The 72,089-nt window shown below is 45.3% G+C and overlaps 1 protein-coding gene across 8 annotated transcripts; it reads right to left on the bottom strand.

Moving 5' to 3' along the window:
- Window positions 1–38,703: 38,703 nt before the first annotated feature.
- On the bottom strand, window positions 38,704–71,809 carry LOC133477371 (uncharacterized). Of its 8 annotated transcripts, none has more exons than XM_061771996.1 (3): window positions 71,495–71,809; window positions 44,600–44,696; window positions 38,704–44,486 (listed from the first exon to the last, which is right to left on the bottom strand). In XM_061771996.1, exon 3 carries the CDS (start codon window positions 41,575–41,577, stop codon window positions 40,465–40,467), a length of 1,113 nt encoding a protein of 370 aa, XP_061627980.1. In that variant the 5' UTR covers window positions 41,578–44,486; window positions 44,600–44,696; window positions 71,495–71,809; the 3' UTR covers window positions 38,704–40,464. The 8 variants fall into 8 exon arrangements, with proteins under 8 accessions (XP_061627980.1, XP_061627984.1, XP_061627986.1 ...); XM_061772000.1 differs by having other exon boundaries at window positions 38,704–43,057; XM_061772002.1 differs by having other exon boundaries at window positions 38,704–41,749.
- Window positions 71,810–72,089: the final 280 nt, after the last annotated feature.

The following is a 72,089-nucleotide window of genomic DNA, read 5'->3' as shown; positions in this document are numbered from 1 at the left end:
CCACGCTGCCTGCACCAAAGTCAGGCGAGTGTACCACTACACCATCAGTGACTGCATCTATTTTTAGTTTTTTAAAAGTATCAGTATCAGCAATACTGGCTCTGGGTTTACTTGGTATCGGATCGCTAGCAAAATATGCAGTATCGCACACCACTACCTAGGGGTATTCACCCCTTTGTCTTAGCCCTTGAAACGAAGGGCAAAGGGGAAGGGGTAGAATTGGGATTGGCCCTTAGTTCTAAAAGGGTTGATCACACTGGATATACTGTAGAAATTATGTGGGGGAGACTGCATACATGTTGGCGATATGGATAAATCATTTGTTGTTTATTGTGAAAAAATACAAGTTTCTCATTTTACTTAGCAACACAAGCAAGATACACACATTTTTCTTTTGTGAAGCAATATTGTGACACAATAGCAAACAAAAATACAACTTTAAAATGATATCAGCTTTTGGAGGAAACTTGGTATTTTTGACATACCCAAAGTGTTTAAAACAACAGACTGCTTAGTCTGGGGAAGGACAAAATGTGGCAGGAGAAGAAAAAAAAAGTGATGACCGTGGGCTTCAGTGGATTATCGAACAGAAAAGATTCAAGAATCTAGCAGTGATACAGAAAGAGTGGAATGAGGGGGAAGTCACAGGTTCAAAAAACACCACATTCAGATGCATCCGGTAGGTGGGCTACAACTGTCGGGTTCCTCAGGTCAAGCCACTTCTGAGCCTGAACCAATGTAGGGAGCGTCTCAACTGGGCCAAGGAGAAGAAGGACTGGACTGTTGGCCACTGGTCCAAGGTCCTCTTTTCCGATGAAAGTAAAGTGTGCCTTTCATTCGGGAATCAAGGTCTAAGGGTTTGGAGGAAGACAGATGAAGAAGATGAAGAACTTCTTGAGGTCCAGTGGGAAATATCCACAGTCAGTCATGATTTGGAGTGCAATGTCCAGTGCAGGTGTTAGTAAACTCTGCTTTCTTAAATCCAAGGTCATCGCAAGAGTCTACCAGAATGTTTTAGAGGACTTTATGATTCTTTCTGATGATGATCTGTCCGATACCGCCAGAAGCACAAAACCCTGGTTTGATGCTGTTAAATAAATTGTACAAAGTTATTATGTATTTGCTGGGTTGCATTGGTATTGTGGACGATTTTGATGGTTGCTTGCTGACCGTGGGGGGGAGGAAGATGTCTCGCCCTCAAGAAAATGACTCAGCAGGAATCAACAGGAAAGGACACCTTGACCAAGGACACATAGCCAGGTGTTAATCTCATATCTTCACCTTGACTCCCTCCCCTTAGTATGACATGTTTTGTAACTTAGATACCTCCCTAAATTAAATAAATACAGGAGCAACGGAAAAGATTGTTCAGAGCGTGATAGGAGAATGTAACTGAACAATCTCCCACACGTCCTCCTCATGAGCAAAAAGAAACAAGCGTCTTCATTCCTTTGTGTCTATTCTTATAGGTGTTGGGCAAGATAGATCCACCATAAAATTGGTCCTTCGAGCCGGATGTCAACACACCTGAGGATTCCAGTTGTGGAGCCGACTTCCAGTTAAGAGACCGTGGCCACGGCAAGTAAGACCCTTTCCGGGACTGGTCTTCATTCTCCTTAACTGGGATCTGAAGGTTGACAACAATCCACAGGATTGAAGACGACTTTGGTGAGTTAAATTGTTTTTAAAGGATTAAAGAGTGAGTGAATTGCGCGACAAAGAAGTCTGCGGCAGAATAAACCTTGTGTAATACTAGTCACTGGCAAGTAAAAGAGGGGCGGCGGAGTCCGAGAAATTCCGCAAGGACGGCGGAGTCCTGTACGTACTTAAATTCCGTGTTTGTAAAAACGTTACTAGTATCGTATGAATGTGTAAAGGTATGAATGTATAAGACAGGATTGTAAGTGACAACTGGGTTTGGAAGCAGATGCAAGAATCCTCCGCCCCGTGTTGGGTAGAAGTTTGAGGATTACCAAAACCCAGACGTTCATTGTCACCCTGTCATTTTGAATAAAGTCAGTATTTAGGTCACTCTAGGTGCAAATAAACTGACTTCCAAATTCACAAAATGGGAAAAAATAACAGTAAAACGGATCCAAAAGAACGCTTAACGTGTAAAGACTGGAAATATTTCCAACTCCAAAACCCTTCCAAAATAAAAAATTTCAACACGTGGATAACCAAATACGGTTTCGCTGGCTAGCTAAATTCGCAAAAATTGGTTCAACTTCGAGACGAAATAAAATGTCGACACAAAAATAATATCAAAAATAGAAAAAGAGGGATATGACGACTTATTCTTCTGGCTAAACATGGCGTCCAAAAGAGAAAAAGGAAGTAAGAAAAAGAAGGACTTCGAAAGTGAACAGAAAAGGCAGACAGGTAGGGACAAAAAAATGTTGTTTCAAAGACAGGAAGATGACGAGACAGGACCATTGGTAAGAGTAAGCAAGAAAAAGATGGTTGAAATAAAATGTGAAAAGAATGAGGAAACAAAGGCATCAGCACCCTTGTACCCGTTTTTGCCACATCATGAACTTCCTCCAACTCATGAGTCAGAACCTCAACGAGTTTTACGATCAGGACGGTCAAAAAGGAATTGGTCTAAAACTATGGGAGGAACATTGTCTCCCATTCCCAAAATAACAAATATAACCACAGACGAGGGAGACATGGATTTATATCCAATGATTGAGGTGGCAAATCCAAACGTCCAAGAGGACCAAAAAGAAACTATTTTGGTCTATAGGACCTGGACTAATGAGGATGTGAAAAAGGCCGGAGCCGGCATCACACCCTACAAAGTAGACATTGTCCAGTTTTTTGAGAAAATGGAAAATCTTAGACAGTCCTATCATTTAAATCGAACAGAAACTCAACAAATTTGGATGACTGCAATGGGGCCTGATTGGAACCTTTGCCGAGGAGATTCGGACCCAAAACACCATGGTGTTGTAATGCCACATAATGACAGAGAATTACAACATCGAGTTAGGGATTTAATAGAAAGAACCACAGCCAGGTTCCGCAAAAGGGCAAATTACACAGAAATCAGTGGAGTGAAACAAAAAGAGGAAGAACATTTTGAAGAGTATAGGGTTAGAATGACCGCTTGTTTTAAAGCAAACAGCGGCTTGAATGAGGATGCAAATCCTCAGGGCCCTTATCAACAACAGTTAAAAAAATGCTTTACATGCGAATTTGAAAGAACACATTAAAAGATGGGTAGATAAACATTGGATAAACCTAGCAACTGGCCTCTGGAGGAATATGTTAATCATGCCCTCCACGCAGAGAGAGTGTTAGGACTCAAAAAGAAGAGGATAGATGTCTTCCTCAACGAAGAAACAGAAATATACTACCAAGGCAGAGGGAGAACAAATAGAGGACGCAGCAGAGGCCGTGGAAGAGGAAGTTATGGCAGAGGACGAGGCAGTTATGAAAACACAGGCTGTTGGTGCTGTGGAGAGAAAGACCACATTGCACGTGACTGCCCTAAAAGAAATAAAAGAGAATACGGACAAACTACCGCATGACTAGGCCAGCCTGCTTCCCAACTTAACAAATCCTCTTGTGTGATCATTAAAGAGAATGAAGAAGTGGATTTCAATTTACAGGACATTCTGAGTTTGGACACAGAAATAACCTTGTTAGTAAATGGGAAAGAAATGAAATTTCTTTGCGATACAGGAGGATGTAGGACTTCATGTCGAGAAAATATTCCAGGTTCCAAACTATCGGGACATAAGGCAATAGTTAGATCTGCAAATGGGCAATGTACTTTTACCATGGAACTTGAGCCTGTGTGGATTAGAGACCCACAGGGGAAATCTTGTAGAATGCCCATCTTCGAAGTCCCGGAGTGCCCTGTAAATTTGTTGGGAAGAGATGGCTTATTCCAACTAGGACTTTTACTCATTCCATCATCAAATGGAAATCCATCCATCCATCCATTTTCTGAGCCGCTTCTCCTCACTAGAGTCGCGGGCGTGCTGGAGCCTATCCCAGCTGTCATCGGGCAGGAGGTGGGGTACACCCTGAACTGGTTGCCAGCCAATCACAGGGCACATAGAAACCAACAACCATTCGCACTCACAGTCATGCCTACGGGCAATTTAGAGTCTCCAATTAATGCATGTTTTTGGGATGTGGGAGGAAACCGGAGTGCCCGGAGAAAACCCACGCAGGCACGGGGAGAACATGCAAACTCCACACAGGCGGGGACGGGGATTGAACCCCGCACCTCAGAACTGTGAGGCTGACGCTCTAACCAGTCGGCCACCGTGCCGCTCAAATGGAAATATTGTAGTGAAACGAAAACATGAACTAAAAAGAGAAGACCTCTATGTGACACAGGAAAGCAGAGAAATAACATTATATTACACAATCGATATCTCAGACAAACCACCGTTAAACATGGGAAAAGCGCTGTTGTCTGCAGCTTTGCAGTTTATAACGGAAGTAGAAGACAGCAAAAAAGGTGATGAGCTGCATATAACTCTGTGGTACAAAAACACACCAGGGCCAGACCCAGGATATGAGAAAAGGTTACGACATGCGACACCTGCTAAAATTACTGTAGATTATCTGTACTCAGACAATTAAACAAAAGTCACGGCAGGAATCATTTCAAATTAAAGGAACTGTATAAAAATACAAGTGTCCCACACATTTCATTGTGCAAAGATTATCAGTCACAGTGGAAACATATGGGAACATTAGTAAAACAAGGACAGGAGACAGATGATTGGCAGCAAATGGAAAACAAACTGGAATCTTCTTTTCCTTTCGGCTTGTCCCGTTAGGGGTCGCCACAGCGCGTCGTCCTTTTCCATGAGAGCCTATCTCCTGCATCCTCCTCTCGAACACCAACTGCCATCATGTCTTCCCTCACGACATCCATCAACCTTCTCTTTGGTCTTCCTCTAGCTCTCTTGCCTGGCAGCTCCATCCTCATCATCCTTCTACCAATATACTCACTCTCTCTCCTCTGGACGTGTCCAAACCATTGAAGTCTGCTCTCTCTAACTTTGTCTCCAAAACATCGAACCTTGGCTGTCCCTCTGATGAGCTCATTTCTAATTTTATCCAACCTGGTCACTCCGAGAGCGAACCTCAACATCTTCATTTCCGCCACCTCCAGCTCTGCTTCCTGTTTTCTCTTCAGTGCCACTGTCTCTAATCCATACATCATGGCTGGCCTCACCACTGTTTTATAAACTTTGCCCTTCATCCTAGCAGAGACTCTTCTGTCACATAACACACCTGACACCTTCCTCCACCCGTTCCAACCTGCTTGGACCCGTTTCTTCACTTCCTGACCACACTCACCATTGCTCTGGACGGTTGACCCCAAGTATTTAAAGTCCTCTACCCTTGCCATCTCTTCTCCCTGTAGCCTCATTCTTCCCCCACCACCCCTCTCATTCATGCACATATATTCTGTTTTACTTCGGCTAATCTTCATTCCTCTTCTTTCCAGTGCATGCCTCCATCTTTCTAACTGTTCCTCCAGCTGCTCCCTGCTTTCACTGCAGATCACAATGTCATCTGCAAACATCATGGTCCACGGGGATTCCAGTCTAACCTCATCTGTCAGCCTATCCATCACCACTGCAAAAAGGAAGGGGCTCAGGGCTGATCCCTGATGCAGTCCCACGTCCACCTTAAATTCTTCTGTCACACCGACAGCACACCTCACCGCTGTTCTGCTGCCCTCGTACATGTCCTGTATTATTCTAACATACTTCTCTGCCACTCCAGACTTCCGCATGCAGTACCACAGTTCCTCTCTGGGTACTCTGTCATAGGCTTTCTCTAGATCTACAAAGACACAATGTAGCTCCTTCTGACCTTCTCTGTACTTTTCCATCAACATCCTCAAGGCAAATAATGCATCTGTGGTACTCTTTCTAGGCATGAAACCATACTGTTGCTCGCAAATACTCACTTCTGTCCTGAGTCTAGCCTCCACTACTCTTTCCCATAACTTCATTGTGTGGCTCATCAACTTTATTCCTCTATAGTTGCCACAGCTCTGCACATCACCTTTGTTCTTAAAAATGGGCACCAGTACACTTTTCCTCCATTCCTCAGGCATCTTCTCACGCACTAGAATTCTATTGAACAAGCTGGTCAAAAACTCCACAGCCACCTCTCCTAGATGCTTCCATACCTCCACAGGAATGTCATCAGGACCAACTGCCTTTCCATTTTTCATTCTCTTTAATGCCTTTCTAACTTCCCCCTTACTAATCATTGCCACTTCCTGGTCCACCACACTTGCCTCTTCTACTCTCCCTTCTCTATCATTTTCCTCATTCATCAACTCCTCGAAGTATTCTTTCCATCTACCTAGCACACTGCTGGCACCAGTCAACATATTTCCATCTCTATCCTTAATCACCCTAACCTGCTGCACATCCTTCCCATCTCTATCCCTCTGTCTGGCCAGCCTGTATAGATCCTTTTCTCCTTCTTTAGTGTCTAACCTGCCATACATGTCATCATATGCCTCTTGTTTTGCCTTTGCCACCTCTACCTTTGCCCTGTGTCGCATCTCAATGTATTCCTTTCGCCTCTCCTCGGTCCTCTCAGTGTCCCACTTCTTCTTAGCTAACCGTTTTCCTTGTATGATTTCCTGTACTGTGAGGTTCCACCACCAAGTCTCCTTCTCTCCTTTCCTGCCAGAAGATACACCAAGTACTCTCCTGCCTGCTTCTCTGATCACCTTGGCTGCAGTGGTCCAGTCTTCTGGAAGCTCTTCCCGTCCACCGAGAGCCTGTATCACCTCTTCCCGAAAAGCTGCACAACACTCGTCCTGTCTCAGCTTCCACCACATGGTTCTCTTCTCTGCCTTTGTCTTCCTAATTTTCCTCCCCACCACCAGAGTCATCTTACACACCACCATTCTATGCTGTCTAGCCACACTCTCCCCTACCACTACCTTACAGTTGGTAACCTCCTTCAGATTACATCGTCTGCACAAGATGTAATCCACCTGTGTGCTTCTACCTCCGCTCTTGTAGGTCACCCTATGTTCGTGCCTCTTCTGGAAAAAAGTGTTCACTACAGCCATTTGCATCCTTGTTGCAAAGTCTACCACCATCTGTCCCTCCAAGTTCCTTTCCTGGATACCGTACTTACCCATCACTTCTTCATCACCCTTATTACCTTCACCAACATGTCCATTACAATCTGCACCAATTACGACTCTCTCTCTGTCTGGCATGCTCAGAACTACATCATCTAGCTCCTTCCAGAATTTCTCTTTCACCTCTAGGTCACATCCTACCTGTGGGGCATAGCCACTAATCACATTACACATAACACCCTCAATTTCAAATTTCAGCCTCATCACTCGATCTGATACTCTTTTCACCTCCAAGACATTCTTAGCCAACTCTTCTTTTAAAATAACCCCGACTCCATTTCTCTTCCCATCTACACCATGGTAAAATAATTTAAACCCTCCCCCTAAACTTCTAGCCTTACTGCCTTTCCACCTGGTCTCCTGGACACACAATATATCAACCTTTCTCCTAATCATCATGTCAACCAACTCCCGAGATTTTCCTGTCATAGTCCCAACATTCAAAGTCCCCACATTCAGTTCTAGGCTCTGTGTTTTCCTCTTCTCTTTCTGCCGAAGAACCCGCTTTCCACCTCTTCTTCTTCTTCTTCTTTGACTTCGACTTCGACCCACAGTAGCTGAATTTCCAACAGCGCCCTGCAGGTTGACGGCGCCGGTGGCGGACGTTGTTAACCCGGGCCACGACCGATCCGGTATGGAATTCTTTGGATGAACGCTCATATTTGTTTGGCAAGGTTTTAAGCCGGATGCCCTTCCTGACGCAACCCTCTGCATTTATCCGGGCTTGGGACCGGCCTACAGTTTGCACTGACTTGTGCCCCCCATAGGGCTGCATTAAACTGGAATACAGTGCATCAACTGGCCTAATTAGGAAGGCGATGTTTTGGACAATGCAGGGTGATGAAGGGAGACACATGCATCCTGTTTGATTAGACCAAATGATCCTCACTGAAAATGATGAGGAAATATTAAAACAAGTTCCAAAAACATTATGGTCAACAGGACCATCTGATGTAGGCCTTATTAAAGGGGCTTTACCAGTACAATTTAGACCCAAAACAGAATATAGACTGTTAAATATATTTTCAAAGTTATCATTTATTTGCTTAGCTTGCATTAGTATTATGGACGATTTTAGATGTCTCGCCTTCAAAAAGATGACTCAGCATCATCCGATGGAAGGGCGCCTGGACCAAGGACGTGATCGGATGTGGTCGGGGACGTGACAGGTGTTGGTCCAATGTTTTGTGTTGTGTCTTATTGTTTAGAACATTATGTCTGGGAAAACCCTCCTATTTTCAAATAAATGCAGGAGCGACGGGAGAGATTGGTTAGAGCGTGTTGAGAGACTGTGATCTGAACAATCTCCCATACGCCCTCCTCATGAGAAAAAGAAACCAGTGTCTTCATTCCTTTTGTGTCTATTTTTTATAATGTTGGTAAGATAAATCCAACATTAAATTGGTCCTTCGAGCCGGATGTCAACACACCCGAGGATTCCAGTTGTGGAGCCGACTTCCAGTTAAGAGACCGTGGCCACGGCAAGTAAGACCCTTTACGGGACTGGTCTTCGTTCTCCGTGTTTACAGTAGTGGAAATAAGTAATGCATTCTTTTCTGTACCAATAGAAAATAACAGTCAATTTTGGTTTGCATTCACATTTGAGAAAAAAAAATATATATATACATTTACTAGATTACCGCAAGGTTACTGTGAAAGTCCAACCATTTATTCACAAGTTATGACAACATGCATGTCTTCTGGTATCTACAGATGGAGAGACATGCAAGGATTCATTGGCCTTACTGCATCATCTAACAGAAGAGGGACATAAAGTTAACAAAAATAAATTGCAATGATGTAAAAGGCAAGTCAAATATCTAGGCCATAATTTAAGTGTAGGAGGAAGGACTATATTAGAAGACAGGAAAGCTATAGTCTTAAAAAATCTTAAACCACAGACGAAGAAACATATAATAATCATTTTTAGGTCTGACAAATTATTGTAAAGCATGGATTCCAAACTATGCAGAAATTGTTGCACCATTGTCAAAATTAATGTATGAAGACAACCTTAAAATGACATCACCTGTTTAATGGAGTACAGAGGCAGAAAAGGCCTTCTGTGACATTAAACAACATTTGGTGTCCAGTGCTGCGCTAGGCCTTCCAAATTTAATGATAAAACATTCATTCAAATGGTAGATTGTAAAAGCTATTGCATGACCTCCGTACTTACACAACAATACGGTGATAAGCTAAGACCAATTGCTTATTTTTCAACTAAATTGGACAACGTAACGTGTGCATTACCACATTGTGTCAGAGCAGTTGTGGCAGCCTTGACGGCAGTAGAGAGCAGTTCCACAATTGTGTTATTTCATCCATTTACCCTTAAGGTCCCACATACAGTGTCTGCTCTCCTATTGCAAACCAATATGGCGTTTTTATCACCTGCAAGACATTTATCTTGCATGGCCATCTTGCTGTCACAACCACATTTGACTGTTGAGCGATGCACAACCTTAAATCCAGCCACACTAATACCCTTACTTGATGAAGGCACGCAGCATGATTGACAGGAATTGGCTGAACAAGCTGCTGAATTAGTAGCATTAACCGAGGCATGCAAACTAATGATAAATAAAGATGGTACAATCTATACTGATAGCCAATATGAGTATTCCACAACAAGAACTTAATTATTGTGAAAAACAAAGTGCAAAACTACAAAATGAAATTTACATTAGCACAGAAAAAAAAAAAAAGAAAAAAAACCTATTCAAATGGGCTGCTATATTGAGCCATGCTGTGTCACATGTCTCAACCGGAGGGATGGTGGCACAGATAGATGGACACTTTACAGCCCTAAAAAAAAAAATAGCAGAAAGAAATATCTGGGTTCATTTAACACACTGTAAAAGAGTCATTTCAGCTGGGTACTCAAATAGGGAAGGTGAGCAAAAGTCTGATAACGGAGCGGGAGCAGATGTGTAGATTCTGAAAACGCTTGCTGGTCAGTGAAGAAAAAAGACACCAACCCTTTTAGTGAGAACTCAGCAGAAAGGCACACCCACGTTGGTTATGAGATTCGATAAGTTGTTACGTAGCAACTTTGGCTACTATGGTGTTGGTTTTGTTTTTGTGGTACATGGGACGTCCCACCCTCAATGATAAAACCCATTTTTTAGATAGAAAATCACCTACCAACTGGACCAATATGATGAACCCAATAATAAAAAAATTTTGAATCATTAACTCGTATCAAAAGGAGTACAGCTGATGATCAAAATTGTGGGCATGGCCTCCAAATGCGGCAAAACGGTTTAATATTTTGTGCCCCCCAAAATCAAGCTGCTTTCATCATAATTCCATATGCGGCTCTCACCAATGATGCTCAAGAGAATGGGCAGAATTGGGGATTTGGATATGACTGGTATGCAACTATAGGCTTTGGATGGGAACACCTCATTTGTGAAACAGGTTATGATTGGTCCAGTTGGTCAAAAAGAACAGCAAAAGAACATAGAAAGAAGTTTAACCTAAGCAAAACGGCCCATAGTTTAATATTGAAATACAAATCAAGTCACCCAATGTGTTTGATGGTGAGTTTGTGGGCATATTCTGGCGGAAAAGATCCCCACTTCCAAGTAGCATTGTGTTATAGGAACCGTGTTAAACCAGAAATGCCATTGAAAACTTCAAAGAAAGGTGGACAAATTTTAATGGTTAACAACATAACTACTGATGATTGGTTCCTTGTTGTCACAGGAGTTTCAGGACAAAATAACAATTGGTTACTATTGATGGAACAAGCAGCAAATGTAGCGAGAAAAGATTGTGTTGTTTGCATGGGTCCCAGGCCTTTGTTGCGCATAGTTCCGGCACAATTATCACAAGATTGTATTATTCCATTACAACAAGCTGGCAATTTTTTGACTTGAGTTCGTTGTCACATTTCTGTGGGGCCAACTATGTATTACTCGTGCACTCGCTGTAGTTGTCTCGCCATGCTGCACTATTTGCATATACTGGCCACTCATGCCAGAGTAGCATCTGCTCCATTTGCACACTGATTGAGGAGCATCTGCAACATTTGCACAAGCATTGTCCCAGATTATCGCACTACTCGTCACTTTAAACCCCATACACTCCTTGAAGTCTCAGCGCCCTTTGCACAACGGTCATTGCACCGGACTATTGCGATATTAGTCATTCAAACTGCTGCTAGGGGACTCTGCATCTTTTTGCACAATTGTTTTTTGTCAATGTCTTTATGTCTCCCAAGTGTTCTGTAAATTGACTGGCTATTGTACTAGAGCGGCTCCAACTACCGGGGACAAATTCCTTGTGTGTTTTGGACATACTTGGCAAATAAAGATGATTCTGATTCTGATAGACTGTTTGATAGATTACCTAAAGATATAGCTGGATTGTGCGCTATTATCACCTTGATATTGTATGTGTCAGTATACCCTATGCCTGTTCAAGATTTAATGGAAATGGCACCAATGTTTTTGTCCAATCTAGAACATAGACAAAAAAGAGATTTATCCTGGCAGAGGCAAAATTATCCAACATAAAACATACATCGACGCCATAGGTGTTCCTCGTGGGGTTCCTAATCAATACAAATTGGCTGACCAAGTTGCAGGAGGATTTGAATACTTCATATGCTGTTGGTGTACGATTAATAAAAATGTTGATGGGATAAACTATATCCACTTCAATGTACAGAGATTAGGAAAGTGGACTCAGAGTGGGTTGGAAGCTGTGCACGAGCAGCTCAAGGACGTTCCAAGACCGCATCGCTGTCGACATGCTCCTCGCAAGAGAGGGAGGTGTTTGCGGTATGTTATGAGAACAAACAATACTGCTTCAGATGGCAGCTTGACCAGAGCCATCGATGGTCTACGGACCCTCAATCAACACTCCTTGTGGGACAGCTGGATGGACGTTTTTGGTAAATACAAAACCCTAATTTCACCAATATTGATATCAATTGATGTTTTTGCAGCCATTCTGACATTGTGTGGATGTTATTGTGTCCCATGCATTCGGGCTTTAATCAGTAGATTAATTACCACAGCAATTACCCCCACATGGAACCGTATGGAGCAGATTTATCCTTTATTGGAGGTTGATAATAATGACGATGATGACGATGATGTTGTTTTACCTGATTTGTTTCCTGATCCAGGTGATTACGATGTTTAAACTACAACATTCATGTATGACAAGTTTACTCTGAGTGTAAATGTATTTGTTTCATAAAAATGATTCTACAGTTAAAAATCGAAATGAAGTGACTGTAAGATGATATGAGAATTTGTGCAAATACATGATAAACAGGAGGGAAATGTTAAATATATTTTAGAAGTTATCATTTATTTGCTTAGCTTGCATTAGTATTATGGACGATTTTAGATGTCTCGCCTCCAAAAAGATGACTCAGCATCATCCGATGGAAGGGCGCCTGGACCAAGGATGTGATCGGATGTGGTCGGTGACGTGACAGGTGTTGGTCCAATGTTTTGTGTTGTGTCTTATTGTTTAGAACATTATGTCTGGGAAAAACCCTCCTATTTTCAAATAAATGCAGGAGCGACGGGAGAGATTGGTTAGAGCGTGTTGAGAGACTGTGATCTGAACAATCTCCCATACGCCCTCCTCATGAGAAAAAGAAACCAGTGTCTCCATTCCTTTTGTGTCTATTTTTTATAATGTTGGGTAAGATAAATCCAACATAGACCATGCATTCGTCAATATCCATTAAAACCAGATGCACGTGAAGGAATCAAACCGGTAATTGAAGCACTGATTAAGGCAGGAGTTATAGTGGAGTGTCCAGAATCACCATGTAAAACACCCATTTTCCCCGTGAAAAAGGCCCCACCTTCAGTGGGTTGGAGAATGGTACAAGACTTACAGGCAGTAAATTCTGCAGTAATACAGAGAGCAGCATGCGTACCAGCATGCGTACCACACACATTGTTAAATTCATTAAGACCAGACGCTACTGTGTTTACAGTAGTGGATATAAGTAATTCTAAATTCACTCCCCCAGGAGGGAGTCAAATTTTACTGTATGTAGAATACAGTAAATTTTGTTCTCCTGGCATCTCCAGATGGAGAGACATGCATCAAAGATTCATTGGCCTTACTGCATCATCTAGCAGAAGAGGGACATAAAGTTAGCAAAAATAAATTACAATTGTGTAAAAGGCAAGTAAAATATCTAGGCCATAATTTAAGTGTAGGAGGAAGGACTATATAGAAGACAGGAAAGCTATAGTCTTAAAAGCCCCTAAACCACAGACGAAGAAACAGATGATGTCATTTTTAGGTCTGACAAATTATTGTAGAGCATGGATTCCAAACTATGAATGCAGCCCTATGGGGGGCACAAGTCAGTGCAAACTGTAGGCCGGTCCCAAGCCCGGATAAATGCAGAGGGTTGCGTCAGGAAGGGCATCCGGCTTAAAACCTTGCCAAACAAATATGAGCGTTCATCCAAAGAATTCCATACCGGATCGGTCGTGGCCCGGGTTAACAACGTCCGCCACCGGCGCCGTCAACCTGCAGGGCGCTGTTGGAAATTCAGCTACTGTGGGTCGAAGTCGAAGTCAAAGAAGAAGAAGAAGAAGAGGTGGAAAGCGGGTTCTTCGGCAGAAAGAGAAGAGGAAAACACAGAGCCTAGAACTGAATGTGGGGACTTTGAATGTTGGGACTATGACAGGAAAATCTCGGGAGTTGGTTGACATGATGATTAGGAGAAAGGTTGATATATTGTGTGTCCAGGAGACCAGGTGGAAAGGCAGTAAGGCTAGAAGTTTAGGGGGAGGGTTTAAATTATTTTACCATGGTGTAGATGGGAAGAGAAATGGAGTCGGGGTTATTTTAAAAGAAGAGTTGGCTAAGAATGTCTTGGAGGTGAAAAGAGTATCAGATCGAGTGATGAGGCTGAAATTTGAAATTGAGGGTGTTATGTGTAATGTGATTAGTGGCTATGCCCCACAGGTAGGATGTGACCTAGAGGTGAAAGAGAAATTCTGGAAGGAGCTAGATGATGTAGTTCTGAGCATCCCAGACAGAGAGAGAGTCGTAATTGGTGCAGATTGTAATGGACATGTTGGTGAAGGTAATAAGGGTGATGAAGAAGTGATGGGTAAGTACGGTATCCAGGAAAGGAACTTGGAGGGACAGATGGTGGTAGACTTTGCAACAAGGATGCAAATGGCTGTAGTGAACACTTTTTTCCAGAAGAGGCACGAACATAGGGTGACCTACAAGAGCGGAGGTAGAAGCACACAGGTGGATTACATCTTGTGCAGACGATGTAATCTGAAGGAGGTTACCAACTGTAAGGTAGTGGTAGGGGAGAGTGTGGCTAGACAGCATAGGATGGTGGTGTGTAAAATGACTCTGGTGGTGGGGAGGAAAATTAGGAAGACAAAGGCAGAGAAGAGAACCATGTGGTGGAAGCTGAGACAGGACGAGTGTTGTGCAGCTTTTCGGGAAGAGGTGATACAGGCTCTCGGTGGACGGGAAGAGCTTCCAGAAGACTGGACCACTGCAGCCAAGGTGATCAGAGAAGCAGGCAGGAGAGTACTTGGTCTATCTTCTGGCAGGAAAGGAGAGAAGGAGACTTGGTGGTGGAACCTCACAGTACAGGAAATCATACAAGGAAAACGGTTAGCTAAGAAGAAGTGGGACACTGAGAGGACCGAGGAGAGGCGAAAGGAATACATTGAGATGCGACACAGGGCAAAGGTAGAGGTGGCAAAGGCAAAACAAGAGGCATATGATGACATGTATGGCAGGTTGGACACTAAAGAAGGAGAAAAGGATCTATACAGGGTGGCTAGACAGAGGGATAGAGATGGGAAGGATGTGCAGCAGGTTAGGGTGATTAAGGATAGAGATGGAAATATGTTGACTGGTGCCAGCAGTGTGCTAGGTAGATGGAAAGAATACTTCGAGGAGTTGATGAATGAGGAAAATGATAGAGAAGGGAGAGTAGAAGAGGCAAGTGTGGTGGACCAGGAAGTGGCAATGATTAGTAAGGGGGAAGTTAGAAAGGCATTAAAGAGAATGAAAAATGGAAAGGCAGTTGGTCCTGATGACATTCCTGTGGAGGTATGGAAGCATCTAGGAGAGGTGGCTGTGGAGTTTTTGACCAGCTTGTTCAATAGAATTCTAGTGCGTGAGAAGATGCCTGAGGAATGGAGGAAAAGTGTACTGGTGCCCATTTTTAAGAACAAAGGTGATGTGCAGAGCTGTGGCAACTATAGAGGAATAAAGTTGATGAGCCACACAATGAAGTTATGGGAAAGAGTAGTGGAGGCTAGACTCAGGACAGAAGTGAGTATTTGCGAGCAACAGTATGGTTTCATGCCTAGAAAGAGTACCACAGATGCATTATTTGCCTTGAGGATGTTGATGGAAAAGTACAGAGAAGGTCAGAAGGAGCTACATTGTGTCTTTGTAGGTCTAGAGAAAGCCTATGACAAAGTACCCAGAGAGGAACTGTGGTACTGCATGCGGAAGTCTGGAGTGGCAGAGAAGTATGTTAGAATAATACAGGACATGTACGAGGGCAGCAGAACAGCGGTGAGGTGTGCTGTCGGTGTGACAGAAGAATTTAAGGTGGACGTGGAACTGCATCAGGGATCAGCCCTGAGCCCCTTCCTTTTTGCAGTGGTGATGGATAGGCTGACAGATGAGGTTAGACTGGAATCCCCGTGGACCATGATGTTTGCAGATGACATTGTGATCTGCAGTGAAAGCAGGGAGCAGCTGGAGGAACAGTTAGAAAGATGGAGGCATGCACTGGAAAGAAGAGGAATGAAGATTAGCCGAAGTAAAACAGAATATATGTGCATGAATGAGAGGGGTGGTGGGGGAAGAATGAGGCTACAGGGAGAAGAGATGGCAAGGGTAGAGGACTTTAAATACTTGGGGTCAACCGTCCAGAGCAATGGTGAGTGTGGTCAGGAAGTGAAGAAACGGGTCCAAGCAGGTTGGAACGGGTGGAGGAAGGTGTCAGGTGTGTTATGTGACAGAAGAGTCTCTGCTAGGATGAAGGGCAAAGTTTATAAAACAGTGGTGAGGCCAGCCATGATGTATGGATTAGAGATAGTGGCACTGAAGAGAAAAAAGGAAGCAGAGCTGGAGGTGGTGGAAATGAAGATGTTGAGGTTCGCTCTCGGAGTGACCAGGTTGGATAAAATTAGAAATGAGCTCATCAGAGGGACAGCCAAGGTTCGATGTTTTGGAGACAAAGTTAGAGAGAGCAGACTTCAATGGTTTGGACACGTCCAGAGGAGAGAGAGTGAGTATATTGGTAGAAGGATGATGAGGATGGAGCTGCCAGGCAAGAGAGCTAGAGGAAGACCAAAGAGAAGGTTGATGGATGTCGTGAGGGAAGACATGATGGCAGTTGGTGTTCGAGAGGAGGATGCAGGAGATAGGCTCTCATGGAAAAGGATGACGCGCTGTGGCGACCCCTAACGGGACAAGCCGAAAGGAAAAGAAGAAGAAGATGGATTCCAAACTATGCAGAAATTGTTGCACCATTGTCAAAATTAATGTATGAAGACAACCTTAAAATGACATCATCTGTTCAATGGAATACAGAGGCAGAAAATGCCTTCTGTGACATTAAACAACATTTGGTGTCCAGTGTTGCGCTGCGCCTTCCAAATTGTGGTGAACCATTTGTTCAAATGGTGGATTGTAAAAGGTATTGCATGACCTCCGTACTTACGCAACAATACGGTGATAAGCTAAGACCAATAGCTTATTTTTCGACTAAATTGGACAGAGCAGTTGTGGCAGCCTCAATGACAGTGGAGAGCAGTTCCACAATTGAGTTATTTCATCCATTCCCACATACAGTGTCTGCTCTCCTATTGCAAACGAATATGGCGTTTTTATCACCTGCAAGACATATATCTTGCATGGCCATCTTGCTGTCACAACCACATTTGACTGTTGAGCGATGCACAACCTTAAATCCAGCCACACTAATACCCTTACCTGATGAAGGCACGCAGCATGATTGTCAGGAATTGGCTGAACAAACTGCTAAATGTAGAGGTGATTTGAAAGATCAACTGTTAAGTGACGGACAGGTTCTATATGTAGATGGTTCTTCGAAAAAAGATGAACGAGGGAAGATAAGAACAGGATATGCGGTGGTAACTGATACCACTGTGCTAAAAGCTGAGTCACTACCGTCACATTACTCTGCCCAAGCTGCTGAATTAGTAGCATTAACCAAGGCATGCAAACTAATGGTAAATAAAGATGTTACAATCTATACTGATAGCCAATATGCGTATTCCACAGGTCACGTGTTTGCGCAATATTGGGATAACAGAGGAATGATTACGTCAACAGGAAAGCCAGTAACACATGCTGAATTACTTAAACAATTATTACACGCAGTGCAACATCCACGAAAAGTGGCAATTTGCAAATGTGTTGCACATACATCTTGCACTGACAAGGTTTCTAAAGGAAACGCATTTGCTGACAAAACCGCGAAAGAAGCAGCCTATAAACCATTTTTAGGTTTAAAAGAACAAATTGAAGAACAAACCTTAGATGACCAAACACTAAAAGACATGCAACATCAAAGTCCACAACAAGAACGCAATTATTGGGAAAAACAAGGTGCAAAACTACAAAATGAAATTTACATTAGCACAGAAGGAAAACAAATACTTCCAAAAAAACCTATTCAAATGGGCTGCTATATTGAGCCATGGTGTGTCCCATGTCTCAACTGGAGGGATGGTGGCACAGATACATCAACACTTTACAACCTATGGTTTCAATTTATATTCAAAGAATTTTTGTAGAGCATGCATGATCTGTGCACGCCATAATCCGCAAGGGCAATTGCGACCTACTAGAGGTACATTCACATGGATTACATAGAATTAAGTCAAAGTGAGGGAAATAAGTACTGTTTGGTTATCATAGATGCGTTTTCTAAGTGGATCGAATTATTCCCAACAAAATCACCTGATGCTCTGACGGTGGCAAAAGCACTATGTAAAGACATCATTCCGAGATATGGCATACCTGAAACCATTTACAGCGATAATGGGACTCATTTCGTAAACCAAATAATCAATGAAATAGAAACGATGTTCCACATCAATTTGAAAAACCATTGTGCTTAGCACCCTCAGAGTGCAGGTCTAGTGGAAAGAATGAATGGAACAATAAAAAATAGACTGAAAAAATGTATGGAAGAAACAGGAAGGTCATGGACACAGTGTCTTGACCTCGTTAAAATGTACATCAACATTACAAGCACCACAGGTTTAACACCTTACGAAACATTGTTTGGAAGACCTTATAGACTTCCGTTGTTTAAACAGATGGTGCCGGTCCGACGTGGCAGGCCCAAACGTATTGTGAGGGTCTGCTGGGAACGTCTGGCGGAATCCCCTGTCAGAAGGAGTTTCAACTCCCACCTCCGACAGAACTTTGCTCATGTTCCGAGGGAGGCGGGGAACATCGAGTCCGAGTGGACCATGTTCCGTGCCTCCATTGCTGAGGCGGCCAACCGGAGCTGTGGCCGTAAGGTGGTTGGTGCCTGTCGTGGCGTCAATCCCCGAACCCGTTGGTGAACACCAACGGTGAGGGATGCCGTCAAGCTGAAGAAGGAGTCCTATCGGGCCTTTTTGACCTGTGGGACTTCTGAGGTCCGGTTTGGTGGCCTCAGTATTGCATCTCTGCTTTTTGCAGATGATGTGGTTCTGTTGGCTTCATCAAGCAGTGACCTACAACTCTCACTGGAGCAGTTCGCAGCCGAGTGCGAAGCGGCTGGGATGAGAATCAGCACCTCCAAATCTCAGTCAGAAAAGGGTGGCGTGCCCTCTTCAGGTCGGGGATGAGATCCTGCTCCAAGTGGAGGAGTTCAAGTATCTTGGATCACGAGTGAGGGAAGAATGGAACGGGAGATCGACAGGCGGATCGGTGCAGCGTCTGCAGTGATGCGGACTTTGTATCGATCCGTTGTGGTGAAGATGGAGCTAAGCCGAAAGGCGAAGCTCTCGATTTACCAGTCGATCTACGTTCCTACCCTCACCTATGGTCACGAGCTGTGGGTCGTGACCGAAAGAACAAGATCCAGGATACAAGCGGCCGAAATGAGTTTCCTCCGCAGGGTGTCTGGGCTCTCCCTTAGAGATAGGGTGAGAAGCTCGGTCATCTGAGAGGATCTCAGAGTAGAGCCGCTGCTCCTTCACATCGAGAGGAGCCAGATGAGGTGGCTGGGCCATCTGATTCGGATGCCTCCCGTACGCCTCCCTGGTGAGGTGTTCCGGGTACGTCCCACCGGGAGGATACCACGGGGACGACCCAGGACACGCTGGAGAGACTACATCCTTCGGCTGGCCTGGGAACGCCTCGGGATCCCCCCGGAAGAGCTGGATGAAGTGGCTGGGGAGAGGGAAGTCTCGGCGTCCCTGCTCAAGCTGCTGCCCCCGCGACCCGACCTCGGATAAGCGGTAGAAAATGGATGGATGGATGGATGGATGGTAGCGTATTCAATTAAATATAGGTTGAACATGATTTGCAAATCATTGTATTCTGTTTTTATTTATGTTTAACACAATTCCCAGACTTCATTAGAATTGGGGTTGTAAACAAATACTTGAATTTGTTTAAATTGTGGGCCCTGAATCTATAATCTATGAAACTTTAACTTTTTGAATGGAATTATGGAAATAAATAAACTTTTCCATGATATTCTAATTTTTTGGAAAGGGTCTGTACTAGCCTTCATATGTCGGCGGATAAACGCTGTATTTGCCAAATGATTCAGTTCGGCCTGGCTGCCATTCATGTAAAACTTGATTAGACCCATAGGAAATTATTGTTTGTATCAGAATTCTTTAAGTTCAAACTCTGTACGATCACACCTGTCATGATACGGAATTTAATTTGTTTTGTAATATAAGAATAGATCCAATAAAATATTTTGTTAATATAGTCCGCCAGAGCTGCAAGGAATGCAAAGTTATCAATGTCCTTTCACCATCGTTCCTGTCATACTGTGTCGCATGTTTTTGTTTGCACATTAAAAACAAAAGTCCTGTTTTTGTTTTAATTCCTCATTTGATATACATACGATTTTCCTCATGTTTTTGAGATTATAGGGTGAAAGCTGCAGCTGGCTACTAATGTGGACTGAATGGGTGGCAGCAATGGGAAAATGAAATGCCAGTATTTTCAGGGGATTAGCTGGTCAGCAACATACTGAGAGACAAAAACAACAAATATAAACTAGTTCATTTTTAGAATGGTGAACTTTGTTTAAAATTTTGGATTATGAACTATGAACAAAATTATTTCATTCTTGGAATGGTGAACTGAACTTTGAACTAGTTCACGTAGAAAATTAACTTTCTCAACTTTTTTTTATTTATATCTTTTTGTCAATGCTTGGACCTCAAGTCTAAATAAAGCTGATTGATTATAATAATGATTATGTCTCATGCCAACCTGTTCTTTAATTCGAGATGTTAGTATTCAACAATTTATTTTCTTTTTAAATTAATAGCATGGATAGCTTGAAGTTAAACCAAAGTGTTTATAACAAACAGTATAATACAATGAAAACTATATATATTGTAAAATCGAAATATAAAAAAGTAGAAAAAAAATCTGGTGTACATGCAAATATGCAAATTCACAAATATGCAAAATCACAGCTGAGTGTATTGTGTCTGAGACTGCTTGAGGCATCTTGGGAGTAGTACTGTACAAAGCGCTGAAAGGTACTGTTCATTGTACGTATCAGCACAATACGCTTTGCCCCCCCCCCACAGGCTTTTCAACATTCAAAACTATTCATTTGTAGTAATGAAGGCTCAGATTCCATGCGCACACGTCTCTGGAAGTAAAGGAGAGGTGGGGGATCAGGGGATGGTAATGCTATCCCTAATGATGGAGGTGGCGGTTAGGTTTGGAGGTCTTTAAAATAACGTTTTATATTTCACATAGATCATTTTACACTTCAAAAGATGTGAGTCGCAGGATGCATGTCTGGAAACAATGAGTATCAGCCCTGGAACAATGAGTCCCTGCAATTTATCATCACGGAATACAGATACAGTAATCCTACGCTATATCACGGTTCTTGCTTTGCGGTCAAGCTATGTTGCAGAGTTTTATTACAGTTGTTGTTCTATTTTGTATTGCTGTTTATACAATATTTTGTATTACCCATTGCTCTCGCTCTCTCAATATATGATGTGTTTAGTTTTTTTAATTTAAATTCTTTGAGGACGGTATATTTTCCCAAAAAGCATTACAACAAACAATAGTATTGTTTTTTTATGCTACTGATATTAAAGAATAATAATTCAAGTACATCCTTTTTAATAAAGGAAGAATATATTGAACATTGGTATTGCAATGTAGAGCAATAAATAAAATATTTTAGGTAAATTTTAGGTAAAAACACTCAGGCTCTGTTCACAGAAATTGCACTGGAATAAACATTTGGCACAGATTAACAGATAACACACATTATTGCCTTAAGAGGCAATATACAACCAATCAAGTTTCCAGTTGGTTAAGAAAAAGTGTAAAGTATAGCAACATGAATAACAACACAAAAGGAGATCAAAGCAAGGCTTAAAGGTGCAAATGGACAAATGCAAAAAAAAAAAGTACTTTTCAGAGCTGTAAAAGGCTAATAGATTGAACTAAATTCTGAATCCAATATCCCTTGTGTTTGTAGAAAATATGTGGCATTGGTGCACTTCACAGACTCCTAAGAAATCTGATCTAAAGGGAAACACTTCTGTATTTTACCTTTACCTTCCCCAGAATACAGTAAATTAAATGCACATTGCAAAGGCCGAAATATGTATCGAGTTTCCTAGGTTGAGCTCAAGGTTTTCAGGAAAGACGATAGATGCTCAAAGAACACCGACTTCTCCCGAGACATAATGCTGAGAATGGTGACATAGACAAAATGTAGACAAACAAAGTAGCACCCAAGACTGGGGAATACGGAAACGCCCGTAAACAAAAACAAACATGTCTTACCCGATGTCGTTTTATGTATAAAAGTGGGTTCCTCAGACAGCAAGAAGTATTTTCCAAAGCAAGTAGTTTTTTTGAGAACATCGCCATTTTACAAGGCTCTCGGCTCCGACAACCTTCGGGAACTTTCGGAAAACATCGGCACAAAGCAGGAAGTGATTCTTCTTCTACTGTTTTTTGAGATCATGTGTGATCACATCAGACTTCGGTGGTGGAACAGAATCTTTATGTGTGTGCTCTGCTGTGTTAAGATTCTCAAAGCACACCACACGCATGATGACCAAAACTGTTGAATGCCTGATTTTTTATCTTCATGTTTGGGGTCTGTAAAAGATTTTAAAAAAAAGTTTTAAGAGTGGAAAAATCTTTGTGGGTGTACCATGCCTGTACTGTAGCATATATTGGCGTTGGATAAAACTTATTATATTGAAGAAATAAATTTGGCGTTGAACGCCTGCATTCACTTCCGGGGGGAAGCATCATCCAAGTTCAGCTCCGCAAGAGAGGTTACAGATTGGCGTTCATGTCGATCCCCGTCGCGAATCTCCGCTCCCTAGCCAACAAAATGGACAAGCTTCATCTTCTGACAAAGATCAGTAAAGACTTCGGATGTTCCGCCACCCTGTGCTTTACGGAGACCTGGCTTTGTGAACGCATCCCTAATGGCACCGTAATGCTTCCGGGCTTCCATCTTCACCGGGCATCTTCATGGAGTTATCGGGGAAAACAAAAGGCGGCAGGATATGGTTCAATATCAAAGAGAAATGGCGTACTGAGGTCACGAGCTCAGCACACACTACAGCCCAGATTTAGAGTAACTGTTTTTTAACTGTAAGCCATTCTACTCGCCTCGTGAGTTCGCATCTTTCATTCTTGTCAGTGTTTACATTCCTCCTGAAGCTAATACGAATGCCGCACTGCTAACACTTGCTGAATAAGTAAACGAAATTGAAAAAGAACACCCAGACTCACCCCTCATTATTCTTGGGGACTTTAACGAAGCTAAACTCAACCACGAACTCCCTAAATACAAGCAGCACATCGACTGTCCTACCAGGGACAATAACATTTTAGACCACTGCTATGCTTCGCTAAATAACGTATACGGTGCCATAACTCGTGCAGCTCTGGGCTTGTTTGATCACTGCTTAATTCACTTAATACCAACATACAGGCAAGAACTTAAATACGCGAAGATGACGGTGAAAACTGTGAAAATGTGGACCAATGAAGCAAAGATAGAACTTTAAAGCTGTCGAGACTGCACAGACTGGAGTGTCTTTGGAAATTCAGCTGGCAGCCTGGATGAATATACAGACACTGTCACATCTTATATGAGTTTCTGTGAAGAGGTGTGTGGACCAACAAAGTCATTTCGCACCTTCAATAACATCAAGCCGTGGTTCACTTTGGCAGTGAACCACGGCTTGATGTTATTGAAGGTGTGCAGTGCAGTGCAAGAAATATCATTTAAAAGTGGAAATTCTCTCAAAACAACAAGCCGTGGTTCACTGCCAAACTTAAGCAACTTCGCTAGGCTAAAGAAGATGCATATTAGAGCGGAGATAGGGCCCTGTATAATTGCGCTAGAAACCAGCTGACGAAATAAATTAACATTGCAAAGAGAAACTACGCGGCACGGTGGTGACTGGTTAGAGCGTCTGCCTCACAGTTCCGAGGACCGGGGTTCAATCCCCGGCTTCGCCTGTGTGGAGTTTGTATGTTCTCCCCGTGCCTGCGTGGGTTTTCTCCAAGCACTCCAGTTTCCTCCCACATCCCAAAAACATGCATGCAGATTAGTTGAAGACTCTAAATTGCCCGTAGGTGTGAATGGTATTTTATTTTTATGTGCCCTGCGATTGGCTAGCACCCAGTTCAGGGTGTACCCCGCCTCCTGCCCGATGATAGCTGGGATGGGCTCCAGCACGCCTGTGACCCTAGTGTGGAGAAGCAGCTCAGAAAATGGATGGATGGATGGATGGAAGAGAAACTATGCAGTAAAGTTAGAAAAAAAGTTAACTGCTAGCGACTTTAAATCAGTCTGGCATGCAATACATCCACCCACCCAGCCAGACCACCGAACACCATCACACCTCTGACTTCTGCGTTGACTATCCACGAACAGGATGTGTCAACAAAAGATTAACAAAGCAGCAGGCCGAGTCCTTGTGTCCCCATCCTGCCAAAGAGTCTACGCGGACCCGCTCGCTCCAGGCTTCACACAGATCTTCAATAGATCTCTGAAAGCTTCTTTCATGGCTATCATGTATCTCACTACTACCCTGCCGAGGGTGTAGAGCTGGTCCACTGTTCCACGGCCAGGACGAAAACCACACTGCTCCTACTGAATGTGAGATTTGACTACCCGATGGACCCTCCTCTCCAGCCGCCCTGAATAGACCTTACCAGGGAGGCTGAGGAGTGTGATCCCCTGTAATTGGAACACACCCTCCGGTCCCCCTTCTTAAAAAGGGGGACCACCACCCCAGTCTGCCAATCCAGAGGCACTGTCCCCGATGTCCACGCGATGTTGCAGAGGCGTGTTAACCAGGACAGCCCCACAACATCCAGAGCCTTTAGGAACTCCGGGGGAATCTCATCCACCACCGGGGCCATGCCACCGAGGAACTTTTTAACTACCTCGGTGACCTCAAACCCAGAGATAGGAGAGCCCGCCTCAGAGAACCCGCACTCTGCTTCCTCATGGGAAGGCATGTCGGTGGAATTGAGGTCTTCGAAGTATTCTCCCCACCGACTCACAACGTCCCAAGTCGAGGTCAGCAGCGCCCCATCACCACTATACACAGTGTTGGTGGTGCACTACTTTCCTCTGCTGGACCAGAATTTCCTCGAAGCCGTCCGGAAGTCTTTCTCCATGGCCTCACCGAACTCCTCCCATACCCGAGTTTTTGCATCAGCGACCACCAGAGCTGCATTCCCCTTGGCCAGCCAGTATCCATCAGCAGCCTCAGGAGTCCCACAGGTGTGCACCAACGGGTTCGGGGATTGCCGCCACGACAGGCACCGACCACCATATGGCCACAGCTCTGGTCGGCCGCCTCAGCAATGGAGGAGTGGAACACGGTCCACTCGGACTCGATTACCCCCGCCTCCCCCAGAACATGAGCAAAGTTCTGTCGGAGGTGGGAGTTGAAACTCCTTCTGACAGGGGATTCTGCCAGACGTTCCCAGCAGACCCTCACAATACGTTTGGGCCTGCCACGTCGGACTGGCATCTTCCCCCACCATCGGAGCCAACTCACCACCAGGTGGTGATCAGTTGACAGCTCCGCCCCTCTCTTCACCCGAGTGTCCAAAACATGCGGCCGCAAGTCCGATGACACAACCAAAAACTCGATCATCGAACTGCGACCTAGGGTATCCTGGTGCCAAGTGCACGTGTGGACACCCTTATGCTTGAACATGGTGTTTGTTATGGACAATCCGTGACGAGCACAGAAGTCCAATAACAGAACACCGCTCGGGTTCTGATCGGGGAGGGGGGGGCGTTCCTCCCAATCACGCCCTTCCAGGTCTCACTGTCATTGCCCACGTGAGCATTGAAGTCCCACAGCAGAACGATGGAGTCCCCAGCGGGAGCGCTCTCCAGCACCCCTTCCAAGGACTCCAAAGAGGGTGGGTACTATGAACTGCTGTTTAGTGCATAGGCACAAACCACAGTCAGGACCCGTCCCCCCACCTGAAGGCGGAGGGAGGGCTAGCCTCTCGTCCACCGGGGTGAACCCCAACGTACAAGCGCCGAGCCGGGGGGCAATAAGTATACCCACACCTGCTCTCACCATGGGTAACTCCAGAGTGGAAGAGAGTCCAACCCCTCTCGAGAGGACTGGTACCAGAGACCAAGCTGTGTGTGGAGGCGAGTCCGACTATATCTAGTCGGAACTTCTCGACCTCACACACCAGCTCGGGCTCCTTCCCTGCCAGAGAGGTGACATTCCACGTCCCTAGAGCCAGCTTCTGTAGCCGGGGATCGGATCGCCAAGGTCCCCGCCTTCGGCCATCGCCCAGCTCACACTGCACCCGACCCCTATGGCCCTTCCCACAGGTGGTGAGCCCATGGGAAGGGGGACCCACGTTACCCTTTCGGGCCGTGCCCGGCCGGGCCCCATGGGTGCAGGGCCGGCCACCAGGCGCTCGCCTTCGAGCCCCACCACGAGGCCTGGCTCCAGTGGGGGACCCCGGTGACCCGCGTCCGGGCAAGGGAAAACGAAGTCCATTGTTTGTCGTCATCATTAGGGGTCTTTGAGCCGTGCTTTGTCTGGTCCCTCACCTCGGACCTGTTTGTCATGGGTGACCCTGCCAGGGGCAAAAAGCCCCAGACAACTTAGCTCCTAGGATCACTGGGACAAACAAACCCCTCCACCACGACAAGGTGACGGCTCAAGGATGGGATCACTATAATGTGATGTCTCATAATAGGTGCCTAGAGAGAAGGGTAAATTTGCAAAAAAAAAAAAAAAAAAAAGATAAAAAAGATTAGAAATTACATCAACATCAGATTTATTCATATAGCACTTTTCTTACATTCATACATGACTTTAACCGATTCTTGAGTTAGCTGACCTCATAGCCTTTTGAAAGGTAAGCAAACCAAAGCAAAGCAAATCTATTTATTTAGCGCATTTCATACTTAAGTTAACTCAATGTGTTTGACATGATTAAAAGCATTTAAAAACAAAGAAAAAATTGCTTATAAACATTTAAAACAAAGATAATTTTTTTAAAGTACAATTAAAACATTGCAGTGCAAGAAATATCATTTAAAAGTGGAAATGCTATCAAAACAACAAGCCGTGGTTCACTGCCAAACTTAAGCAACTTCGCCAGGCTAAAGAGGACGCATGTCGAAGTGGGGATAGAGCCCTGTATAATTGCGCTAGGAACCATCTGACTAGAAATTATGCTGTAAAGTTAGTAAAACAGTTTACCGCTAACGACTCAAAATCAGTCTGGCATGCACAAGCGACCATCCCACCAAGCTGAGAACAATAAAGAACGAGCCGACGACTTCAACACCTTGGATTGCAGATTTGAAAAGGACACTTTGGTCTGCGGATGATGCAGTCAACATGCACTTCATCCTAGAACACCTCGACAGTGCAGGGACCTACGTGAGGATCCTGTTCGTGGACTTCAGCTCAGCGTTCAACACCATCATCCCCGAACTCCTCTCCTCCAAGCTTCTCCAGCTCAGCTTCTCCCCTGCAATCTGCCAGTGGATTTACAGTTTACTGACGAGCAGGACACAGCAGCTGAGGCCACCTCATCTACATGCACCACCAGCACCGGGGCGCCAATTACACATTACTCGTGTACTCACTGTAGTAGTCTCACCACACTGCACTATTTGCATATCTGTACCTGAGTAGCATCTGCAACATTTACACAATCAACATTGTCGCAGATTATCGCACTACTAGTCACTTTAAACTGCACACATTTCCTGAAGTCTCTGCGCCCTTTGCACAATGGTCATTACACCGGACTATTGTTCTATTAGTCATTTCAAACTGCTCTACTTGCTCGAGGACAATTTTTTGCACATTGTCCAAAAAAAATACATAATTGTACCGGCATTGCCACATTACTTCTTCGTTTCCTTTTGGCTTGTCCCTTTAGGGGTCGCCACAGCGTGTCATCCTTTTCCATGTAAGCCTATCTCCTGCATCCTCCTCTCGAACACAAACTGCCCTCATGTCTTCCCTCACGACATCCATCAACCTTCTCTTTGGTCTTCCTCTACCTCTCTTGCCTGGCAGCTCCATCCTCATCATCCTTCTACCAATATACTCACTATTTCTCCTCTGGACGTGTCCAAACCATCGAAGTCTGCTCTCTCTAACTTTGTCTCCAAAACATCGAACCTTGGCTGTCCCTCTGATGAGCTCATTTCTAATTTTATACAACCTGGTCACTCCGAGAGCGAACCTCAACATCTTCATTTCCGCCACCTCCAGCTCTGCTTCCTGTTGTCTCTTCAGTGCCACTGTATCTAATCCGTACATCATAGCTGGCCTCACCACTGTTTTATAAACTTTGCCCTTCATCCTAGCAGAGACTCTTCTGTCACATAACACACCTGACACCTTCCTCCACCCATTCCATCCTGCTTGGACCAGTTTCTTCACTTCCTGACCCCGCTAACCATTGCTCTGTACGGTTGAACCCAAGTATTTAAAGTCCTCCACCCTTGCTATCTCTTCTCCCTGTAGCCTCACTCTTCCCCCACCACCCCTCTCATTCATGCACATATATTCTGTTTTACTTCAGCTAATCTTCATTCCTCTGCTTTCCAGTGCGTGCCTACATCTTTCTAACTGTTCCTCCACCTGCTCCCTGCTTTCACTGCAGATCCCAATGTCATCTGCAAACATCATGGTCCACGGGGATTCCAGTCTAACCTCATCTGTCAGCCTATCCATCGCCACTGCAAACAGGAAGGGGCTCAGGGCTGATCCCTGATGCAGTCCCACCTCCACCTTAAATTCGTCTGTCACACCTACAGCATACCTCACGACTGTTCTGCTGCCCTCGTACATGTCCTGTATTCCATCCATCCATCCATTTTCTGAGCCGCTTCTCCTCACTAGGGTCGCGGGCGTGCTGGAGCCTATCCCAGCTGTCATCGGGCAGGAGGCGGGGTACACCCTGAACTGGTTGCCAGCCAATCGCAGGGAACATAGGAACAAACAACCATTCGCACTCACAGTCATGCCTACGGGCAATTTAGAGTCTCCAATTCATGCATGTTTTTGGGATGTGGGAGGAAACCGGAGTACCCGGAGAAAACCCACGCAGGCACGGGGAGAACATGCAAACTCCACACAGGCAGGGCCCGGGATTGAACCCGGGTCCTCAGAACTGTGAGGCTGACGCTCTAACCAGTCGGCCACCGTGCCGCCATGTCCTGTATTATTCTAACATATTTCTCTGCCACTCCAGACTTCCGCATGCAGTACCACAGTTCCTCTCTAGGTACTCTGTCATAGGCTTTCTCTCGATCCACAAAGACACAATGTAGCTCCTTCTGACTTTCTCTGTACTTTTCCATCAACATCCTCAAGGCAAATAATGCATCTGTGGTACTCTTTCGAGGTAGGAAACCATACTGTTGCTCGCAAATACTCACTTCTGTCCTGAGTCTAGCCTCCACTACTCTTTCCCATAACTTCATTGTGTGACTCATCAACTTTATTCCTCTATAGTTCCCACAGCACTGCACATCACCCTTGTTCTTAAAAATGGGCACCAGCACACATTTCCACCATTCCTCAGGCATCTTCTCACGCGGTAGAATACTATTGAACAAGCTGGTCAAAAACTCCACAGCCACCTCTCCTAGATGCTTCCATACCTCCAAAGGAATGTCATCAGGACCAACTGCCTTTCCATTTTTCATCCTCTTTAATGCCTTTCTAACTTCCCCCTTACTAATCATTGCCACTTCCTGATCCACCACACTTGCCTCTTCTACTCTCCCTTCTCTCTCATTTTCCTCATTCATCAACTCCTCGAAGTATTCTTTCCATCTATCTAGCACACTACTGGCACCAGTCAACATATTTACATCTCTATCCTTAATCACACTAACCTGCTGCACATCGTTCCCATCTCTATCCCTCTGTCTGGCCAACCTGTATAGATAATTTTCTCCTTCTGTAGTGTCCAACCTGCCATACATGTCATCATATGCTTCTTGTTTGGCCTTTGCCACCTCTACCTTTGCCCTGTGTCGCATCTCAATGTATTCCTTTCACCTCTCCTCGGTCCTCTCAGTGTCCCACTTCTTCTTAGCTAACCGTTTTCCTTGTATGATTTCCTGTACTGTGAGGTTCCACCACCAAGTCTCCTTTTCTCCTTTCCTGGCAGAAGATACACCAAGTACTCTCCTCCCTGCCTCTCTGATCACCTTGGCTGCAGTGGTCCAGTCTTCTGGAAGCTCCTCCTGTCCACCAAGAGCCTGTCTCACCTCTTCCCGAAAAGCTGCACAACACTCGTCCTGTCTCAGCTTCCACCACATGGTTCTCTGCTCTGCCTTTGTCTTCCTAATCTTCCTCCCCACCACCAGAGTCATCTTACACACCACCATCCTATGCTGTCTAGCCACACTCTCCCCTACCACCGTACTTACCCATCACTTCTTCATCACCCCTATTTCCTTCACCAACATGTCCATTACAATCTGCACCAATCACGACTCTCTCTCTGTCTGGGATGCTCAGAACTACTTCGTCTAGCTCCTTCCAGAATTTCTCTTTCACCTCTAGGTCACATCCTACCTGTGGGGCATAGCCACTAATCACATTATACATAACACCCTAAATTTCAAGTTTCAGCCTCATCACTCGATCTGATACGCTTTTCACCTCCAAGACATTCTTAGCCAACTCTTCTTTTAAAATAACCCCGACTCCATTTCTCTTCCCATCTACACCATGGTAAAATAATTTAAACCCTGCCCCTAAACTTCAAGCCTTACTGCCTTTCCACCTTGTCTCCTGGACACAAAATATATCAACCTTTCTCCTAATCATCACGTCAACTCACTCCCGAAATTTTCCTGTCATAGTCCCAACATTAAAAGTCGCCAAATTCAGTTCTAGGCTCTGTGCTTTCCTCTTCTCTTTCTGCTGAACAACTCACTTTCCACCTCTTCTTCTTCTTCGACCCACAGCAGCTGAATTTCCACCGGCGCCCTGCAGATTGATGGCACCAGTGGCGGATGCTGTTAACCTGGGCCACGACCGATCCGGTATGGAATTCTTTGGATGAACGGTCATATTTGTTTGGCAAAGTTTTAAGCCGGATGCCCTTCCTGACACAACCCTCTGCATTTATCCGGGCTTGGGACCGGCCTACAGTTTGCGCTGACTTGTGCCCCCAATAGGGCTGCAATATGGTCTGCCTATTTTGGTTTAAAGCTGCACAGCAAATGTCGAGAACTAAAATGGCTACATTTAGCATGTTGCTTAGCGACCAGGAATTGTTCAATTCGTTAGCCATGCATTGTCGTGTGGTGGGGATTTTGGACTGCAATTCCCGAAGTTGTGCCTCGATAGTAGTAAGGCTACAAACGTCACCGGTGGGGGCGCTGTGGATGTCTTTTATTTAGGTGTTTATGTTAGCGGCATGGTGGGCGACTGGTTAGAGCGTCTGCCTCACAGTTCTGAGGACCGGGGTTCGATCCCCGGCCCCGCCTGTGTGGAATTTGCATGTTCTCCCCGTGCCTGCGTGGGTTTTCTCCGGGCACTCCGGTTTCCTCCCACATCCCAAAAACATGCATGGTGGGTTAATTGACAACCCTAAATTGCCCGTAGATGTGAATGCGAGTGTGAATGGTTGTTTGTTTGTATGTGCCCTGCGATTGGCTGTCAACCAGTTCAGGGTGTACCCCGCCTCCTGCCCGATGATAGCTGGGATAGGCGACCCTAGTGAGGAGAAGCGGCTCAGAAAATGGATGGATGGATGTTAGCAGTTTGGGGCGGAGCAGCCCATTCGGTTTCACCCGTGTCTTGGTTAGCATCTGCGTTGGCGGACTTGGTGTAGCGAGGATGATGTCATGGAGTTTGGACCTGCTTACCTGGTCCGGTCTCCAAGTGTTGACCATCCTTCGTTTCGTGCATGGTGCATCATGGGCGGAGTCTGGCGTGACCCCTTTTCGCTACCTGGGGCCACGAGTGGCTGAGAAGTGAGCTCCATGGAGGCGCAATAACAAAAGTCCACAATGCAAATGAGCAGGTGCAAAGCCAAGGAGAAACCAGAGTTAAACTTGCGCAGTGCGCAGGAAGGACAAATTGAAAGAGTGGCCGCCAAGGCAAGCCACAGAAAGATCAAATGAAAAGCAGGCAACTTTGACATCACGAACAACGTAGAACAGAAGAGGAAGGCTGGGAACCAGCACAGAAGGAGGCGTTCATCACCAGTGGTTCCTGCAGATGCAATAGATAGCCGGGTCCAAGGTGTTGCCTGAGGGAGCAAAGGGTGGGCAGTCCGAGGTCTCTGATAAGAGATGACGCCCACATGTTTTGTGCTGTTGAAGCAATGCGTGTGTGAAAATCACGAAAGAAGCACAATGACTTAGTGGCCACTGAAAGTGACGGCGAGCTAATCAAGAAAGACACAATCAAGGTTAGTGTGACAGCTGAATAGGTGGACCAATGACGGGAGTCAGTTTTTTCGGCAAATGTTAAAATTTTGGCGCGCGGCATTATTTTGGTAGCTCAAGCCAAAAATACTGTGATCCGACAGCTTTGTGTTGGTCTATTTATGCTTACCGAAGCCTTTAGCAGCCAAATCGCACAGTTGTGAGCTGGACAGTGTGTGAGGGCGTGCTGCCACTCCCAAATGGCGTTTTACCTGTGCGTGCATGTTTTCAACAAAAGCAATTTAAAATGTATGTCTTCTTCCATGTTCGGTTCGTTTGAATTTCCGAAAGTACCGAAAGTAGTAAACTTGTAGCGTTTCGAGGCTCTCCTGTTTAACAGTAAGATCTGCAGAAAAAACGGTTGCGGCCTCCTTGATCGTCAAATTCACAGGACAAAGCCTGACAGACAGCCGGATAATTGGCCAGTACATGAGCCGGTTGTCGTTCGATTACGCTACACACCTCTCTACTAGACGTAACTTTAATAAGGTACAATCTGTCGTCCGTAGTAGCGTGAGGAAATCGTTTAAGGTAAAAGTCAATGACTTTAAGGTACGCGGCTGTGTCGTGTGAGCCGTCAGATTTAGGTTCAAATCTTGAAATGTTGCGCGCAATTCTGTTTAAGTCTTTTAAGCTCATGTCTATAGTGACGCCAGGATAAGAGACAAACGCAGGGGAGTAGGGAGGGGGGCTGCAGTTTGCGCGGCGTGCTCCAAACTCGGCGGTGCCAGGGTCGCAGAGGGCCGTTGACCATATCACAGGGAGGTCGGAACCAAGCTCTGCTAGGAGGCTTACTGACAGCTGTGCGCTCATTGATTTCATCAGACAGTGTTTGCTGTAGGAAGACTTGTTGCCGGTTGATAATTGATTCACGGGCTGCCTGTAATTCCTGTCAAACAAGTGTTATTTTGGCTTCCTGTTCTTGCCTTAGCTTTTGAAGATGGCGCATGTTAGATTCTAGTACTGACTTTTGACATGAGTTCACATGAGTACTCAACGCTTTTAGCGCGTTCCTCTTTGAACATCTCAACGGTCTGTTTGAGCTGTCTGATGTCCTCAGTCGCATTACGCAGGGGCCACTCTGCGTGCTTGTTAGCCACTTTGGCTTGGCGTAATTCGGCTACTGAGGGGTGATCAGTCAACTCCGACAGATCACTTTTAAGTTGCGAAATTTCGGATGCGGCAGCTTGCAACAGTGTTGTCTGTGTGCGGTTAGTTTGTGTACACGATGCAAGAGCTAATTTTCACGGGCTGGGGGTGAGGCCCACAGAGTGTGCCTTTGCATCCTCAAACTGAGTTTCAACATCAACGAGGCGGGCTTGTGCAAGGTTTAAACAAGTATTGGACTCTGCTAGCTGTGCCGTTAAGTTTATTCGTTGTTGCTGTTCAGCTTCTAGTTTGAGTTTCATTCTGTTTTCTTCCACATCACTCCATTTTAGCTGTGACACTAAGTTTACAAATATGCAACTGAGCGTTCGAGCGAGATTTTTATCTGTTAAGGTTTTATGCTCAGCGTAAATTGTGCCATGTTGCTATTGAGGGCTTCAAGGCTAACATCTTTGACAGATTCTGCATAATCCGGAACAAGGTCTTTAGTAAGGTTACTTACAAGCTGTGTTAATGTGTCGAGACTGTCATAATGGCTGGTACTTTTTACAAGTTCTGCCATAAGTGCGTTGCTTGTGCAGTAGCTGGACATTGTGCAACAAGATAGCTACTACTTTAAACTCATTTGAGTGGTGCGTCTAATTTGGAATAGATGCACAATGTAAGCGGTGCAAATAATTGTTAAACAATTAAATAGCATTCGCAAACTATGGTGTCAAGGTTCATCATGTAACATTAAAAGTATGTGAGAACGTGCGTAGAAGCAGTTATCGAATAGAACAAAATTGTCAAATTCTGTGTACAAATTAATTCGATTATATTAAAACTGCTGCATGACTGTTAGCAATTTAATCCATCCATCCATTTTCTTTACTACTTATCCTCACTAGGGTCGCGGGCTGCTGGAGCCTATCCCAGCTATCTTCGGCCGGGAGGTGGGGTACACCCTGAATCGGTCGCCAGCCAATCGCAGGGCACATAGAAACAAACAACATTCGCACTCACATTCTCACCTACGGGCAATTTAGAGTCTTCAATCAACCTACCACGCATGTTTTTGGGATGTGGGAGGAAACCGGAGTGCACAGAGAAAACCCACCCATGCACGGGGAAAACATGCAAACTCCACACAGGCGGGGCCGGGATTTGAACCACGGTCTTTTTAATCTTTGATTTAAAATAACTGCGAAGGCATTTAGGTAGAGTGAGACAAATCAGCTTGTCAACTATCCATCCATCCATCCATTTTCTGAGCCGCTTCTCCTCACTAGGGTCGCGGGCATGCTGGAGCCTATCCCAGCTGTCATCGGGCAGGAGGCGGGGTACACCCTGAACTGGTTGCCAGCCAATCGCAGGGCACATCGAAACAAACAACCATTCGCACTCACAGTCATGCCTACGGGCAATTTAGAGTCTCCAATTAATGCATGTTTTTGGGATGTGGGAGGAAACCGGAGTGCCCGGAGAAAACCCACGCAGGCACGGGGAGAACATGCAAACTCCACACAGGCGGGGACGGGGATTGAACCCCGCACCTCAGAACTGTGAGGCTGACGCTCTAACCAGTCGGCCACCGTGCCGCCTAGCTTGTCAACTAATTTAATAAATTTATTAAGCTTTGAAAAATAAATTACATTTAGTTAAATTGCCTTGACTGTGTGTGCCTATCGCTGCGAGTCAATTCAATTTGTGAACGCAATTTAGGCCTTTAGCTAATTCAAATAAGTTTTATTCAACTTAGGTAGAAGTTAAATGTACTTATAATTAGGCTTGTGAATTAATTAAATGCTTGTATGGCCAACCAGTTCAGGATGTACCCCGCCTCCTGCCCGATGATAGCTGGGATAGGCTCCAGCACGCCCGCGACCCTAGTGAGGAGAAGCGGCTTAGAAAATGGATGGATGGATGGATGCTTGTATGGTTTTCAATGATGTTGCCTTTGGCAGAGAAGGGCAGAACCAAATATTTAAAAAATAATAATAATTCCTTGAAAAAGTTAATGAAAACAAATCAAATCAACTTAAAAGAAAAGCCCAAAGTGATTACAAATAGACAAAGAATTAATAAACTTCACTTTGTAAAAGAACCCGTGAAGTAATTCCATCCATCCATCCATTTTCCACCGCTTATCCGAGGTCGTGTCGCGGGGGCAGTAGCTTTAGCAGGGACGCCCAGACTTCCCTCTCCCCAGCCACTTCATCCAGTTGTTCCGGGGGGATCCCGAGGCATTCCCAGGCCAGTCGAAGGACGTAGTCTCTCCAGCGTGTCCTGGGTCGTCCCCGGGGTCACCTCCCGGTGGGACGTGCCTGGAACACCTCACCAGGGAGGCGTCCGGGAGGCATCCGAATCAGATGCCCCAGGCACCTCATCTAGCTCCTCTTGATGTGAAGGAGCAGTGGCTCTACTCTGAGATCCTCCCGGATGACCGAGCTTCTCACCCTATCTCTAAGGGAGAGCCAGGACACCCTGCAGAGGAAACTCATTTCGGCCGCTTGTATCCTGGATCTTGTTCTTTCGGTCACGACCCACATAGGGACCATAGGTGTGGGTAGGAACGGAGATCGACCGGTAAATCGAGAGCTTCACCTTTCGGCTTAGCTCCTTCTTAACCACAACGGATCGATACAAAGTCCGCATCACTGCAGACGCTGCACCATCCGCCTGTCAATCTCCCGTTCCATTATTCCCTCACTCGTGAACAAGACCCCAAGATACTTGAACTCCTCCACTTGGGGCAGGATCTCATCCCCGACCTGGAGAGGGCACGCCACCCTTTTCTGACTGAGGACCATGGTCTGAGATTTGGAGGTACTGATTCTCATCCCAGCCGATTCACACTCGGCTGCGAACTGCTCCAGTGAGAGTTGGAGGTCACGGCTTCATGAAGCCAACAGAACCACATCATCAGCAAAAAGCAGAGATGCAATACTGAGGCCACCAAACCGACCCCCTCTACGTCTCGGCTGCGCCTAGAAATTCTGTCCATAAAAGTTATTAACAGAATCGGTGACAAAGGGCAGCCTTGGCGGAGTCCAACCCTCACCGGAAACAAATCCGACTTACTGCCGGATATGCGGACCAAACTCTGACTCCGGTCATACAGGGACCGAACAGCCCGTATCAGGGGGTTCGGTACCCCATACTCCCGAAGCACCCCCCACAGGACCCCCCGAGGGACACGATCGAACGCCTTCTCCAAGTCCACAAAACACAGGTAGACTGGTTGGGCGAACTCCCATGCACCCTCGAGGACCCTGCCAAGGGTGTAGAGCTGGTCCACTGTTCCACGGCCAGGACGAAAACCACACTGCTCCTCCTGAATCTGAGATTCAACTTCCCGACGGAGACTCCTCTCCAGCACCCCTGAATAGACCTTACCAGGGAGGCTGAGGAGTGTGATGCCCCTGTAGTTGGAACACACCCTCCGGCCCCCCTTCTTAAAAAGGGTGACCACCACCCCAGTCTGCGTGAAGTAATTGTGTTTAGTATTAGATTGTGTGTTCAAAACGTGCGGTGTAGTACACGTATGCGAACGGAAGATGGCGCTTATCGCTTGGGCGATGCAGCGCCTTCGTTGCTAAAGCTTGTTATAATCTCACGTTGTAAATCTCAAAATTGATTAAAAATAAAAAGGCACAAAGCTTCAATCGTGTAATTGTAGCGTTCGTGTTTAAACTAACGCGCGAAAACAGGAACGTTTAAATTAATAACACTCGCGATCGTGAGTGAGTGCAGTACTTTAGCGGCTTGTTAGCTGGTGAGCGGTTGCTAGGTGATGCAACGGCGGCGGCTGCACGGCGCACAGCGCAAGGTTAAAACTAGCAGAAAAGCACTCGCAAACCAGCAGAAAAGCACTTTGTGGTGCGACGGACACGAACAAGTTTATTGTTCCCAAAGTAACAACCATCGATTGGTCGCGGTGTCTTAGTAGGCACTTGTCAGTAGCTTGCTAATGGCTACTTCGAGGGGGGGTCGGAGTAATGACACATACTTCCACTCGAGCGCACACACCACCCGAAGAAGAGCCAGAATGCAACCTCGCAATGACGTCATGTGGAATTTTCCCAACAAAAATGGCGAGGTATGGAAACCTTTAGGTCTTTAGCAAACGACCAAATGGCGACCTCGCGGCTCCAATATACAAAGCAGAAAGAGAAAATGGCGGCCGCCACAGATGCCACGTGTTTTCCCCACACAAAAGAGTTAACACTCTAGTGTATAGTCCGGAGGTTGACTTTGCCACAATGGAGAATTCTCGCATTTAGTCGCGAGTAGTAACTTCCCCTCTACCACACGACAAATGGATGCAATACACAAACAACGGATATTCCAAATAACATTTACAATGCCACAAATTCACTCTAGTTTTACTGAGAGGCTAATTTTAGTTTTCTTAAGTTTACAAGCACTCACAACGCTGTGTCTACGGTAACGGAATGCGGTTTACACATAATTACGTCTGGACGTGCCTAAACATGTCGGAACATGCCCCACCTAAGATGGCGGACGCTCACGAGAGTTTATTGAAAATATCTTGTATTTTTGTGTGTTTTGAGTTTAACGAACTTGTAATCTCCTCACTCGGGGGCACCAATATGGAGCGTATATTGGTTGAAAATGTAATTCATTTGGAAAAAGATACGAAGGAAGGTAAACGCCTGCGTTCACTTCCGGGTTAGTCCGATTTACGCTTTAATCGTTAAAATCAAACTAATTTGTCTCGTAGAGTGCACCACGTCACTTTTCATATGGATGAAATTTAGGGAAAGTGACGAGAAACATTTTCATCAGTCTCGTAACTAAAGGTTGCTATATTTTATGAAATACGGGTTCTAGATGACAGAGGCTTACTTAAACTCAGAACACACACAAAACACAACCAAGAGTGGAATTTGATAGAATATTTAATGACATCTACAAGGGATCTAGAGGGAAACACACAAAGGGGTCTAACTAAAGAAAGAAAATAACACTAATAATGGTGAAAGAAAAAAAATAGGTGCACGAAAAGGAGAATAGAACGTGTGTTGAACTAAAGTTGAAAACGTGAGCGTTTAATGCATCTCAGAGAGAGATTTTGTCTGAAGCTAGTAATTTCCACGAAATTATTAGGCACTAATATTGTACAGTCTGGTAAACACTGGTGTGTGTTAAGGACATAATATAATGTCAACGTTCAATAGATCATGGAATGTTCAATCGTCCTTGCGTGTTCGTTTTCTTTGTCCAAAAAGAGAGGAAAAAATAAGACACCAGAGTGCTGAGTCTCAGGGTGCATACAATCAACTGTACACCAGAGTGCATGTTGACTGAATGACACACCTCGTTTATTTGAGCTAACTCCTTTTATACACATCAGAAGGTTTCGTTATGACTGTTCAGCAGAAGGTTTTGATATTTATTTTTGGCAGAAGGTATCTCTGGCCCTTCCTCAGTAATCTAAACTCCTACATATTCTCATGGATAACAAAACTTAATCATGTATTACCCTAGTGTTTTGGAAACGGAAGTTAATTGTGAGATAATGGAACATAGCTTCATGAGTACAAAATAGAACAATCCAACAATTCCCCTGTTTACATAGTGGAACTATGTAACAGACCCTAAGCAGTACTACTCTATGTGAAAGGCTATCAGAGGATATATAAACAACGTAGTCATGAGCTAAGCATTCTTCATAAGGCAGTACTACTCTTGAGACAGGCCAAAAACCTCCCCATATATTGATATGAGGAGGGAAAAAGACAAGTCCCGTAACATGCTAAGAGAAAAGACACTGTATATTCTTAATAATAATATATAATAATAATAATAATTCATCCATCCGTCGTCTTGTGTGAGCAGAACTTCAGGAGTAGGAGCTTCTTCGGAGGTCAACATCTGTGATTCCGGCTGGTTCATATTCTTTTCCACCACTCCCGAGACCATCTTGACACACAGTGTCCTCGTACATGGAATAATACAGCATCTGAAAAGCAAGAATAAAGTAACAGCAGTAACAATAGCAATTATAAATGTAATTACAAGGTGTTTCCATTTTCCAAACCATGCCGTAGCCCAATCTTGCAGGGGGTTGGAAATGCCTGTTGAATCTGTCATGTAGGGCTCTCGTTACTTTTCCATCCGGGGGTGTGTTGTTGGGAATAAAAGTAAAACATTATGGACTAAACATTGCACAAACACCATTCTTTTCGGCAAGGATCATGTCAAGGGCCATGCGGTTTTGAATTGCCATTAGGGAAGTGGGGGCCAATTGTTCAGCTAAGCCTTCAATGGCATCACTGGTTAAGTTTACTGCTCTTTGCAAATTGTAATAAACAAAGCAGATCCTATCCACATTCTTGTTTGGAGTTACTGGGAACAAGGCAGAGATGATGGGCATATTTTCAAATCCTGCTGCAATTTGATCAATCAGTTTGTATTCATTTTGAACTCCAATGCCATCTATTATGTGGTTCTGTCCTCTGACCAATTATCGCTGATTGATCTCTTTGACCTCACATTAGTTTCTGTTTTTGGTCTCATTATTCGATCCTTGGCGAAAATGACAGTGGTTGACGCCACATATGAAATCATTGTACATGTCCCTTTCCATTTGTCAGGTAACACAGCTCTTACTACATTAATTTCACACGTATATGCCAAATCACCTAAAGACCTTTTGCTCAATACCGTAATATTTCCCCATGTAGTCCATCCATCCATCCATTTTCTGAGCCGCTTCTCCTCACTAGGGTCGCGAGCGTGCTGGAGCCTATCCCAGCTGTCATCGGGCAAGGGGCGGGGTACACCCTGAACTGGTTGCCAGCCAATCGCAGGACACATAGAAACAAACAACCATTCGCACTCACAGTCATGCCTACGGGCAATTTAGAGTCTCCAATTAATGCATGTTTTTGGGATGTGGGAGGAAACCGGAGTGCCCGGAGAAAACCCACGCAGGCACGGGGAGAACATGCAAACTCCACACAGGCGGGGACGGGGATTGAACCCCGCACCTCAGAACTGTGAGGCTGACGCTCTAACCAGTCGGCCACCGTGCCGCCCCCCATGTAGTGACATCTATTATATTATGACAAAATGGAAATACCCCCAGATATTCCGTTTTGTTCTGGTTAATTCTGTCATGCTTTAAACAAGTGTAATTTCCTTCTGCATAATGGGCCATGAGTGGTACTGTACTTTTAGGTAATTTTGGCCACATATTCTCATACTTGGCGCATCGAGAGATAACATTATGGTTTATTTTGTATATTTCAATATTGCAATTTAGTGAATCAATATCCATAATTGGTCCTGGAGCTGAATATAAAGTGGGTCGTGCGGCTGCACACATTATACAATCCCCAAAATTGCCAAGTCGGGCCGTTTCTTGCAAGTAGGCTATCCACAGGTTTTGTTGTGTGTATCTTGTGACTAAAGCTAAAATTTGACTTGATGTAATTTTTTCTGTGTTGAAAATTTCCACTATGCTTGGTGGGTTGTTAAGTATTTGTATTACAGGAGGGTTTGCGACAGCCTTGGAACTTGATTGGTTGTTAGCGGTTTGTTCTTCCTCAAATACAATGATGTAGATAAGACCACGTGGATCTCTTCCAGAAACATCCGCTCCTATCACTAAATATGAATGTTGTGTTTTTCCAATTACCTGACCATTGATGCTTAGCATAATAGGGTTTTGTGTTGAATCATAATTTATTTGGAATTTTATTCTATCCATTATTGCATTATGGTTTTTCTGGCCCTTAATGCCTTTGTCCACCATTTTTTCTGGGGTCCAACTGCCGGTAAAATGGGTGGTTTGTCCCCATGTCTGACACCATGTGTGACTATATGGCAAATTCTGCGCGCATCGGGTCTGTACCGTCTGGTCGAAACATAAGTATATGTCTGTTCCTCTATATGAGCTGTTATAGCCTTCATAGTGAATCACTTCACATAAGTCGAAAAACATAAGCATTGTTTGTTCCTTTCTTGTGATTAATTGTAATTTGGAATGGTATTCCACATTTGCTTCCCTTTCTCCTGCTACATGAATTGTTGGTCTACTAAATTCCACCTGTTTGCCGAATGCAACTTGAGGCAATAAATGCAACACTAATGAAACAATCAAAGTGGTTTGGCAACATGACATTGTGACCTGTGGAACCAGGTAGTCCCTTTTCCTTCAAGTTGGTCGGCGTGTGAAATCGTCGCAGTGACGGTGAACGGTCCCGTCCACCTTGGGTTCAGACCACTTCCTCTTTATCACTCGAAGCCAAACAGATGCAGGTGGATTATCGCCGTCCGACTGGATGCCAGCAAAGCTGGACAGAACACCTCTTAATTGATTAAAGTAAGACAGGCACGAGGAAGAAGGTGACTCAAAAGATGAGCCAGAACATGGACCAGGAAAAGAAAAAGAAAAAGCATGGTATATTTTGAAAGGGTTGAGTTTGTGTTTACTATTTACAGATGCTCTGATGGACATGAGCTCTCAACCATGACATATTTGACTTTGCACAGCATTTAGCCAATTTTGTTTTAATGTTGCATTCATACATTCAACGACTCCTTTCGTTCACTACTACTTCAATTACAGCGCATCCAGCCACTAGTTCCCCATTGTTTTTCCTATAACAACAACCATCCGTAAACAACTTTCTCCCTCCCTTCAACGGTTCCGACAATAAATCTGAATGACATGCTTTGTCTTTTCTAGCCTTCTCCTCACACCAATGCATTCCTTCAGTTACACCGTCAGCCATGTTAGTATTGACAGATGTAAACTGAATATGCGGTTGTTCTAACAATGATAATATTTAATTTTTTTGCTTGTTTGAAAAGGTAAATAGTCCTGAGTTGATGAAAGCGGTTGTGGAGTGCGTGGTGTGTGCGCAGAGCGGGTGCATAAGCACTACATGTGCGCATTTTTCGATAAGAGCCGCAGCTGCTGCTGCATACCTCTCGCGGTCAGATGCACGTGCTACTATTGGTTCTAACAAAACACTCGTGTGTAGTAGTACCTTTTTTTCACTCCGTACTAGTTGGTACAATACTGCAGCGCAGTATGAGTTTTGTTAAAGATGTCTAAATGAAACGGTAGTTTCGGAAGTGCCAAAGTAATGGCTTGACTCAATTCTTGTTTAATTTGTATGAAGAGTTCTTTCTCATCATGTGTCCAATTGAGTTTACCCGACAGATTTCTTAATCCTTCTCGTTTAAGTGCCAATTAAAGGTGAGGCGCAGAAAATGTCATTTTGAACCAAGGCAATAAATCCGATGTCAGGTGAACCACTGCCGCAACACCCTCTCGTCCCACCACTATTCTGTCAGTTGGTAAAATACCATGAGTGTCTGATAGTTTTTCAAAAAATTCTTGTTGATAAATCAAATCGGGTTCTCTATCATAGAACAAGGTACAATGTCTAGGGTCAGAGGGTGGCAGGAATGGCCCCAAGGACACAATCCACACCTTCCACTCCGCAAATGCCTGCAGCACTCTGTTATTTATTTGACACGTGTCGAGCAGTCCCCAATAGATGTCAGCAACAGGAGTCACAGTTTTTTGTTGGACACATGCCAGCACATGTGTATGCAGGTCTCCTGTGTATGCAGGTCTCCTTTGGTTCTATCTGGAAACAGACAGACAGTGGCAGCATTACATTTTTGTAAAATGTCTCTTTGGCACATTTCCCCTGCCTCGACCTGTTGTTTCACCACGTCCTCTGGGCAGCAGGTTGGGACAACAGTTGGCAGTGTGTCCCTCTTGTCCACATGTGTAACAACTGTAGTTACTCTGTACTCCAGCAGGGCCTCGACAGACACTTGCAACGTGTCCAGTTTTTCCACATGCAAAGCATCTTAAGGAGTTCGCGCCGCGGGAGTGACCCCTGAAACCTCCTCTGACCCCCCCTCTAGTCTGCTGCTGTAGAAGCAAAGTGGGCCACGTCAGGTCCTGCGACAGTAGCTGAGGTGCCATGACAGATAGTGGCTGTTTTTTGGGGGTTTTTTTTGACACATTTTCTCTGCCAGCGCCTTGTTGCAGTTTTAGCAGGGTTTTCTGCATTTGTTCTATCTCACTGTTTTCAGAAGTCTTTTTGTCTATCCATCTTATCTTAAAGTGAAGTACTGTTAGTTCTGGGTATAGTGAGGAAGTTTGTGGTGCATGCGCATATGGTGGGGTTTTTTATGTTTCAATTTCATCCTCCTTTCTTTCTGTTTTTTTCCTTTTGTAATGCCATAATCATGGCATCATCTTTTGGTTCAATCATCCCCACAGATGCAAGTACATTCATCACTGTACACAGATCTTGTTCTTTTTCAGCGATTTTAGAGTTGGCTGTGGATTTCTTAAAGATGGACGTTTTTTTGTTTTTTAGAAGTTTTATTTCTACAACTAGTCTGTCTTTTAGACAGTGTAACGCAGGAAGCAAAGGCTCAGTCTTTCTGATTTGTCCTTTTTCCTCTTTTTTTATCTAACCACTTACTTATTTTCTCTCTTTCCTATTTCTGTATCTTCTCCCCTACATACCTTAGTCCCGTATAGTGTAACAGTAACTTTGTGAATTGCCACCTTTTCCCCCTTCGTGATCTGAATCTCCGAATACCAATTCCGGTTTTTCTACCAATTGACAATGTTTGTCAACATTTTCTTCCATCATATAAATATGGGGAGAATTCGTGGAAAAGTGAATGTCTCAGTGACAGATATTTCAAGTGTGAGAAAGGAAGCTTCTACCACAAGTGAAGCCTTTCCCCTTGGGGTTTCCCCACACTTAATACTTCTTTTTAATTCACTTCGGAATTCTCCTAACAGTTCTTTCGGCGTGTACTAAAAATGCCTGAAAAAAAAATTCTACACATGAATAACACTGTATTAGTCTTATCCTGCAAGACCTTACCAGAAGGATACTTCACTACAAATATTTACCTTTTGATAGTGGTAAATCTACCCCGACCGTCGTCAGAGGATAACCTTCCCCAGCCGTCACTGGGGGACAACCTTCCCCAATCTGTCGTGATTGGAGGATAACCTTCCCCAACCTTTGTTGTAGGATTTCTCTATCTCGCGAGTCACACAAAACTTATGATTAGAAAAAATTACTTGGCTCGGACTCACAAATGATTTGGTAAATGTCAACGTGCAGAATTTTGTTAAAAAGGTCTCTCCTTACCTTAGTTTGTGAGCGCTCTGTTTGTGAGTCCAGGCCAAGTAGTTGATGACCAAAATGAACCTCTCCCATCAGACAAATCACGACGCAGGGGCACCATCTGTTAAGGACGTAATAAAATGTCAATGTTCAATAGATCATGGAACCTTCAATAATCCTTGCATGTTCGTTTTCTTTGTCTAAAAAGAGAGGAAAAAATAAGACACCAGAGTGCTGAGTCTCAGGGTTCATTCAATCAACTGTACACCAGAGTGCAGGTTCACTGAATGACACATCTTGTTTATTTGAGCTAACTCCTTTTATACACGTCAGAAGGTTTTGTTATAACTGGCAGAAGGTATCTCTGGCCTTGGGTGTTATCAAAAATGGGGGAGTCATATTAAAACCATTATTTCTCAGTAATCTAAACTCCTACATAATTTCATGGATAACAAAACTTAATCATGTGTCACCTTTGTGTTTTGGAAACGGAACTTAATTGTTAGATAATCGAACATAGCTTCATGAGTAAGAAATAGAACAATCCAACAGTACATAAACAGAGAGGAGCAGAACTCTCAAATACTGTAACTTTAGCTAGTTCAGTTAGCAAGTGTCGGTGCGGATAACAATGTCTTGTTCACGTCGTTTAGTGATTTGAATGGCCAAAAAGGCATGTCAATCAAAAGTGCAAGGTTTTGCGAACCGAACGTTTTTTTTTCTTTTCTTCACTCAGTCACTTCCGACACGAGGATGGAGCAGTTTTCAACAGATGACCTTCTCCACAATTTGGAACAAGCACGAATACAAATTACAGAAGAGGAAGCTCAAAGACTCAAACTCAGACTCGGGTTGAATTAAAATGTAAAGTATTAGAGTTAGTAAAATTTTGTGGTTCTGAAAAATGTTTAGTTGAATTTAATTAAACTTGGTCAGCTTATAAGCTAGCTGAGTCAGCAACGTAACTAGCCCGTGAACTCCGATACTTCCCTTTCACTTAACTGAAAATAGTAAATGGCTCAAGGCAAGTTAACTGAAACGTTGTTAGCTTGCTCAGTATTATTTCAATCGTCTGTGGAAGCTAGCTGGCTAGCTTGAAGGCTAGCAGATACCTGCATGAAGGGCGGGAATCACTCGAGCTAGCTAACTTCCAGTTGAGGGTTCTGAGAGCAGGAAAAGCACCAAACCAGCTAACTGCAGGTTAAATCCTCTGAGGTCGAATGTGTCGACGATACCCACATAATAGACAAATTGACAAATGACAAGTGTGTGTGTGGAGGGGGGGGGGAGGGGGGGGGGGGGCGGAGTTAATAAAAACATGTAAGGTCATTCAATCGTCCAAATAGCACGATGCACCACCAAATCCTGTATCTCCATATTGCTCGTTTGTTTCTTGAAGCCCCAACATGAAAAGTTTTATGAAAAAAACCCACCAAAAAACAGGTTAACAAAACGGGCAGAAAACGGGCAAAAATAAAATTTTCGCTGCTCCTCCACTGGCATGAATGCAAGTGGAAGATGGGTACATTTCCATTTTTTTGGGGTGAACTACCCGTTTAATGTTAAATTAATTAATGTAATATATACTATATCTAAAAATTCAAACAACCTTTATGTTGATTCAGGCTAATTTGTGTTTTTTTTTGTGTGTTGTAGCATACTTGGCATGAGTCTCTAAAAAGGAAATTCAAAGCTGAGCCAATAAAGTTGTCAGAAATACGCTGTTTTGCTTTATTATTTTGTTTTGTTGTGATATCACATTTTAAATGCAATACTAATATATACTTTAAAGCATAGTGTTTATTGGATACCTCACCTTACCTTTAAGTGAATGTGCGCATAAGGTTAGTGCAAAAGTTCACCTTAACTTTAAGTAAAAAAAAAAAAAAAAAAAGCAAAAAATGCTGAATACAGTACGTAAAAACTTAGAGTGGATGCTTTTGGTATGATTTTTTTTTTTTTTTATGTGTAGGAATGCTTACATAGGATTGTAGGAACAATGACAAATAATGAAATCAAAGCAAATCAAAAAACAAAAACAAATAACTAATCACAAGAGCAAATAACTAATAAAAAAAACACAACAGCAAATAACTAATCACAACAACAAATAATTAAACAGAACACCATCCATCCATCCATTTTCTTTACCGCTTATCCTCACTAGGGTCGTGGGTTGCTGGAGCCTATCCCAGCTATCTTCGGGCGGGAGGCGGGGTATACCCTGAACCGGTCGCCAGCCAAACGCAGGGCACATAGAAACAAACAACCATTCGCACTCACATTCACACCTACGGGCAAGTTAGAGTCTTCAATTAACCTACCATGCATGTTTTTGGGATGTGGACGGAAACCGGAGTGCCCGGAGAAAACCCACCCAGGGAGAACATGCAACAGGGCGCCGTTGAAAATTCAGCTACTGTGGGTCAAAGTCAAAGAAGAAGAAGAGGTGAAAAGCGGGTTTTTCGGCAGAAAGAGAAGAGGAAAGCACAGAGCCTAGAACTGAATGTGGGGACTTTGAATGTTGGGACTATGACAGGAAAATCTCGGGACTTGGTTGATATGATGATTAGGAGAAAGGTTGATATATTGTGTGTCCAGGAGACCAGATGGAAAGGCAGTAAGGCTAGAAGTTTAGGGGCAGTGTTTACATTATTTTACCATGGTGTAGATGGGAAGAGAAATGGAGTCGGGGTTATTTTAAAAGAAGAGTTGGCTAAGAATGTCTTGGAGGTGAAAAGAGTATCAGATCGAGTGATGAGGCTGAAATTTGAAATTGAGTGTGTTATGTGTAATGTGATTTGTGGTGATGCCCCACAGGTAGGATGTGACCTAGAGGTGGAAGAGAAATTCTGGAAGAAGCTAGTCGAAGTAGTTCTGAGAATCCCAGACAGAGAGAGAGTCGTAATTGGTGCAGATTGTAATGGACATGTTGGTGAAGGTAAGAGGGGTGATGAAGAAGTGATGGGTAAGTATGGCATCCAGGAAAGGAACTTGGAGGGACAGATGGTGGTAGACTTTGCAACAAGGATGCAAATGGCTGTAGTGAACACTTTTTTTCCAGAAGAAGCACGAACATAGGGTGACCTACAAGAGCGGAGGTAGAAGCATGCAGGTGGATTACATTTTGTGCAGACGATGTAATCTGAAGGAGGTTACCAACTGTAAGGTAGTGGTAGGGAAGAGTGTGGCTAGACAGCATAGGATGGTGGTGTGTAAAATGACTCTGGTGGTGGGGAGGAAGATTAGGAAGACAAAGGCAGAGAAGAGAACCATGTGGTGGAAGCTGAGACAAGGACGAGTGTTGTGCAGCTTTTCGGGAAGAGGTGAGACAGGCTCTCGGTGGACGGGAGGAGCTTCCAGAAGACCTGACCACTGCAGCCAAGGTGATCAGAGAGGCAGGCAGGAGAGTACTTGGTATATCTTCTGGCAGGAAAGGAGAGAAGGAGACTTGGTGGTGGAACCACACAATACAGGAAATCATACAAGGAAAAAGGTTAGCTAAGAAGAAGTGGGACACTGAGAGGTGAAAGGAATACATTGAGATGCGACACAGGGCAAAGGTAGAGGTGGCAAAGGCCAAACAAGAGGCATATGATGACATGTATGGCAGGTTGGACACTAAAGAAGGCGAAAAGGATCTATACAGGCTGGCCAGACAGAGGGATAGAGATGGGAAGGATGTTTAAATACTTGGGGTCAACCGTCCAGAGCAATGGTAAGTGAGGTCAGGAAGTGAAGAAACGGGTCCAAGCAGGTTGGAACGGGTGGAGGAAGGTGTCAGGTGTGTTATGTGACAGAAGAGTCTCTGCTAGGATGAAGGGCAAAGTTTATAAAACAGTGGTGAGGCCAGCCATGATGTACGGATTAACGACAGTGGCACTGAAGAGACAACAGGAAGCAGAGCTGGAGGTGGCAGAAATGAAGATGTTGAGGTTCGCTCTCGGAGTGACCAGGTTGGATAAAATTAGAAATGAGCTCATCAGAGGGACAGCCGAGGTTCGATGTTTTGGAGACAAAGTTAGAGAGAGCAGACTTCGATGGGTTGGACACGTCCAGAGGAGAAATAGTGAGTATATTGATAGAAGGATAATGAGGATGGAGCTGCCAGGCAAGAGAGTTAGAGGAAGACCAAAGAGAAGGTCAATGGATGTCGTGAGGGAAGACATGATGGCAGTTGGTGTTCGAGAGGAGGATGCAGGAGATAGGCTTACATGGAAAAGGATGACGCGCTGTGGCGACCCCTAACGGGACAAGCCGAAAGGAAAAGAAGATTCGTGTTTTTTCTGTTGTGGTTTTTCATTTGCTGTTGTGATTTTTCATTTGCTGTTGTGTTTAGTTCTTTTTTTGTTATTAGTTTTTTGCTGTTTTTTGATTTGCTGTTGTGTTTTGTTGGGATTAGTTTTTGCTGTTTTTTCATTTGCTGTTCCATCCATCCATTTTCTGAGCCGCTTCTCCTCACTCGGGTCGCGCGCGTGCTGGAGCCTATCTCAGCTGTCATCGGGCAGGAGGCGGGGTACACCCTGAACTGGTTGCCAGCCAATCGCAGGGCACATACAAACAAACAACCATTCGCACTCACAGTCACACCTACGGGCAATTTAGAGTCTCCAATTAATGCATGTTTTTGGATGTGGGAGGAAACCGGAGTGCCCGGAGAAAACCCACGCAGGCACGGGGAGAACATGCAAACTCCACACAGGCGGGGCCGGGGATTGAACCCGGGTCCTCAGAACTGTGAGGCTGACGCTCTAACCAGTCGTCCACCGTGCCGCGTCGTTTCTCTTTGCAATGTTAATTTATTTCGTCAGCCGCTCATTTGCTGTTGTGTTCAGTTATTTGTTGTTTTGATGATTTTTTTGCTGTTGTTTTTTTTTAATTTGCTGCTGTGTTTAGTTATTTGTTACCGTGATTAGTTTTTTGTTGCTGTTTTTTTATTTGCTATTGTGTTTAGTCATTTGTTGTTGTAATTAGTTATTTCTTGTTGTGATTAGTTATTTGCTATTGTTTTTTTATTTGCTGTTGTGTTTAGTTATTTGTCATTGTGATTCGTTATTTGCTGTTGTGTTTTTTAATTTGCCGTTGTGTTTAGTTATTTGTCGTTGTGTGTTTTGCACTTCAGGGCCACCGTAACTGGCAGATACTGTAATTTCACTTGTTTCTAGTAAATTTACACGAAAAACAAGTGTATTTATCTCGTATTAAGGAGACATATTTTTGCAATGCACCATTAAGGGTCCCATATTTTGGCTATTCTAAATAGCCTCCATAGAGATTAACATATTTCCTTCAATGACTTTGTGACCAAATCTACAGTCTGACTACAGACAGTAGATCAGACAGCCGGCACACAGCACAAAGTAGAAGAGACTTGAGGAAGAATGCGCGATTGGGGGGGCACGGTGTTTATTTCAGGGAGCCGTGCCCCCTCTTGCCCTTACCCAGCGTATAGCTGGTGTTCAGTCTCGTGCTGCAGGAGAAGTGAGAGAAAAGAGGAGGGGGGATGCGGGGGGGGTTCATGTCTTACAGAGAGCATTGAGCGTCACCCCCGGACCAGCAATCTGGAGGTCTCATTTCTTAAATTTATATTTGAAAGGGAAGCGGTGCCAAAGCATGAATGTATATGTATACATGAGAGAGCGAGAGATGAATTCATTAAAAAGGGAAGAAAAAAAAACAGAAAAAGGGCATTTTTTTTCTTCAGGAAGAAAAAGAGCAGGGGATGTCTACAGTATGTGTGCACGTGCCTGTCCTCAGACCATTCTTACGCCCAAATAATGCAGGTCAGCCACCATCTTTTACCCAAGATGCACAATGAATTGGAAAAAGTAATTGATAAGAATAATAACTTTGGTTGAAACTCAAACCGGGAATTTGCTAATGGGTTGTGTAATGGATATCCGACTTCACCCCTCCTTGAGCCGTCACCTTATCGTGGTGGAGGGGTTTGTGTGTCCCAATGATAATAGGAGCTAAGTTGTATGGGCTTTATGCCCCTGGCAGGGTCACCCATGGCAAACAGGTCTTAGGTGCGCCAGACAAAGCACGGCTCAAAGACCCCTTATGATGACGACAAAAAACGGACTCCGGTTTCCCTTGCCCGGTCGCGGGTCACCCTCTGGAGCCAGGCCTGGAGGTGGGGCTCGAAGGCGAGTGCCTGGTGGACGGGCCTGCACCCATGGGGCCCGGCCCAAAAGGGTAATGTGGGTTCACCACCTGTGGAAGGGGCCATAGGGGTTGGGTGCAGTGTGAGCTGGGTGGTGGCTGAAGGCGGGGACCTTGGCAATCCGATCCCTGGCTACAGAAGCTGGCTCTAGGGACGTGGAAATGTCACCTCTCTGGCAGGGAAGGAGCCCAAGCTGGTGTGTGAGGTCGAGAAGTTCCAACTACATATAGTTGGACTCGCCTCCACGCACAGCTTGGGCTCTGGTACCAGTCCTCTCGAGAGGGGTCGGACTCTCTTCCACTCTGGAGTTGCCCACGGTGAGAGGCGCCGAGCAGGTGTGGGTATACTTATTGCTCCCCGGCTTGGCGCCTGTACGTTGGGGTTCACCCCGGTGGACGAGAGGGTAACCTCCATCCGCCTTCGGGTGGGGGGACGGGTCCTGACTGTTGTTTGTGCCTATGCACCAAAAAGCGGTTCAGAGTACCCACCCTTTTTGGAGTCCTTGGAGGGGGTGCTGGAGAGCGCTCTCGCTGGGGAATCCATCGTTCTGCTGGGGGACTTCAATGCTCACGTGGGCAACGACAGTGAGACCTGGAAGGGCGTGATTGGGAGGAACGCCCACCCCCCCCCGATCAGAACCCAAGCGGTGTTCTGTTATTGGACTTCATCACGGATTGTCCATATCAAACACCATGTACAAGCATAAGGTTGTCCACACTTGCACTTGGCACCAGGACACCCTAGGTCGCAGTTCGATGATCGACTTTGTGGTCGTGTCATCGGACTTGCAGCTGCATGTCTTGGACACTCGGGTGAAGAGAGTGGCGGAGCTGTCAACTGATCAACACCTGGGGGTGAGTTGGCTCCGATGATGGGGGAAGACGCCGGTCCGACATGGCAGGCCCAAACGTATTGTGAGGGTCTGCTGGGAACGTCTGTCGGAAACCCCTGTCAGAAGGAGTTTCAACTCCCACCTCTGAAAGAACTTTGCTCATGTTCCGGGCGAGGCGGGGGACATCGAGTCCGAGTGGACCATGTTCTGCGCCTCCATTGCTGAGGCGGCCGACCGGAGCTGTGGCTGTAAGGTGCCTGTCGTGGCGGCAATCCCCGAACCCATTTGTGAACACCAACGGTAAGGGATGCCGTCAAGCTGAAAGAGTCCTATCGGGCCTTTTCGGCCTGTGGGACTCCTGAGGCAGCTGATGGGTACCGGCTGGCCAAGCGGAATGCAGCTTTGGTGGTCGCTGAAGCAAAAACTTGGGCAGGGGAGGAGTTTGGTGAGGCCTTGGAGAAAGACTTCCGGACGGCTTAGAGGAAATTCTGGTCCACCATCCTGCATCTCAGGAGGGGGAAGCAGTGCACCATCAACACTGTGTATAGTGGGGATGGGGCGCTGCTGATCTCGACTCGGGACCTTGTGAGCCGGTGGGGAGAATACTTTGAAGACCTTCTCAATTCCACCGACATGCCTTCCCATGAGGGAGCAGAGTCTGGGTTCTCTGAGGCGGGCTCTCCTATCTCTGGGGTTGAGGTCACCGTGGTCGTTAAAAAGCTCCTCGGTAGCAAGGTGGATGAGATTCGCCCGGAGTTCCTCAAGGCTCTGTAGGGCTGTCCTGGTTAACACACCTCTGCAACATCGCGTGGACATCGGGGACAGTGCCTCTGGATTGGCAGACTGGGGTGGTGGGCCCCCCTTTTTAAGAAGGGGGACCAGAGGGTGTGTTCCAAATACAGGATCACACTCCTCAGCCTCCCTGTTAAGGTCTATTCAGGGGTGCTGGAGAGGAGGGTCCGTCGGGAAGTCGAAATCTCAGATTCAGGACGAGCAGTGTAGTTTTCGTCCTGGCCGTGGAACAGTAGACCAGCTCTACAACCTTAGCAGGGTCGTCGAGAGTGCATGGGAGTTCGCCCAACCAGTCTACATGTGTTTTGTGGACTTGGAGAAGGCATTCGACCGTGTCCCTCGAGGTGTCCTGTGGGGAGTGCTTCAGGAGTATGGGGTTCCGAACCCCCTGATACTGGCTGTTCGGTCCCTGTACGACCGGAGTCAGAGTTTGGTCCGCATATCCGGCAGTAAGTCGGACTCGTTTCCGGTGAGGGTTGGACTCCGCCAAGTCTGCCCTTTGTCACCGATTCTGTTCATAACTTTTATGGACATAATTTCTAGGTGCAGCCGAGGCGTAGAGGAGTCCGGTTTTGTGGCCTCAGTATTGCAGCTCTGCTTTTTGCAGATGATGTGGTTCTGTTGGCTTCATCAAGCCGTGATCTCCAACTCTCACTGGAGCAGTTTGTAGCCGAGTGTGAAGCGGCTGGGATGAGAATCAGCACCGCCCAATCTGAGACCATGGTCCTCAGTCGGAAAAGGGTTGTGTGCCCTTCTCCAGGTTGGGGATGAAATCCTGCCCCAAGTGGAGGAGTTCAAGTATCTTGGGGTCTTAATGGAACAGGAGATCGACAGGCAGATTGGTGCAACGTCTGCAGTGATGCAGACTTTGTATCGATCCGTTGTGGTAAAGAAGGAGCTAAGCCGAAACGCGAAGCTCTCGATTTACCGGTTGATCTACGTTCCTACCCTCACCTATGGTCACGAGCTGTGGGTCGTGACCGAAAGAACAGATCCCGGATACAAGAGGCCAAAATGAGTTTCCTCCGCAGGGTGTCCCGTGCACTCCCTTAGAGATAGGGTTAGAAGCTCGGTCATCCGGGAGGACCTCATAGTAGAGCCGCTGCTCCTCCACATCGAGAGGAGCCAGATGAGGTGGCTGGGGCATCTGATTCGGATGCCTCCCGGACGCCTCCCTGGTGAGGTGTTCCGGGCACGTCCCATCGGGAGGAGACCCCAGGGATGACCCAGGACACGCTGGAGAGACTACATCCTTCGGCTGGCCTGGGAACGCCTCAGGATCCCCCCAGGAGAGCTGGATGAAGTGGCTGGGGAGAGGGAAGTCTGGGCGTCCCTGTTAAAGCTACTGCCCCCGCGACCCGACCTCGGATAAGCGGTAGAAAATGGATGGCTGGATGGATGGATATCCGACTTCAACATCAACACAAAGACTGATGTAATTCTTTGGACAAGACCCCCGCCCCATGTCACTGGATGTCTGTGTCAAGTCATATTGACAGTTAACCACATAAAGAACGACCTTTCCTCCGAGTTTCTCCAACTAAACGTCTCGCCTGCCATATGCCAGTGGATTTACAGCTTTCTGACGAGGAGGACATAGCAGGTGAGGCAGGGGGAGGCAACCTCATCCACGCACAGCACCAGCACCCCAAAGTTGTGTCCTCTCTCCGCTGCTCTTCTCTCTCTACACGAACGACTGCACTCGGCCTCATCAAAGACGGTGACGTGTCTGTATATCGACAGGAAGTGGAGCTGATGTGCGGCCGACACAACCTGGAGTTGAACACCCTCAAGACTGTAGAGATGATCGTGGACTTCAGGAGGCATCCCTCGCCACACCTGCCCCTCACGCTGTCCAGCTGCCTTGTGTCAACTGTCGAGACCTTCAAGTTCCTGGGAATTAGAGTCTCTCAGTACCTGAAGTGGGTGATCAACATCAACTCCGTCCTCAAAAATGCCCAGCAGAGGTTGTACTTCCTGCGGCTTCTGAGGAAGCACGGCCTGGCACAGGAGCTCTGAGGCAGTTCTACACAGCGGTCAACAAATCAGTCCTGTGTTTTCCATCACAGTCTGGTTTGGTGTTGCTACAAAAAAAACTCAGACTGCAACGAACAATCAAAACTGCTGAAAAGATTGTCGGTACCCCTCTACCCACCCTTGAGGACAAGAGCATGCAAAATCCTCTCGGACCCTCCACATCCTGGTCACCAGCTCTTCCAGCTCCTTCCCTCAGGTAGGCACTACCAATTAATTCAAACTAGAAATAGCAGACATTCCAACAGCTTCATCGTTCTTGCCATAAACTTCTTAAACAGCTAACCTACAATTCCATTGCAACATGCTGCCAATTTTTTTTGTCTTGAGTTTGTGGTCACATTTCTGTCAGGCCAATTATACATTACTTGTGCACTCACTGTAGCAGTCTTGCCATGCTGCACTATTTGCAAATCTGTTGTTGACCAATACCTGCCACTCATGCCAGAGTAGCATCTGCACCACTTGCACACTGACTGAGGAGTATCTGTAACATTTGCACAATCAACATTGTCCCAGATTATTGCGCTACTAGTCACTTTAAACTCCATAAACTCCTTGAAGTCTCGGCGCCCTTTGCACAATGGTCATTGCACCGACTATTGCTATATTAGTCATTCAAAGTGCTATACGTGCTCGAGGACTCTTCATCGTTTTGCACAATTGTCAAAAAAAATAATAATAAAATTGTACCGGCATTTCCAGATAACTGGGAACCCTTTATTGGTAAGTGACTTTTTCTCAATGTCTTTATGTCTGTTGTCATACTAGAGCGGCTCCAACTACCGGAAACAAATTCCTGATGTGTTTTTTGTAAATACTTGGCAAAGTAAAGATGATTCTGATTCTGACAAGGACTTCACTCTGGAGACATGGAAGATGACCCAGAAGGTCTAAAAGTCTCCTCATGACCCCCACAACGTGGCTTGGGGAAGGAATTGATTGATGACTGTTGAACAATGGAACATGATCATCCACCCCAGTGGTGATCAAAGACACTGCCAGTTAGACTCCTCGTGATTGCGTACCACGTGGTGGAAGTGGAAAATAAAATTACATTGTAGAAATCCCACGTTTAATGCAGCCCTATGGGGGGCACAAGTCAATGCAAACTGTAGGCCGGTCCCAAGCCCGGATAAATGCAGAGGGTTGTGTCAGGAAGGGCATCCGTCTTAAAACCTTGCCAAACAAATATGAGCGTTCATCCAAAGAATTCCATACCGGATCGGTCGTGGCCCGGATTAACAACGTCCGCCACCGGCACCGTCAACCTGCGGGGCGGCGTTGGAAATGCAGCTACTGTGGGTCGAAGTCAAAGAAGAAGAAGAGGTGGAAAGCGGGTTCTTCGGCAGAAAGAGGAAAGCACAGAGCCTAGAACTGAATGTGGGGACTTTGAATGTTGGGACGATGACAGGAAAATCTCGGGAGTTGGTTGACATGATGATTAGAAGAAAGGTTGATATATTGTGTGTCCAGGAGAGCAGGTGGAAAGGTAGTAAGGCTAGAAGTTTAGGGGCAGGGTTTAAATTATTTTACCATGGTGTAGATGGGAAGAGAAATGGAGTCGGGGTTATTTTAAAAGAGTTGGCTAAGAATGTCTTGGAGGTGAAAAGAGTATCAGATCGAGTGATGAGGCTGAAATTTGAAATTGAGTGTGTTATGTGTAATGTGATTTGTGGTGATGCCCCACAGGTAGGATGTGACCTAGAGGTGGAAGAGAAATTCTGGAAGAAGCTAGTCGAAGTAGTTCTGAGCATCCCAGACAGAGAGAGAGTCGTAATTGGTGAAGATTGTAATGGACATGTTGGTGAAGGTAATAGGGGTGATAAAGAAGTGATGGGTAAGTACGGCATCCAGGAAAGGAACTTGGAGGGACAGATGGTGGTAGACTTTGCAACAAGGATCCAAATGGCTGTAGTGAACACTTTTTTCCAGAAGAGGCACGAACATAGGGTGACCTACAAGAGCGGAGGTAGAAGCACGCAGGTGGATTACATCTTGTGCAGACGATGTAATCTGAAGGAGGTTACCAACTGTAAGGTAGTGGTAGGGGAGAGTGTGGCTAGACAGCATAGGATGGTGGTGTGTAAGATGACTCTGGTGGTGGGGAGGAAGATTAGGAAGACAAAGGCAGAGAAGAGAACCATGTGGTGGAAGCTGAGACAGGACGAGTGTTGTGCAGCTTTTCTGGAAGAGGTGAGACAGGCTCTTGGTGGACGGGAGGAGCTTCCAGAAGACTCAACCACTGCAGCCAAGGTGATCAGTACTTGGTGTATCTTCTGGCAGGAAAGGAGATAAGGAGACTTGGTGGTGGAACCTCACAGTACAGGAAATCATACAAGGAAAAAGGTTAGCTAAGAAGAAGTGGGACACTGAGAGGACCGAGGAGAGGCGAAAGGAATACATTGAGATGCGACACAGGGCAAAGGTAGAGGTGGCAAAGGCCAAACAAGAGGCATATGATGACATGTATGGCAGGTTGGACACTAAAGAAGGAGAAAAGGATCTATACAGGCTGGCCAGACAAAGGGATAGAGATGGGAAGGATGTGCAGCAGGTTAGGGATAGAGATGGAAATATGTTGATTGGTGCCAGCAGTGTGCTAGCTAGATGGAAAGAATACTTCGAGGAGTTGATGAATGAGGAAAATGAGAGAGAAGGGATAGTAGAAGAGGCAAGTGTGGTGGACCAGGAAGTGGCAATAATTAGTAAGGGGGAAGTTAGAAAGCCATTAAAGAGGATGAAAAATGGAAAGGCAGTTGGTCCTGATGACATTCCTTTGGAGGTATGGAAGCATCTAGGAGAGGTGGCTGTGGAGTTTTTGACCAGCTTGTTCAATAGAATTCTAGTGTGTGAGAAGATGCCTGAGGAATGGAGGAAAAGTGAACTGGTGCCCATTTTTAAGAACAAAGGTTATGTGCCGAGTTGTGGGAACTATAGAGGAATAAAGTTGATGAGCCACACAATGAAGTTATGGGAAAGAGTAGTGGAGGCTAGACTCAGGACAGAAGTGAGTATTTGCGAGCAACAGAATTGTTTCATGCCTAGAAAGAGTATCACAATGCATTATTTGCCTTGAGGATGTTGATGGAAAAGTAAAGAGAAGGTCAGAAGGAGCTACATTGTGTCTTTGTAGATCTAGAGAAAGCCTATGACAGAGTACCCAGAGAGGAACTGTGGTACTGCATGCGGATGTCTGGAGTGGCAGAGAAGTATGTTAGAATAATACAGGACATGTACGAGGGCAGCAGAACAGCGGTGAGGTGTGCTGTCGGTGTGACAGACGAATTTAAGGTGGAGGTGGGACTGCATCAGGGATCAGCCCTGAGCCCCTTCCTTTTTGCAGTGGTGATGGATAGGCTAACAGATGAGGTTAGACTGGAATTCTCGTGGACCATGATGTTTGCAGATGACATTTTGATCTGTAGTGAAAGCAGGGAGCAACTGGAGGAACAGTTAGACAGATGGAGGCATGCACTGGAAAGAAGAGGAATGAAGATTAGCTGAAGTAAAACAGAATCAGAATCAGAATCATCTTTATTTGCCAAGTATGTCCAAAACACACAAGGAATTTGTCTCCGGTAGTTGGAGCCGCTCTAGTACAACAGACAGTCAATTTACAGAACACTTTGGAGACATAAAGACATTGACAAAAAACAATTGTGCAAAAAGATGCAGAGTCCTCTAGCACTTAGAGCAGTTCGAATGGCTAATATCGCAATAGTCCGGTGCAATCACCATTGTGAAAAGGGCACTGAGACTTCAAGGAGTGTATGCGGTTTAAAGTGACGAGTAGTGCGATAATCTGGGACAATGGTTGTGCAAATGTTACAGATACTCCTCAATCAGTGTGCAAATGGAGCAGATGCTACTCTGGCATGAGTGGCCAGTATATGCAAATAGTGCAGCACGGCGAGACAACTACAGTGAGTGCACGAGTAATACATAATTGGCCCCACAGAAATGTGACAACGAACTCAAGTCAAAAAATTGCCAGCTTGTTGTAATGGAATTATAAGTTAGCTGTTTAAGAAGTTGATTGCAAGAGGGAAGAAGCTGTTGGAATGTCTACTAGTTCTAGTTTGCATTGATCGGTAGCGCCTACCTGAGGGAAGGAGCTGGAAGAGCTGGTGACCGGGGTGGGGAGGGTCCGAGAGGATTTTGCATGCCCTTGTCTTAGTTCTGGCAGCGTGCAAGTCCTCAAGGGTGGGTAGGGGGGTACCGACAATCCTTTCAGCAGTTTTGATTGTCCGTAGCAGTCGGAATTTGTCCTTTTTTGTAGCAGCACCAAACCAGACTGTGATGGAAGAACACAGTACTGATTCAATGACTGCTGTGTAGAACTGCCTCAACAGCTCCGGTGGCAGGGCGTGCTTTCTCAGAAGCCGCAGGAAGTACATCCTCTGCTGGGCCTTTTTGAGGACGGAATTGATGTTGGTCGCCCACTTCAGGTCCTGGGACATTGTAATTCCCAGGAACTTGAAGGTCTCGACGGTTGACACAAGGCAGCTGGACAACGTGAGGGGCAGCTGTGGCGAAGGATGCCTCCTGAAGTCCACGATCATCTCTACAGTCTTGAGCGTGTTCAGCTCCAGGTTGTGTCGGCCGCACCACAGCTCCAGCCGCTCCGCTTCCTGTCGATATGCAGACTCGTCACCGTCCTTGATGAGACCGATGACAGTGGTGTCATCTGCAAACTTCAGGAGTTTGACAGTCGGGTTCGCTGAGGTGCAGTCGTTCGTGTAGAGAGAGAAGAGCAGCGGAGAGAGGACACAACCTTGGGGCTTCCCAGTGCTGATGCTGCGTGTGGATGAGGTGGCCTCCCCCAGCCTGACCTGCTGTGTCCTGCCCGTCAGAAAGCTGTAAATCCACTGGCAGATGGCAGGTGAGACGCTGAGCTGGAGAAGCTTGGATGAAAGGAGTTCAGGGATGATGGTGTTGAACGCTGAGCTGAAGTCGACGAACAGGATCATCGCGTAGGTCCCTGCGCATGAATATACGTGCATGAATGAGAGGGTTGGTGGGGGAAGAGTGAGGCTACAGGGAGAAGAGATAGCAAGGGTGGAGGACTTGAAATACTTGGAGTCAACCGTCCAGAGCAATGGCGAGTGTGGTCAGGAAGTGAAGAAACGGGTCCAAGCAGGTTGGAACGGGTGGAGGATGGTGTCAGGTGTGTTATGTGACAGAAGAGTCTCTGCTAGGATGAAGGGCAAAGTTTATAAAACAGTGGTGAGGCCAGCCATGATGTACGGATTAGAGACAGTGGCACTGAAGAGACAACAGGAAGCAGAGCTGGAGGTGGCAGAAATGAAGATGTTGAGGTTCGCTCTCAGAGTGACCAGGTTGGATAAAATTAGAAATGAGCTCATCAGAGGGACGGCCAAGGTTCGATGTTTTGGAGACAAAGTTAGAGAGAGCAGACTTCGATGGTTTGGACACGTCCAGAGGAGAAATAGTGAGTATATTGGTAGAAGGATGATGAGGATGGAGCTGCCAGGCAAGAGAGCTCGAGTAAGACCTAAGAGAAGGTTGATGGATGTCGTGAGGGAAGACATGATGGCAGTTGGTGTTCGAGAGGAGGATGCAGGAGATAGACTTACATGGAAAAGGATGACGCGCTGTGGAGACCCCTAACGGGACAAGCCGAAAGGAAAAGAAGAAGAAGAAGTAGAAATCCCACGTTTGTGTTAATGTGTTGATTCTACAGGTCTGACAAAAAGACTACTTGAGAAGAACTGTACCACTGGGTTTGAAGCCAAACAGTATGAAATTATGTTGTATTGAATAATAAGTAGTTGATTTGGCAGAACTCAAGTTGAAACAATCATTTTGGATGCTTGACCTCTGCGTGAGACCGTTTCAAAGTTGGGAATCGTGTATTTGAAAATGTGCCGAGTTTCAACACATGCTTAGGGTGACTCACGCATATAGAATGAAATTTAACATGGAAACCTGAGTCGATGGCGTGGTCTCCTACTCCATCTCAGGAGTACAAAAGCCTCGACATCCCTTCAGTTCACGCTCTCTCGCCTCAACCCCACCCCACCCCCCAAACCCCCCCTTTTCCTTTGTTTGTCACCACATGGCACGCGAGGTCCGGACCACAACAAAGGCTCTGTCAGATGAGAAGCCGGCAATGCTGCTTCTGTTTTTTTCCCTTGTTTGCGGTGGCCCAGGAGAGATACTCCTGACATTCCCACAAGTTACACTCACAGTCTTGCGCAAGAGCGTGCCCGCCAACAAGTCCAAATGGTAGGAAACGTTACAAGCGCATCCACAAAAACAACTTTCTTTTTGTCGTCCCTTTTGTGTTTCATTTTTGAGCATCTTCTTCCTCAACTAAACCTGCCTCCTTTCCTCCTGAGACAACTGAGAAAAGACCATCCCCAGACCATGTGATCCACGATCGTAAGTAAAACATTGCAGTGATTACTAGAAAGTACAAATTGGTGCATAGTAGCTAAGTTAGCGATCTAACACGAGTCCCAACTTTGTTCTCTCTCAACACGCTTCAATTCATTCACGCTCATTTCATGAGTTCAGCCCTCCACGCTATATCCTGTCATGTTACGTATGCTTGCTTTTTATTTTTGTAGTAAAGTCACACTGATTTGTCCCCAAATCCCCCTGTAGTTTAAACATCCTATGTGTGTTTGTGTCAAGATATTGGCCTCTGTAATTGAGAATGAATTCTATATATAACTGTGGCAACGCCTTCAGAAAAATATTGATCCTCGAGGTTTTTCATCATTTTGTCCTGCAGTAAGTTAATCAACGACACAGTGCCTCATTTTTATCCTAACTAAACAGCGTTAGTTGTAACATTCGCATGCAGTTTTTCTCTTTTTTAATCTGCAAAAATTTCAACAATTCCGGTTTTTCTGTCAATATGGTGTGCTGTGTGTACATTGAGGAAAAACATTTACTTAAATGATTTTAGTCAAGAGGCGGCACGGTGGACGACTGGTTAGAGCGTCAGTCTCACAGTTCTGAGGACCCGGGTTCAATCCCTGGCCCCGCCTGTGTGGAGTTTGCATGTTCTCCCCGTGCCTGCGTGGGTTTTCTCCGGGCACTCCGGTTTCCTCCCACATCCCAAAAACATGCATTAATTGGAGACTCTAAATTGCCCGTATGCATGACTGTGAGTGTGAATGGTTGTTTGTTCCTATGTGCCCTGCAATTGGCTGGCAACCAGTTCAGAGTTTACCCCGCCTCCTGCCCGATGACAGCTGGGATAGGCTCCAGCACGCCCGCGACCCTAGTGAGGAGAAGTGGCTCAGAAAATGGATGGATGGATGGATTTTAGTCAATGGCTGCAATATAACAGAGTGAACATTTTAAGGGGGTCTGAATACTTTCCGTACCCACTGGATACTGAAATTAGATGACAAAACCCCAATGCTCCTAAAGTGACTGGTGAGACCCTGAGTCTGGTGTGTGCGTGCGTGTGTGTGTGTGTGTGTCTGTGTTTTGATGTGTGTGTGCGTGCGCGCGATTGTATTGCTTTGCTTGTGTGGACCAACCCTTGACAAACAACCTTTACTGTGAGGACATTTTTCCTTGTGAGGACATTTCTGCTGGTTCTCACAAAGAAAATGCTTAGATGAGCCCTATTAGTCCTAATGAATGGTCTGTAAAAGTTTCAGAAAATGTCCTCATTGAGTCAGAAAACACAGAAAGGCATGTGTTCGTACATGTCCCCGGTGGCACTTTTGTGTACTACAGGTGAAATTCAATGGAAAGCAATCCAATTTTCTGATTGGCTAAAGCCAGGAAAATTTCTGATTGGCCGTTTCAGTCACGTGACTACATCGCTGCACAGAAACGGGGCTGCATAAGGAGGAAATGAGGCAGGCAGAACGTTTGAACTAAATAAATCCATCCATCCATTTTCTGAGCCGCTTCTCCTCACTAGGGTCGCGGTCGTGCTGGAGCCTATCCCAGCTGTCATCGGGCAGGAGGCAGGGTACACCCTGAAATGGTTGCCAGCCAATCGCAGGGCACATAGAAACAACCAACCATTCGCACTCACAGTCATGCCTACGGGCAATTTAGAGTCTCCAATTAATGCATGTTTTTGGGATGTGGGAGGAAACCGGAGTGCCCGGAGAAAACCCACGCAGGCACGGGGAGAACATGCAAACTCCACACAGGCGGGGACGCACCTCAGAACCCCGCACCTCAGAACTGTGAGGCTGACGCTCTAACCAGTCGGCCACCGTGCCGCCTTGAACTAAATAAAAGCTGCAAAATAAAGCATTTGTCAAATAGAACTATTTAATTATCTTATAAATGACAATGAAAAGTAAAATTAGTCGTATTACTTAAAAGTACTATTATTGCAAGTGTGAGTCTTTAAATACTACTGCAACAGCACACTAGCCAACGACTTGAATACCTTCTACTGCAGATTTGAAAAGGAAAGTTTCACACCCCACACCAACCCGGCCGCACCCCTGACCACAATCACACCTCTGACCTCTGCGTTAACCATCCATGAACAGGATGTGAGACGCATCTTCAAACAACAAAAGATTAACAAAGCGGCAGGCCCAGACCATGTGTCCCCATCCTGCCTCAAAGTCTGCGTGGACCAGCTCGCTCCAGTCTACACACAGATATTCAATAGATCTCTGGATCTACAGTTCCATTCTGTTTCAAACGCTCCACCATTCCAGTCCCCAAGAAACCTGCAATCTCTGGTCTAAATGACTACAGGCCTGTCGCTTTGACATCTGTGGTCATGAAGTCCTTTGAACGTCTCGTGCTGGACCACCTCAAGAGTGTCACAAGTCCCCTGCTGGACCCCCTGCAGTTTGCCTACCAAGCGAACAGGTCTGCGGATGATGCAGTCAACATGGGACTGCACTTCATCCTAGAACACCTCGACAGTGCAGGGACCTACGCGAGGATCCTGTTCGTGTACTTCAGCTCAGCGTTCAACACCATCATCCCTGAATTTCTTTCATCCAAGCTTCTCCAACTCAGCGTCTCACCTGCCATCTGCCAGTGGATTTACAGCTTTCTGACGGGCAGGACACAGCAGGTCAGGCTGGGGGAGGCCACCTCATCCACACGCAGCATCAGCACTGGGGCGCCCCAAGGTTGTGTCCTCTCTCCGCTGCTCTTCTCTCTCTACACAAACGACTGCACCTCAGCGCACTCGACTGTCAAACTCCTGAAGTTTGCAGATGACACCACTGTCATCGGCCTCATCAAGGACGGTGACGAGTCTGCATATCGACAGGAAGCGGAGCGGCTGGAGCTGAACACGCTCAAGACTGTAGAGATGATCGTGGACTTCAGGAGGCATCCTTCGCCACAGCTGCCCCTCACGTTGTCCAGCTGCCTTGTGTCAACCGTCGAGACCTTCAAGTTCCTGGGAATTACAGTCTCTCAGGACCTGAAGTGGGCGACCAACATCAACTCTGTCCTCAAAAAAGCCCAGAAGAGGATGTACTTCCTGCGGCTTCTGAGAAAGCATGGCCTGCCACCGGAGCTGCTGAGACAGTTCTACACAGCGGTCATCGAATCAGTCCTGCGTTCTTCCATCACAGTCTGGTTTGGTGCTGCTACAAAAAAGGAAAAACTCAGACTGCAACGGACAATTAAAACTGCTGAAAGGATTGTCGCTACCCCCCTACCCACCATTGAGGACTTGCACGCTGCCAGAACTAAGACAAGAGCGTGCAAAATCCTCTCGGACCCTCCGCACACCGGTCACCAGCTCTTCCAGCTCCTTCCCAAAGGTAGGCGCTGCCGATCAATGCAAACTAGAACTAGCAGACATTCCAACAGCTTCTTCCCTCTTGCGATCAACTTCTTAAACACCTAACCTACAATTCCATTTCAACATGCTGGCAATTTTTTTACTTGAGTTCATTGTCACATTTCTGTGGGGCCAATTATGTATTACTCGTGCACTCACTGTAGTTGTCTCACCATGCTGCACTATTTGCATATCCTGGCCACTCATGCCAGAGTAGCATCTGCTCCATTTGCACACTGATTGAGGAGTATCTGTAACATTTGCACAACCAACATTGTCCCAGATTATCGCACTACTCGTCAATTTAAACCGCATACACTCCTTGAAGTCTCGGCGCCCTTTGCACAATGGTCATTTTTTGGACTATTGCAATATTAGTCATTTGAACTACTCTAAGTGCTAGCGGACTGTGCATCTTTTTGCACAATTGTCAAAAAAAAAAATAATAATGTACCAGCATTACCAGATAACTAACAACCCATTACTGCTCAGTGACTGTTTTTTTTTTTTTTTTGTCAATGTCTTTCTGTCTCCAAAGTGTTCTCTGTCAATTGACTGTCTGTTGTCGTACTAGAGCGGCTCCAACTACCGGAGACAAATTCCTTGTGTGTTTTTGGACATATTTGGCAAATAAAGATGATTCTGATTCTGAAATTACTATTAATACTACCACTGTGTGTGTGTATTAAGATAGATAGATAGATAGATAGATAGATAGATAGATAGATAGATAGATAGATAGATAGATAGATAGATAGATAGATAGATAGATAGATAGATAGATAGATAGATAGATAGATAGATCAAATAAATCAAATTTAATGAATTTTAAAATGTTCGACCAAACAAAAAGTGCAACAAATGTGTTACCTTGGACTCAGGTAATTGTAACAGCATTCCTCAGTATTTTCAAAAATATAAATTTTCCTGATCAGGCTTACGAGGATGACTTACAGTTTTAATGCAGGAAATGATCACTGGGTTATAGAGTTAGTTTTTTTACAGTGAGCTCTGTACTTACTTTCTTACTTTTACCACTAAATACATCACTGATAGCTACTAATATTATTTTTTTTCTGAGAAGGACATTCATCACACTATATCATTTGGAATCTAATGAGACCTAAATACAGTGAAGATGTTAATCTAGGCCTGTAACACCTGCTCCAGTGCCCATGGAAGGCTATGATTGGCAGGGGATTCCACCTCGCTAAGACAGCAAAAAACTAGCAAAATTGATAGCAAAAAAGTGGCTGGTAGGGCTGGGTAATATGGGGGCAGTGGGGGGGAACAGATCACAATTATGTTTTTCATATCGTCTGATCTCGATTTCAATCACGATTATTATTTTTGAAACTAAAAATACAAATATTAAAACAATTTTGGCCCAACAGTCCAACAAATGTTGGGTAAATATAAAAACACAGTGAACTCCTCAAGAAGGATTACCACAGAGGTTAGATCAGCCTGCGTCTGATAAGATTGTCTTCTATGATTTTGAGTATGATTCTGAATCCTGACATCCATGTGATGACGATTTCTATTTCTATTAATTATTCTTGTTATTTTGTTCTGAACGCATTCCATTATGTAAAGAGTAAAGATTTTCAACCCGGAATATCTCATTCATAGAGCTCTAGGATGTGTTATTAAAGTGGTCTCTTTATTTATTTCTTTATTATTAGCAGTGTAGTTTACAGTCTTCAACATGTCTGTTTTTAGTAAAAGGTGATACAAAGTTTATTGTTTTAATAATTTATAGCGCTCCAAGACACAATTCAAAATATATGGAAGAATTTTCAGAACTGCTGTCAGTTATCTGCACTGACTACAACTATGTTGTCAAAACAGGCATGCATGTTGACAATAACATGGAGAAGAAAAAAAAAACCTCTCTGCTAAACTGGACACATTTGAACTCTCTCAACATATAAAGAGTATGACCCACTCTCAAAATCACATCTTAGACCTAGCAATTGCTAAGAATGTTGACATTTTATCTGTTGACATTAAAGACTTAGCCATTTCTGATCATTTTTGTGTTCTTTTAATTACAGATTCTCTCAAAAGTTCAGGCAACCTCTGTGTCTACTGAGAAAAGGCACTTAAATGAGAGGCCCAGCACTAAGTTTATGCAGACCATAGCTGTGTCACAAACTGGAAAATGCCAAATGTCATGGATGCTGTTGCTCCTAATAAAACTAAGACACGCTTGAGTCGGCCTAAAATACAATGGAGGAGCACTATGATGGTCAAGGCCAAAGTGTAGGAAAAAAAGCAGAGAGCATCAGTACTACTACTTTATGAACTCCATCTTGCTTACAACAGGACCTCTGACGTGGAGAGGACAATGGTGTTGACTGTTCCCCACTTTTCTGGTTTGCACATTTTGGGGATTATTTTTTTACATGGATTTAATTGTGATATATTGCGATATCTTTGTTTGGCTAGTTATTTGCAGAAGGCACGCGTTACTGGCCATGGTGGAGGCCTGTTGGTTAGCCACTGGGATGAACTCAAACTGTCTCCTCGAGCCCTTCCTGCATTTTCCTCATTTGAATGCCTCGCCTTCAAAATGTCTTCCTTCCTGCCTCACAATTCTACTTATCTACCGACCACCTAAACTGAACCTCTCAACTTTTTGCTCAACATCTGCAAATACTATAATTTTCGGTGATCTGAATATCCACGTCGACAGCCCCTCCTGTCATCAAGCTGCTGAAGTACTGGACTGCTTAAACCTAAATCAACATGTTAACTAACTGCCCTACTCACAATAAGGGACACATCTTCGACCTGGTTATTGCAGGCCATACCTCCATAAAAAACTAAGTGTATGACCTTCGTGTCTCAGACTATAAAGTAATCTCCTTTGAGGTTCTACTTCTGTCCCCTATCTCCAAACCAAGACCGTCAAATCCACTTTCGTAACATCAAAAGCAACAATCCTGATGTCCTATCTTCACATCTCCTGCTTCTAGCCGCTGCCAGTTTCTCCTCAACCACTGAGTCAGTGGATCACAACTACAAATCCCTCAGTACTCTTCTGGATCTCAACGCCCTTCCTAAAACCAGAACTGTCTATTTTTTACACTCAGTGCCTTGGTACACCTGTGAGCTGCGCAGACTCAAGACTGTGGACCATGCCCTTGAGTGGCGTGCTAAAACATCTGGTCTCCTTATTCACAGGGTGGCATTTCAAGACCACCAAAAAGACCATATAAAATCAACCCAGGATGCGCGGTTTCATTTCTACTCAAATATCATCAATAGCAGTACCGGAAATTCAAAGCAGCTTTTTTCCGTTCACCTTAAAGCCCAGTCCCAAACAAACACAAACTACTCTGAGGAGCAATGGAACAAATTTCTCTCATTCTTCAACACCAATCACTCTCAACTCACTAGTCATCCAGTTTTGATCAAGGGCTATACAAATAAACTTGACTTGACGAGCTACAGTATAATCTGGCTCACAGCCCGCAGTACCTTGTCCTTTCCAGTGCTTCTCTGAGGTCTTGCATGGTGACACAGAAATCCTCAAGAAAATAAAACCAACCACCTACATTCGTAGCCCCCTTTCCCACAACACTGATTAAATCAAATCTTTCTGCCAAAACCCCACTTATCACTAGAATGATAAACCCAATAATAAACCTCTCCTTAAAATCTGTTCGGCCATGTTCCACCTGCACTAAAACAGCTGTCATCAATCCACTGGAAAAAAAAAACATCTCCCTCGACCCAGAATACCTAGCCAATTACAGGCCCATCTCTGACTGCCTGTTCATCCCAAAGGTGCTGGAAAAAGTTGTTGCAGCTCAGCTTCATGACCATTTGGTTGTTCATAACCTGTATGAAAAATTTCAATCACGTTTCCGTTCTGCTTACTGTCCAGAAACCACTCAGGTCCGTGTCACCAATGACCTTCGTATGGCAGCTAATGCCGGCTGTCCTTCCCTCTTCATCCTCTTTGACTTAACAGCTGCCTTTGATACCATTGACCACCTCATTCTTCTCAAGCGCCTCTGTGAAGATAGTCAACTCTCAAACTCTGCTCTGAACTGCTTTGCATCCTACCTCTCTGGGAGGACCCACTTTGTCAGCACTAGACCTGCTGTTCTACAACACTCCCTCTCACCTGCAGTGTCCCGCTTCGGTCTGTACTTAGTCCAGTGCTTTTCATCCTGTACATGTTCCCCCCAGTCATATCATCAGCCACTATAGAATATCACTCCATTGCTACGTTGAAAACACACAGTTGTACCTCAAGACAGATTCAACATCATCATCAGCATCAACACCACTCTCACTCACCGCCTGCCTGGAGGAGGTAAAGGCGTGGATCAGTTATACCTTCCTTCAACTCCATAGCTCTAAATCTGAAGCCATTTTTACTCGGTACTCTTGAATTTACCTCAAGCACTCCCCACCAGTCCCCCCGCCCCCACCCATTTTTTTATTTACTTTTTAACTGACTGTACTTTTAAGTTTTTACTATCTACTTGTAGCATTTTGAGATTTTACAGAAAGAAAAGTTAAATGTTATACAACTTCCAATTCCAGTGAGGTTGGATCATTCTTATATTTTCTTTGTCTCCTGCTCTCGTATAGCGCAGACACTTTTTTTGCTCACTCTGCTTGCTTCGCCTCTGTTTAGATTTTTCTTGCTGATAAGCTTGTTTTTCTTCTTCCCAAAAAAATTAGGAGACTGCTAGATATTTTTAAACCTGTGGGATTGTACTTGTTGTAGATAGTCAGAAAGTTAGTCAAAGAAATACACCACAAAGTAGAGCGAGAAGCTTAGTGAGGATAAAATGTGAACCTATGAAACCACTGTCTCTAGCTAAATCTGGGAGATGAGCTCTATTCAATATCAATTCACCGTGTAATAAATCAATATTGATTAATCACATCATTACAACCTACAGTATGATCTAGACTTTAAACTACTAAATGAAACGTGGTTAACATAAAGTAGCTGTAATTTTAAATGAAGCAGCAAATGAAGCAGCAAATTTTAATTTCATGAATAGGAATAAAAAGGCAGTGGTAATGGTGCTATTTTTAAATCATTATTTAAAGAAATTATACTGGGTGATTGTAGCGCTTTTGAATAGCTTTGTTTTTTACTAAAAGTGTTTCAAATGTTATTGTTTTAATAATTTATAGACCTCCATCCATCCATTTACTACTGCTTATACAAGGTCGGGTCGCGGGGGCAGTAGCTTTAGCAGGGACACCCAGACTTCCCTCTCCCCAGCCACTTCAGCTCTTCCAGAGGATCCCAAGGCGTTCCCTGGCCATCCAAAAGACGTAGTCTCTCCAGCGTGTCCTGGGTCATCCCTGGGGTCTCCTCCCGGTGGGACGTGCCCGGAACACCTCACCAGGGAGGCGTCTGGGAGGCATCCGAATCAGATGCCACCTCATCTGGCTACTCTCGATGTGGAGGAGCAGCGGCTCTACTCTGAGATCCTCCTGGATGACCGAGCTTCTCACCCTATCTCTAAGGGAGAGCCCAGACACCCTGCGGAGGAAACTCATTTCGGCCGCTTGTATCCGGGATCTTGTTCTTTCGGTCACGACCCACAGCCTGTGACCATAAGTGAGTGTAGGAACATAGATTGACCAGTAAATTGAGAGCTTCACCTTTCGGCTTAGCTCTTTATTTACCACAACAGACCGATACAAAGTGTGCATCACTGCAGACGCTGCACCGATCCGCCTGTCGATCTCCCCTTCCATTCTTCCCTCACTCGTGAACAAGACCCCAAGATACTTGAACTCCTCCACTTGGGGCAGGATCTCATCCCCGACCTGGAGAGGGCACACCACCCTTTTCCGACTGAGGACCATGGTCTCAGATTTGGCGGTGCTGATTCTCATCCCAGCCGCTTCACACTCGGCTGCAAACTGCTCCAGTGAGAGTTGGAGATCACGGCTTGATGAAGCCAACAGAACCACATCATCTGCAAAAAGCAGAGATGCAATACTGAGGCCATTAATTTTATCCATAAAGTTATGAACAGAATCGGTGACAAAGGGTTGCCTTGGCAGCGTTCAACCCTCACCGGGAACGAGTCTGACTTTCTGCCAGATGTGCGGGCCAATCTCTGACTCCGGTCGTACAGATACCGAACAGCCCGTATCAGGGGGTTCGGTGCCCCATACTCCCGAAGCACCCCCTACAGGACTCCCCGAGGGAGACAGTCGAACGCCTTCTCCAAGTCCACAAAACACATGTAGACTAGTTGGGCACACTCCCATGCACCCTCAAGGACCCTGCCAAGGGTGTAGAGCTGGTCCACTGTTCCACGGCCAGGACGAAAACCACACTGCTCCTCCTGGATCTGAGATTCGACTTCCCGACGGACCCTCCTCTCTAGCACCCCTGAATAGACCTTACCAGGGAGGATGAGGAGTGTGACGTCCAGAGTCGAGGTCAGCAGCGCCCCATCCCCTCTATTAATTTTAAGTTTAATTGTTAACTAATGTCTCGGGAAGGGCACCACGTCACCTTTTATAAGTATCAAATTTAGGAAAAATGACGAGGAACCTTTTCATCAGTCTCGTAATCTGAAGGTTGCTACACTATGAAATTTTTAGTTCTAGATGACAGAGGTTTACTTAAAGTCAGAACATCCATCCATCCATCCATTTTCTGAGCCGCTTCTCCTCACTAGGGTCGCGGGCGTGCTGGAGCATATCCCAGCTGTCATCGGGCAGGAGGCGGGGTACACTCTGAACTGGTCGCCAGCCAATCGCAGGGCACATACAAACAAACAACCATTCGCACTCACATTCACACCTACGGGCAATTTAGAGTCTCCAGTTAATGCATGTTTTTGGGATGTGGGAGGACACCGGAGTGCCCGGAGAAAACCCACGCAGGCACGGGGAGAACATGCAAACTCCACACAAGTGGGGCAACGGATTGAACCCGGGTCCTCAGAACTCTGAGGCTGACACTCTAACCAGTCACCCACCGTGCCGCTAAAGTCAGAACACACACTCAAAATACAACCAAGAGTGGAACTTTATGGTATATTTAATGACATCTAAAGGGATCTAAAGGGGAACCCACAAAAGGGGTCTAACTAAACAAAGAAAATAACACTAAAAACGGAAAAAAGGAGGAAAATCAGCATATGAAAAGGGGAATAGAACATCGTGTGTTGGACTAAAGTTGGAAACGTGAGCACTTACTGTGTCCAGTGCGGACGAGAGAGAGATAGAGGACAAAGTTGTGATTTTGTCTGAAGCTAGTAATTTCCTCAAAATTATTAGGCACTAATATTGTAGTCTGGCAAGGTTGCCGTGTTTACTCACAACCGTAAATTCAAGCTGGTGGGTGGTAGTCTCTCTCTGGAAGTGGCTCAGGTAGCAGACGAAAAAGATGTAGAAAAATAAAGCAAAATAAAAGAGGTGGGAGAAGAAAAATGGCTGGTCGTCACGCCTTCTTGGGAGAACCGGACGTCTCTCTTCCTGCCTCTTTTTGTGGCTCGTTGGCAATTTCAGAGCGATCCCGTTTGGCTGGGAGTGTACCTGGTACCTTCATAGTAACTGCTCTGATCGCTTAGCGGAGGCCCACTGTTAGGCTGGGAAGCCATGTCGGTTCTATCCAGGCTCGCGGTTACCATGCCATGTGCCCGCACAAAAGAAAGGGGAAATGGGGGAGGGGTGGCCAACGGCTAGCCCGCCTGGGGACCTGCCAACAAGGTAAGAGATGAAAAAACACAAGACTAGAGGGAGAAGGTGTGAGTTAAGAGTTAAAAACCCCAGAGGCGGGGCGGGGCAGATCGGTTGCTTATTATTCAATACAACATTTCGTACTGTTTGATTTAAAATCATGAGGAACAGCTTTCAAAATCTTGAAGAGGACCTGTAAAACTGACAATAGTGACACAGACACCAAGGCATACAT

The sequence above is a fragment of the Phyllopteryx taeniolatus genome, chromosome 4 (genome assembly GCF_024500385.1).
Source record: "Phyllopteryx taeniolatus isolate TA_2022b chromosome 4, UOR_Ptae_1.2, whole genome shotgun sequence".
Classification (NCBI taxonomy): Eukaryota; Metazoa; Chordata; class Actinopteri; order Syngnathiformes; family Syngnathidae; genus Phyllopteryx; species Phyllopteryx taeniolatus.
The sequence above is the reverse complement of the archived record's forward strand: the minus strand, read 5'-3'. Positions and strand labels throughout refer to the sequence as shown.

Excerpts from the sequence above, each read along its gene's own strand:
- LOC133477371 (XM_061771995.1), bottom strand. The coding sequence starts at position 41,577 with ATGTCATGTTGCCAAACCACTTTGATTGTTTCATTAGTGTTGCATTTA.